This window comes from Emys orbicularis, chromosome 7 (genome assembly GCF_028017835.1).
Source record: "Emys orbicularis isolate rEmyOrb1 chromosome 7, rEmyOrb1.hap1, whole genome shotgun sequence".
Classification (NCBI taxonomy): Eukaryota; Metazoa; Chordata; order Testudines; family Emydidae; genus Emys; species Emys orbicularis.
This window is the reverse complement of record NC_088689.1, coordinates 99,299,151-99,368,637: the sequence shown is the minus strand read 5'-3', so window position 1 is coordinate 99,368,637 and position 69,487 is coordinate 99,299,151. Positions and strand designations below refer to the sequence as shown.

Here is a 69,487-nt window from a genome sequence, read left to right as displayed (position 1 = left end):
GCCCTCTATAACACTGATAGAGAGATATGCGCAGCTGTTTGCCCCTCAGGTATTAATACATACTCTGGGTTAATTAATAAGTAAAAAGTGATTTTATTAAATACAGAAAGTAGGATTTAAGTGGTTCCAAGTAGTAACAGACAGAACAAAGTGAATTACCAAGCAAAATAAAATAAAACATGCAAGTCTATGTCTAATACAGTAAGAAACTGAATACAGATAAGGTATCACCCTCAGAGATGTTTCAATACGTTTCTTTCACAGACTGGACGCCTCCTAATCTGGGCACAATCCTTTCCCTGGTACAGCCCTTGTTCCAGCTCAGGTGGTAGCTAGGGGATTCCTCATGATGGCAGCCCCCTTTGTTCTGTTCCACCCATTTATATATCTTTTGCATAAAGCGCTGAATCTTTTGTCCCTCTCTGGGTTCCCAACCCCTCCTTCTCAATGGAAAGGCACCAGGTTAAAGATGGATTCCAGTTCAGGTGACATGATCACATGTCACTGTAAGACTTCATTACCCACTTGCCAGCACACACGTATACAGGAAGACTTGCAAGTACTGTAAAACAGCCATCTGCAGTCAATTGTCCTGGTTAATGGGAGTCATCAAGATTCCAAACCAACATTAATGGCCCACACTTTGCATAATTACAATAGGCCCTCAGAGTTATATTTCATATTTCTAAGAGTGGTACATTTATACAAATAGGATGACCGCACTCAGTAGATTATAAGCTTTGTAATGATACCTTACAAGAGACCTTTTGCATGAAGCATATTTATATTCACACTCATTAGCATATTTTCATAAAATCATATAGAATGCGTCACAGACACCAAACTAGGAGGGATTGAACTTTGGAGGACAGGATTAGAATTCAAATGGCCCTGATAAATTGCAGTTGTCTTTACTGAATTTCATCTTGTTGATTTCAGAGCAAAGTACTGCACTTAGCAAGGAAAAAAATCAAATTCACAAATATAAAATGGGGAATAACTTGTTAGGTCGTAGTACAGTACTACAGAAAAGGATCTGGGGGTTCTAGTGGATCACAAATTCAATATAAGCCAATAGTGTAGTGCATTTGCAAAAGAGGCTAATATCACTCTGGGGTGTATTAACAGGCATGTCATATGAAAGACTTGGGAGGTAATTGGCTTACTCTGCTTGGCAGTGGTGAGGTCTCAGATGGAATATTGTGTCCAGTTCTGGCTGCCACACTTTAAAAGAGATGAGGACACATTGGAGAGAGTCCAGAGGAGAGGAACAAAAAATGATAAAATCCTACCTATGAAGAAAGATTGAAAAACTTGGGCATGTTTAGTCTTGAGAAAAGAAGACTGAGGGGGACCTGATAGCAATATTCAAATATATTAAGGGCTGTTATAAAGAGGCCAGTGATCAATTGTTTTCCACATTCACTGAAAGCAGGACAAGAAGTAATTGGCTTAATGTGCTGCAAAGGAGATTCAGGTTAGATACTAAGAAAAACTTGCTAACCCTAAGGATAGTTAATAAGTTACCCAGGGAGGCTGTGGAACCCCTGTTATTGGAGGTTTTTAAAAACAGGTTAGCCAAGCACCTGTCAGGAATGTTTACTTGGTCCGGCCTCAGTGCTGGTGGATGGACTAGATGACAGATCCCTTCCAACACTACATTTCTTTGTGTATATTGTACTGCTACTTGTCTGGAGAAGTTATTAATGGCGCAGCTACTGTGTGAGCACCAGTTTAGACTTAAAATATTCCTATTCTGACTGCCACATCTCATAAAGAGATTCTCAACTGTTACAATACAGGAAAAATCAGGAATTTGGGAAACTGGGATGATGTGGATGTGGATTTTGAAAGCTATTTTCTAATCTATGTAGCCCACCTTATAGATCTTAAAGCCAGAGGGACCATTAGATCACCTGGATTGTTATGCAGGCCAGAGAATTTCACCCAGTTACCACTGCATTGAGCCCAATAACTTGTTTGACTAAAGCATCTTCCAGAAAAGATATCAAGAGATGGAGAATCCACCACTTCCCTTCAGAGTTTGTTCCAGTTAATCACCTTCTATTTAAAAAAAAAAAAAAAAAAAAAGAAGAAGAAGGCTGGGGCGTGGCTCATTTCTAATTGGATTGTGTCTGGCTTTAACTTCCAGCCATTGGTTCTTATTCTGCCTTTCTCCTCTAGGCTGCTAAAGAACCCTTTAGTACCTGGGATTTTTTTCCTGGTGAAAGTATTTATATGCCGTAATTGAGTCACCTCTTGTTCTTCTTCAAGAAGCATCCCTATAGGTGCTCAATGTCCAGATACGTACACGCCCGTGCGCTCTTCACTGGATTTTTTTGTCAACAGTGTCCGTGGGTCTGCACCCCAGACACCCTCATGCCCATTACAAGAGTATATGGGGGAGATGGACCTGCTGCCACTCCAGTTCCTTCTCAACTGTCTGTGGCTTGAGATGGAGCATCACGGTGTCCGTTAGGAACCACATCTGCAGGCCCCAGTACCATCCAGGCTCCTATGTTATGAGGACCTCTGAATCCTCAAAGAGCCCAAATCACCGTTATTAAGAGGTACTGAGAGATACTCCCCACTGTTACTTACCCTCTGTCCATTTCTTCAACTGGTACTGACACATTCCCTGTGCAATCTTTGAGGGCTCTGAGAAATACTTTCAGCTCGTACCGTTATAACATTCTCCTGCACCACCTCACCAGCCTCCCTTTCTAACCTCAGTACTGACACAAGTTCAGGTCTCTTCCCAGGGCCTGGTACCACCCTGACCACCAGTACCTACACCCCTGACCACCCCCCAGTGGATACAGAGGATAACACCTCATCTGACTCAGAAGTGTCTGTATATGGTTCCTCCCCCTTCCAACCTCCCTCCTTAGAGATTCACACTGAAAAAGGAGCTCATAGCAGGAAGTACGCCCGGTTACCATGGCAAGGACAACCTTGGAGTCCCACCACAATGGGCTTACTCCTTAGGCGACCCTTTCTAAAGGGTCCCATCCCAAAAGAGGACATAAGGATCATCAACCAATGCCCCTAGGTCCTGCCACCCCTGGATACCTCCCCCAGAGCAGGAATCAGTGGAAGAGGAAGAAACATCACCTTCCCACAAATCTTCCTTATCACCAGATGAGGCTGTGACGCCCCCCTCGCCCCCCATTCTAGCCTAATGACTTCCAGGCCTTTGAAGAACTCATGAAAAGGGTAGCAGGCACCTTATATGTCTCATTAGAGGAGATTTAGGAGACCCAACACTCCATGTTGGAATAGCCTTCATTCACTTCCTCAGGGCAAGACTGCTTTGCTCATCAAGGAAGCTTTGCTTTGCTTACTTCAGCATGGATGGTGTGGCAAACTGAAGCCACTGTCCCACCTATGTGTAAACAAGCTGACAAAAAGTATTACATCCTCCTCCCCGCAGGACTGAGTATTTTTTTTTCTCCTACCTGATTCCCAATTCTCTGGTGGCGGAGGCTGCTAACAAACAGACCAGGCAACATCAGTTCTGTTCCACAACATCTGATAAGGATCTAAAACGACTGGACCTTCTGGACCCTAAGAAGCACTCCTCAGCCCCCTGGCAGTTCAGAGTGGCCAATTATCAAGTCCTGATGGCTAAATATGACTTGACTGTCTATTCAAAAATTTCATCTTTTAATGAACACTTGCCTCAGGAGCACAGAGAACAATTTCAGGTCCTTGTTGCAGAAGAAGCCTCGCTAGATGCTACCGACACAGCTGTACGTTCCCTGACTACAGCAGTAGTCATACACCCAACTTCCTAGCTACGGTCTTCCAGCCATCCCCAGGAGGTACAAAATACTGTAAAGGACCTTCCTTTTGAAGACTTCAATTTGTTTAGTGATGGCACAGATGGGTCCCTCCATTCTCTCAAGGGCTCCCGGGCGACACTAAAATCTCTGGGCATCTCTATGTACACCTGCAATGAAAAGAAAATACAGCAGGTCGCAGACGGCTCAATGATATTGCCCAGTCCACTACCAGCCCACGAGACCTCCCTGGAAGAAGCACAAATTCCCTAAGAAAGGGCCTTCTCCATCAGCAATGTCCCAGCCAGCAATGACTTCAAAATGTCCGTTGTGACCAATTGGGTGAGGGTCACAAACTACTTCCCACTCCAGATCCTATGTTGCATCTATTCCCCTCCATTTCCTACCTTCCTGAGAGCTCATCATCTTGGACACATGGATTCTAGAAGTAATTTCCATAGTCTGTTCCATCCAGTTGAGCTCCTTCCCACTCCCTGTCCCTCTTCAGGGACCCCTTTACCTCCCTCCACAAAGACAAGAGGTACAATCCCTCCTAGTTCTGGGGATGATCTAACCTGTCCCACTGGACTTCATTGGGAAAGGGTTCTAGTCTCTGTACTTCCTCGTCCTGAAGAAAATGGGAGTGGGTAGGTGGGTGGAGGAGACCAATTCTAGACCTCAGGACTTTAAACATCTTCATTAGCTCCCAACAGTTCAGTATGATGACCCTAGCAACAATAATTCCCTTTCTGAATCTGGGAGATTAGTTTGGTTTGTGTCCCTCAACCTTATTTTCATGGTGTCATTCATCCCTCACACAAACAATTCCTATGTTTTGTGGTAGGCAAGGACACTGCCAGCATTGCGTCCTAATCTTCGGCCTCTCCACCATTCCTCTCCCCGTCCAAGGGTCTTTATCAAAGTTTTGTCAGCCACAGCAGCCTATCTTTGCCAGATAGGCATCATCATCTTTTCCTGCCTAGATGACTAGCTCCTGAAAGGCCGCTCACTTCCCAAAGCACAGAGAGCAACCAGCAAGACCGTCTCTGTTTCACTTGCTGGGTCTCCACCTAACACCCACACAACATATAGACTTAATCTGGGCCACTCTGGACTCCTTCCACCAGAGCATACTTATCCAGGGACAGATTCACCCCCGTGTCCAACCTTGTTTCAATAATCCAACAGAGTCCACTAACCACTGTGAAGATTTGGACCATGTGGCAGTCTGTATGTTCACGACTCCCATTTTCGGTGTCTTTAAACATGGTTGAGAACCATCGACACCCCCTACAGACACAACCTATCTAAGCGGGCGTCAGTACCTCAGAAGGGCCTTGATTATCTGAACTCGTGGAAGGACCCACAAAAAGTGTGCTTGGGAGCTCTGTTTGTACAGCATCCTTCAATGAAGATCATCACCACAGATGACTGTCACATGTTGGGGTGCACACTCCCAAAACCTCACAGTTCAGGGCAAATGGACCACTCAGGAGGCGATCCTCCATATCAACATATTGGAGCTCAGAACAGCCAGTTACACTTGACATCACTTCCTACTATACATCAAGGACAACAGCGTAGCAGTGTTACATCAATCAGCATGGAGGAGCAAGATTCCAGTCCTTGTGCACCAAAGCCATAAAACTATGGTACTAGTGCCTATCACATTGCATACAAGGGTACGTCTACACTTACCGGAGGGTCCGGCGGCAGGCAATCGATGTTCTGGGATCGATCCCGGAAGTGCTCGCCGTCGACGCCGGTACTCCAGCTCGGCGAGAGGAGTACGCGGCATCGACGGGGGAGCCTCCCTGCCGCGTCTGGACCCACGGTAAGTTCGGACTAAGGTACTTCGAATTCAGCTACGTTATTAACGTAGCTGAATTTGCGTACCTTAGTCTGAAGTGGGGGGTTAGTGGGGACCAGGCCCAAGTGTGAGCGCTTTTCTGCAGCCCTCCTCTCAAAGCGTGACTACTTGATGGCTCTACTTCCTGTAAAATGCTCTTTACCTCACAATCTCGATTACCTGCTGAATTTAAAAACCACAGACTTATTGCTGAGCTCCATCAAAGTTTACCTAGCTGCCATCACAGCTTCTCACCTTCCCAGAGAAGGGTTCTCAGTCTTTGCCCCACCCCACCACTGCAAGATTTATCAAAGGCCTATTCAACATCTTCCCTCCTATCAAGGAACTAACTCTGCCATGAGACCTCACTTTACTTCTTGCCTTTTACCTCGACAGGACTAGGCCCTTTTCAGGTTTCCCCTTGACTCTTCACCTCTGTAGCAGAACAAATTAAGGGACATCCGATCTCCACCCAAAAACTGTCCATGCGGTTTGCAGGTTGTGTTCTATCATGCTCTGAGTTTTCAGGGGTTCATCCCATGCTCCAAAAGTTATTGCTTGTACCACCAGGGCTCAATCTACCTCTGTAGCCATTCTCAAAAATTTACCCATCTCAGACATCTGCAAGGCAGCCCCCTGGTCTTTGCCGCACACATTTTACCAGCATTACTCTCTTGTGCCCTATTCCAGGACCGATGCAGCCTTTGGTGGTGCTGTCCTTCGAGCAGTACTGATTCCACTTCCTTGCACTGGGGCCTCACTTCGAGATGTGTCTCCCTGTGGGTGATCCACTACCTGCTCTCCTTCCCCTTGGCCTCAAGAGTCTCTTTCTTGGGACTTTTGTGATTGAGAAGGAACTTGAGTGGGTTCAGGTCCGCCCCTCCTTATACACCCTCAGATCTGGGCACAAGGGTCTCTGGGGTGCAAGCGTGGAGCTGTGGACACAAATCTCTGGTCAAGAGTCCGCGTGTGTCCTGATGTGGAGCACCCCTACGGGGCGACATCTTGAAGAATTCAAGTTACTATACCAGGTAAGTAACTCCTCCATCTTTTTGATAAAGAGCTCAGTCAGTTTAGTTTGTATCCCACTGTCAGGCATTTTCTCCTCCTCTCTCTCTCTCTCCCCCCGTCCCCCCAAAAAATCATTTTTGTGGCTGATGTGACTTGTTTGGCTGGTGTAAATTGTATTAATTTCTCTTTTGCCTTCCAGCCTGCTGTTGCTTTGACTGAAGCAGAACAAACCCCATGCGTAAGTTATTGTAACCTTGAAACATTTGTTTCAATTATTAATCCTTGATTCCTTAAGCTGGCGTGGAGTAAAATGAAAAGCCCCACTGTGGTGATATGGCATAATTATATACCTGACAGCCTGTCGAGTTACATTCCCTATGTGTTGCTGAGCACATATCTCATCCCAGACACCCACTTCTGAGAGTTGTCAAGTTCAGAACTTGACATCTGATGTTTGGGAAATGATCTGATTTTTATGAGTGTCCTAACAAGTAGCATTGGGTCTGGTATTTCTAAACACACCATAAGAGTGTCCATGCTCTGTATGTGCACGTCTAGCCTCGGTGTTGTTCAAATGTTTTGTCTTGCTTTGCGCCCCTCCTCCCCTTGTCCTCCCACAGCCTTTTGGCTACACACTAATTGAATTCATTTGTTCCTCCAAGATGACTGGTACTGCTTGGACTCCACGGCGCAGCCCCAGGGTAAGTGTCTATGTTCTCCTTTGGGTTTTGCTAGTATATTGGATATTAAGGGAAGGATGGTCCTGGTGACTTAGGGCACTAGCCTCAGACTTGGCAGACCTTGAACTTTGACAGACCTGCTTTAACTTAAAGTAAATAAGTTCCTTTAGACAGCCCTGAGACTGAAGTGTTGATTGCCCCCCCCCTCCCCCCCAGTGGGGGTAGGGGGGCGGCTGGGGGTTCCATAGGTTAGCTGTATTGGTGAGGGAGAAAAAGGGATAAACTCCATCTCCTTTCCTTGCAGATCTCCCAGAAGGCAGGAAAGGAGAACTTCCCAGTGGAAAGCAGCGAGGCCAAAGGCTGTGGAAGCACTGATGCTAACCCAGTCTTAGCATCATCTCTCCCTGCCAATGCCTCAGGCCTGGTGGAGAAGGCTGCCCTGTCTACAGTTAGCATCAATGTATGTGACTCTCCTCCTCAGGATGAGAGGGATGTGCTGATGTCTAAGAAAGTGCGCCGATCCTACAGCCGCCTGGATGCCTCACCCAGCTTGGACATGTCCACACCCACATTCGCCCAGAAGAAGTGCTCACTCTTTGGCTTTGAGAAGCTCCTAGTGCCTGATGCACTGGCCGATGTGTCTCCAGTGGGTAAGGTTTCCCCTGCCCAGGAGACTCCAGTGGAGCCCAATGCCTTGGGCTCCACTAAGGAATGGGACACAAACATTCCTGGCATCTCCTTCCCCAAAGAGAAACGGAAGAAAAGGAGGATCCCCCAGATAGATGTGAGTACTGCCTGTTTGGGTAGGAGACCTCAAGGGAATTCTAGTATCACTCAAGTGCTCTAGTTGAGGGATGGGGAAATCTTTGGAGCAGGGACCCCTGCATTCTGTTAGCTGCTCTGTATCAATCAGCTTGTGCTTGTTTATAATTACAGTTTTTTGTTGTTTTTACTTCCTCTGCTCTAGAAATCTGAACTGGATGAGTGGGCTGCTCAAATGAATGCACAGTTTGAAGAAGCAGAGCAGTTTGATCTTCTTGTGGAATGAAGCCTCTCCCCAGTAACCTGCATTATTCTTTTGTACATAGAGCTGATGTGTTGTTTTTTCAGTCTAAAAATTAATAAAATAGTTGTGTCTGTCTCTCTCTCTTTAGAAGTCTGCTCTATAGAATCTGGTATATATTGCTTACTAGGGCTGTCAAGCAATTAAAAAAAAAATAATCGCTCTATTAAACAATAATAGAATACCCTGTATTTAAATACGTCTGGCTGTTTTCTACATTTTCAAATATATTGATTTCAATTACAACATCGAATACAAAGTGTATTGAAATTACAAAAGTAGAATTATGTACAAAAATAACTCATTCAGAAATAAAACAATGTAAAACTTTAGAGCCTACAAGTCCACTCAGTCCTTCAGCTAAGCAAAGGCGATAATGCTGCGGGTTACAAAAATGTAGAAAAGCATTTAAAAATCTTTAATAAATTTTAGGGCTGTCAAGCAATTAATCACTATTAATAGTGCAATTAATTGCACTGTTAACAAAATACAATTTATTTTAATTATTTTTGGATGTTTACTACATATTCAAATATATTAATTTCAATTACAACACAGAATACAAAGTATACAGTGTTCTCTTTATATTTATTTTTATTACAAATATTTGCACTGTAAAAAACAAAAAAATATATTTTTCAATTCACCCCATACACAATGTAAAACTTTAGAGCCCACAAGTCCACTCAGTCCTACTTCTTGGTCATCCAATCACTCAGACACAAGGTTGGTTACATTTTGCAGGAGATAATGCTGCCTGCTTCTTGTTTACAATGTCACCTGAAAGTGAGAACAGGTGATCGCAGGGCAGTATTGTAGCCAGCGTCGCAAGATAGTTATGTGCCAGATGTGCTAAAGATTCATATGTCCCTTCATGCTTCAATCACCATTCCAGAGAACATGCTTCTATGCTGATGATGGGTTCTGCTTGATAACACTCCAAAGCAGAGCAGACTGACGCATGTTCATTTTCATCATCTGAATCAGATGCCACCAGCAGAAGGTTGATTTTCTTTTTTGGTGGTTTGGGTTCTGTAGTTTCCACATCAGAGTGTTGCTCTTTTAAGACTTCTAAAAGCATGCTCCACACCTCATCCCTCTCAGATTTTGGAAGGCACTTCAGATTCTTAAACCTTTGGTCGAGTGCTGTAGCTATTTTTAGAAATCTCACATCGGTACCTTCTTTGCATTTTGTCAAATCTGCTGTGAAAGTGTTCTTAAAACAAACATGTGCTGGGTCATCATCCGAGACTGCTATAACATGAAATATATGCAGTATGTGGGTAATGGGTGTATCTAGCATGTAAACACCTTGCAACGCCGACTACAAAAGTGCCATGCCACGCCTGTTCTCACTTTCAGGTGATATTGTAAACAAGGAGCAGGCAGCATTATCTCCTGTCAATGTAAACAAACTTGTTTGTCTTAGCGACTGGCTGAACGAGAAGTAGGACTGAGTGGACTTGTAAGCTCTACAGTTTTACAGTGTTTTGTTTTTGAGTGCCGTTATGTCACTAAAAAAAATAAATCTCCATTTGTAAGTTACACTTTCACCATAAAGAGATTGCACTTCAGTACTTAGTATTTTTCAATTTATCTCATACATTTATTTTTACAGTGCAAATATTTGTAATAAAAATAATATAAAGTGAGCACTGTGCACTTTATGCTTGTGTTGTAATTGAAATCAATATTGAAAAATTAGGAAAACATCCAAAAATTAATACAGTTCAGTTGGTATTTTATTTGTTTTAGTTATTTACATATTAATACTTGAGTACAGTCATCGACTCAGTAAGGTAGCTATAGATTAATGTTGGAGTGGCCTCCTCCTTGCAGTTGGATAGAAGGGGATAAGAGGTACCTGCCCATTGGAAAACATAATTCGCAATGAGCGTCACTGTATGATGTGGAACTCTGTGCATCTTGCATAGCTCCAGTAATTAATGTAACCTGTGTATTGTAACCTGCGTATGTCAGGGGTGGGATGCAAGCCCTTCAGCCTCCTCCATGGCAGGGCCCTGGGGGGAGAATCAGCAACAGCGACCGCGGCCCTGGCCCCCGCCCCGCCCCCTAGCTGAGGCTGGGTAAGGAGAGAGGTGGAGGCAGCGGGGGCCCAGCCGCTGCTCACTCGCATGGAGGCTACTTCCTGGTTTGAACCCAGCGCCTGCCTCCCCATTGGCTACACCCGTGACCAATAGGAGACTAGTCACACTCTGTTTTAAGGCGCATTTGGTTCGGCTGCTCACGGGCAGCCATCAGGTGGCAGCAGAGAGACAGCGCGTCAGGGGCTGGAGCTGCTCTAGCGGGAGCAGTTCCCCGCCCTGCCTGGCACAGAGGCTGCTGTTACACGGGGTGACCTTGCACAGGGAGCGTCTGGGGTGCAGAGAAGGGCCCACGCCTGTGTGTGCCACCACCAGCCCGTCCCACCCCCTGAAATCTCAGTGTCCAGCTCCCCACCTGATCATGGGGGTGCCTGCAGGGACCCTGGCTGATTCCCTCCCAGCTTGGGCTTTTGCCAGCAGCGCAGGGAGACTCACATCCCCCGCAGTTATTCCTGCCCAGCCCCCTCCCCACGCTGCTTTTTAACCCCGGGCTCATTCCAGCCACAGTGTGCACAAAGCCTGTGCGAGTGGAACGCTTTGCACCCACCCCAGACACACACTGTGCTGCTCCTGGCCGCAGCCAAGCCACTGAACACTGCCCCCGGAAAACCCCAGGCAGCACGAGGCCCTGGCGCTATGGAAAGATGGGGGGGTGCTGGAGCCTGCTATTGGTAACAGCACGAGGTCTGTCGATCCCACTCGCCCCCGGCACAGGAGGGGAGGCCGGACTCCACATCAGAGTGACGTGGGTGAAGCAGGCATCACTGATGCTTCCGCATAAGGGTGAGGCCCTGGCACATGAGTTGCAACGCCGCCGGCATTCCCACGGAGCCAGCTGAGATTTCCCTGCCCCTAGAGCCCCACAGGGCCAGAAGCCACAGTCCACCTCCCCATGTGTGCAGAGCAGCTTGATTACATCACCCAACAAAAACTTCTGGGCGGGCAGAGGGAATGGATTGATGGCATGAAAGGCCTTGCATCACGGGGGGGGCTCTCAGTGGTGAGGGATTTGGGGAGAGGCTGCTGCTACCAACTCACTGTCACTGGCCACCCCCCCCAGCCATATTCCCCAACTGCTTGTTTAAGAACTGATTAAATCCCTGCCCCATCGATCCCTGCCCCAGGAAGCCAATGGGGACTGGCTCTAACCTTGCTGTATCTTTGCTGGGGGCAGCGAGATCACATGATATCGATCATGGGTGGGAGGGCTGAACGCTGCACTTTGGCTCTGGCAATGGAGGCGGAATCCATCTTTAGCTTGTGCCCAACGAGTTTGGAGGAGAAATCCAGGCTGGTCCCCTCCGGGTGGAAATGGCAGCCGAGTCTTTGGGCCTAGTTTATCTACAGGTGGGAGAAGGACCAAGTGGGTCACGGGGAGTGTGAGTGCAAAGGACTGGGGATCACAGGGGTGTGTGTGCAGAGTCCTTATTTATTCCAACACTCATCCCAGATCAGACTCATGAGATGCTTTGTTTGGGGCTGTAAACTCACCCCCCCAGCTTCAATAAACCCACCCCAGAGGTGGCTACCAGAGCGAGGGATCCCTGTTATAAACAGCCCCAGCTAGCTAGGAGCAGAGATCGCTGAGCTGGAGGTCTGTAACTGACACAGGAGGAGCAGCAGGCCTGGAGAGGGATCTGGCTAACAGGCGAAAGAAAGGGGGAGGGAGGTTGTCACTCACCTCAGTGGGTCTGACTCAGCCCCACGCCCACGCTGGGGCTGCTCTCCAAACCCTGACTCTGTCCCTCATGATACACACACGGTTATTTTCACTAGGGCCCTAGGGCAGGACAGAGTGGCCAGTGTATTAACCCCTGCACAGGTAGCGACAGCCCCTCGCTTCACACCACCACGCCAGCTGCCTTCCTGCTCTGCACTCTTGTTGTGCACCATTTGCTCTGTGATTGTTCAAACAGTCCCTATGCCCCAGCCCACATGTGACTACGCCAATGCAGGAGGTTCAACCACCTCATGGAATGGGCAGTGCCAGCCTCAGTGCCCGTCCGTCACACTAGTGACACATGCTAGTTCAGGGCTGTTGCGCCAAATAATTCCAGGAGCTGGGAAAACTTTTTTCTTTGAAATCACCAACCAGCCTAGGCAATACCAGACGGCCCCTTGCATGAAGGCTGTGGAGTTAAAAGCTAGGGAATGGCCTCAGTGAACAACTCTGCCCCAGAAGCACATTTATTATTTGTATTCTGATAGCGCCTGGGAGCTGAACTGCGCTTGGGGCCCCTGTCGTGCTGGGCACTGCAGACCCACAGTCCCTGACCTGAAGAACTCACAGCCTAAACAGACACAGGGTGGGAGGGGAAACTGAGGCAGCAAGAGAGGAAATGACTTGCTCTAGTCATCACACAGCAGGTCAGCGGTAGAGGTGGGAACAGAACCCAGGTGTCCTGAGGCCCAGTTACTGCCTCCCCACTCTTTAAAGCCCATTGCTCAGTTGCACTGTCCCTGCAGTTGGGACAGGGAGTAGGTGGCTTTAGGGGCTTGCCTACATTTGCCACGCTACAACGGCTGAGCCGTAGCGCTTTGGTGTAGACATTGCTGCAGCGACAGGAGGGTCTCTCCGTTAATCTGCCTCCCACAGAAGCAGTAGCTACGTCCATGTCTATGCAGGGGTGAGGTCGGCTTAACTACACCACTGGGGGTGTGTGTGTGTGTGGATTTGGGTTGACAACTTTAGAGTGTCGACAGGGCCTTAATCTTTGCCCTCCCTGGCATGAGTTGGAGCAGCCTTCCCATGGCCTGCAGGGGGACAAAGTAGCCAGGGGGCAGTGCACTCCCCTTACACCAGTTCTACACCCCTGGGAAGGCCCCTCCCCAGAGCAGTCGAATGGGGTGGGTGGCATAACTGAGGATGAGGCCCATCATCGTTAGTTACCCGATCACATGATCCACGGGACTTTCCACGAGCACCTGTGGCGTCCGGGAGAAGAGGACTCCGGGTTTGCCTAAGAGTTAAAGGTGTGTGGTTAGATAGTGTCACAGCGTCCCTGCTGCAGGAGGGGTCATGGGAGGGAAGGATGGCTCGGGGGCTAGGACCCCTGCTTGGGCCTGGGGTTAATTCCCTGCCCTGTCACAGACTCCCTGGGTGACATTGGGCAGGTCACTTGGCCTCTCTGGGCCCTCGTTTCCCCATCCCTAACATGGGGATAATGGCACTGGAGGGACTGGGCAGATAGACGTATGAGACACTACTGCGATGGGGGACCAGAAAGCCTGGGAGTTTGACATCCCCTCTCCCCCAAATCCCACAGCTCTGCTACCCCCCAGAATGCATCCAGCCCAGCAGCAGCGCTTTGCACCCTGGGATACAACCCTGTGCTTCTAGCAGCGCCGCCAGGGAAGCGGCAGGGCCTCACGCCTCGGGTTTGGTGACGTAATTATCAGTATCCATGGGTACCAAGGTTGGGGGCCCGCTTGCGCACTGCGCTGCCCAGACTCACAGAGGCTCGCACACGACGCTCCGTTCCAGATTCAATCTGACAACAGAGCAACAGCGGAAACGCCAGTGCCTGCAAAGGCCCCGTTCTGTGAATGATTTCGCTTTAAAATGAACTGCCCAGTTCCCTTGAGTTTGCCTCACCCGCCAGGGCCGGCTCCAGCATTTTTGCCGCCCCAAGCAGCGAAGCGGGGGCGGGGGGGGGGGGAGAAAAAAAAAAGATAAAGCTGTGATCGGCGGCACTTCGGCGGCAGCTCAACCGCGCCACTTCATTCTTCGGCGGCAATTCAACAGCGGGTTCTCCGCTCCGAGAGGGACTGAGGGACCCGCCGCCAAATTGCCACAGAAGACCCGGATGTGCCGCCCCTTTCCATTGGCTGCCCCAAGCACCTGCTTCCTTTGCTGGTGCCTGGAGCTGGCCCTGCCACCCGCACACCAACACCTCGCTCTTACAAAGCACTTGCAGTCAGTAGCTCTCAGAGTCCTTTACCCCAGGAAGTCAGCATCACTATCCTCATTTTACAGATGGGGAAACTGAGGCACCGAGCAGGGAAGTGACTTCCTCAAGCTCACCCAGCAAGACAGTGGCAGAACTAGGATCAGAACCAGGTGTCCTGAATCCTCACTCCAGTGCGCTATCCACTAGGCAGCACTGCTGCCTCCTCCTGTTACTTGCGGAATAGCGGGTGAGTGGCTAATTAAGATGCACAGGATTGTAACAGATGGCCAGCGTTAAGGGTGTGCATGTCAGAGCTTTGCAACCCGATGGGACTTGACTGCCAGTGTCAGCTTCAGGGCAAGTATAAAAACAACCCGACTCTCGCAGGCTTGGTAGTCTCAGATCCCCTCCTTCTGCCTATGGGGGTTGGTGTGGTGGTGGCTGCACGCCCCGCTCCTGCCAGCTGCTGCCACCTCTCTGCGCTTTGTGCGTTGCAAAGTGTGTGTGCCCAGCAGTCACAGCGCACAGCACAATGGGAGGCAAGCATGGGCACACAGCTGCCCCCAAGCCAACCCCAGGAGCAGGAGGTGGGCGGAGATGGATCGTGGGCATGGGGAGCCCCCCAGCAGGCCGAGCCCCAAGAGCGAGGGGCAGCGCTTGCACAGGATCGGGAGCAGCGACCTGGGAGGAGGAGGGAACCAACCGCGCCCGGATGGCTGGCACTGGGCCAGGATGGGGGGGATCAGGTCTGGGGGTTAATTAGCCCTGGCGGCTCCGCAGAGGAAACGACATAAAGCAAACGGAGTCCGGGCTGGCGGCTAGACTCTCGCACACGACCCGAACCCAACAGGACCAGCTAGTGTCGGTTTTGGGTCGGCCTGGGTACGAGAACTACCCAATGTGCTCAGGATCAGGCTCCGATTGTCTAGTTGGGCTCATGTCAGGCTTTAAAATTAGCCCTGAGCAAACCTCTAATATGAGTAGCAATGTGTGTCTGTGTCTCCCCCTAGTGGATAGTTATATATGAACCTACCACATGCACCAGCAACATTAACTCTGGCATCTCCTGCCTTCTGAGTGCTTATCACAATGCAGCCTTAAATACGGGGAGTTTAAAGAGATCACTAACAACAGCACAAATTATTATCATCATTTCTTATCCATGTTCCAGTGCTGACTAGAGTCCTCAGCTAAGATCGGGGCCCTTGTTACCTATCAGCTCTGTGTTCTTGGGGAACCAGGGCGCACTACGCAGCCTGTCTGCCTCATGAAAGACCTTTCCCCCCTCCCCCCACTTGAACCAAAGGCGATCAGAAGAAAGACTTACAAAAAGCAATGAAAAGTCTGTGGGAGACCCACCTAAACCCCTCCGGACAAGGGTGACAGGATTAAGGAAACTCCCCTAGCCTCATTTGCATCGGAGATGGGACAGGGAAGCATCCACATTAGCATACAGAATGGAGAACAGAGATTCCAAGGCAAGAACCGCACGGAACTCTGGGACCAGAAAAGCAGGGAAGCACGGCATGATGGGGGATCTCTGCTCCAGCTGTTAATGAACCCACGCCTGCACACACCGAGCTCGGCAGTTATCAGACCAATTCTAGTAATAAATCCTTTATTGGGATCCAAAATAGTGGAGCTGCCTAACTGCATCGTGAGCTCCCTCGAAGGAATACAGCCCCTAGCCAGGAATGATCAGTTCCTATTGTCTAGCCTGAACAAAACAACTTTGGTATACTCCCTTGAGCCATCAGTTTACCCACAAACAACTCTAGTGTTCTCCCTTGAACCATTGTTCTTTCCCTGCAAAAACCCCGACCCACCCTCAGGGCCGGCTTTAGGCCGATTCGGCTGAATTGGGCCCCGCGCCAAGAGGGCCCCGCGCTGCAGCTCTCCATCCCGCCCCCAGCTCACTTCCCCTCCTCCCCTCCCCTGAACGCTCCGCCCCCTCCCCTGCTTCCCGCGAATCGAAGTCTGAAAAGGAGCAGGGGCGGGCCGGCAGCACAAGGTAAGCTGGGGTGGTGGGGGCGCAAAAAGGGCTCTGGGGAGGCGCCGCCCGTTCCCGCCGAGCACGCAGGCCCGGCCCCCGCGGCGCGGCCCGGGTCGGGTCTGGCCCGGCCCCCGCGGCTCGGGTCGGCGCGGCTCGGCTCGGCTCCGGCCCGGCCCCCGCGGCGCAGCACCGGCCCGGTCCCCGCGGCGCGGCCCTGCTCCGGCTCGGCCCGGCCCCCGCGGCTCGGGTCCAGCCCGGCCCCGGCCTGGCCCCCGCGGCGCGGCTCGGGTCCGGCCCGCGGCCCCCGCGCCCCGGCTCGGGTCCGGCCCGCGGTCCCCGCGGCGCGGCTCGGGTCCGGCCCGGCCCCGGCCTGGCCCCCGCGGCGCGGCTCGGGTCCGGCCCGCGGCCCCCGTGCCCCGGCTCGGGTCCGGCCCGCGGTCCCCGCGGCGCGGCTCGGGTCCGGCCCGGCCCCGGCCCGGTCCCCGCGGCGCGGCCCTGCTCCGGCTCGGCCCGGCCCCCGCGGCGCTCCTCGGGTCCAGCCCGGCCCTGGCCCGGCCCCCGCGGCGCGGCTCGGGTCCGGCCTGCGCCCCGGCGCGGCCCCCGCGGCGCGGCTCGGGTCCGGCCCGCGGCCCCCGCGCCCCGGCCCGGCCCCAGCGCGGCCCCCGCGGCGCGGCTTGGGTCCGACCCGGCCCCGGCACGGCCCCCGCGGCGTGGCTCAGGTCCGGCACGGCCCCGGCGCGGCTCCCGCGGCGCGGCTCCGGCCCGGCCCCCGCGGCGCGGCTCCGGGTCAGACCCAAGCCCGGCAACCCCGGCCAGAGCGCGGCTTGCAGCAAGCCCCGCCCCCAGGAATCGGGCCCCGCTCTTGCTAAAGCTGGTCCTGCCCACCCTCAAGTAAATGCTCTGATGCCTGGATCCAAAATCTGCATCAGTTCCATTGGGACTTCATCTTCTCCTGACTGATCGTGCTGGGGGCTCTGCCTATCCCCAGCACTCCGGACCCTGAGCTACCACCATCACCTGGGAACCCCGATCGATTCAAGCTTCACGGAGTGGTGAGAACCCAGCTCTCTCTCTCTCAGTATAGCCTTCTGACCCTGACTTGTGTGATCAGTTATAGCTCTCTAAACCTGACTTTTATAATCAAATGTAAGTTAGATTTAATATTATAACTGTTTTGTTTGTTTGGCTCCCCTATGGTTATCATCTGGCAATAAATAACTTTCATGGTTAAGCTGGTTGCTTCTCTCTTTCTCTCTCTCCCCCTCCCCCTCATGGGTGTTTTTTGGCTTCCTCATTCACTCTGCAGCAATGCACCTCGTACCGAAGTTAAAGATCCCGGCAGCACCCAAAAATCCTGTGGGGTTTGCTCATCAAGTGGGTTACTACCAGAACAATTGTAACGTGAAAGTGGGGATAGGGACATGCTGAACCTGGGGCATATGAGGGTGACAGCTTGGAAGTGCTGCTCGACCCAGCCTGCTGAGTCCAGGGGCATATAAGGGGTCAGCTTGGGAGTGCTGATTAATCCGGTCCTCTCAGATGCACTCTGTTAATGTGTGTGTGTGTTTGTCTGATTCTGGGGCTGGAAGAACCCAGCCCTGGTGAACCTAGGTCCTGCAGGATAGCTCCATTGGGAGGGAACGTGCAGAAGTAGAGCTCCGTATGAGAACACAAGTGACACAAGCAGTACATTGTTAGAATTACAGAACCACCCCCCAAAAGAGTAACCCTGATAAATGCGTGTACCCCAAAGTAACGGGCAAATCTGGTAACACCCTATTGTGCTGGGCGCCACACAGATACCCCCTGTAACCAAGATATCCCGCCACCATGCCAGGCGCTGCACAGACACACAGTCAGACAGTCCCTGCCCCAAAGAGGTCACAGTTTAAATAGACACCAAAGCACTATATGAGAAAGAAATCACAGAGTCAATAAAGTGAAAAACCTAAATGAATCAAACCATACCATAGATTCTCTAGGGATAGAAATTCCACCCTTGAACAAGAAGAGTATAGCAGTAGGAAAATACCACCTGACCAGGATGGTGACAGTGACTGTGAAAGACTGTACCCCAGATCAAAACAAGAGTAAGAGAACCAAGAAAATGCCACTATGGCTAAATAGCAGAGTAAGAGGCAGTTAGAGACAAAAAGGCATCCTTTAAAAATTGGAAGTCGAATCCCGGTGAGGAAAATAGAAAGGAATAAAAAACTCTGGCAGGTCAAGTGTAAAAGTATAACAAGAGCAAGCCAAGAGAGAGTTTGAAACACTAGCTAAAGACACAAAAACTAACAGCAAAAAACTGTTTAAGTACAGCAGAAGAAGCAAGCCTGCTAAACAATGAGTGGGGCCACCGGAGGATCAAAAGTGCTGAAGGAGCACTCAAGGAAGACAAGGCTGTTGCAGAGAAGCTAAGGCCTTGGCTACACTCGGGACTTCACAGTGCTGCTGCGGCAGCGCTGTGAAGCGCGAGTGTAGTCGCACTGCCAGCTGTATGTACTCCTCCTCTCCGAGGGGAATAGCTTGCAGCGCTGCAGGCTCTGATTACACTGGCGCTTTACAGCGCTGCACTCGCTGTGCTCGGGGGGGGCATTTTCACACCCTTGAGCGCAGCAAGTTGCAGCACTGTACAGCGCCAGTGTAGCCAAGGCCTAAGTGAATTTGTTGCATCGGTCTTCACTGCAAAGCATGTGGGGGACATCCCCACACCCAAGCCCTTTCTTTTAGGTGACAAATCTGAGGAACTCTCCTAGATTGAGGTGTCAGTAGAGGAGGCTTTGGAACAAACTGATAAACAGCAGTTAAGTCACCAGGACCAGATGGTATCAGCCAAGAGTTCTGAAGGAACTCAAATGTGAAAATTGCAGCACTATTAACTGTGGTATGTAACCTAGCACTGAAATCAGCTTCTGGACCAGATGACTGGAGTGTAGCTCATGTAATGCCAATTTTTAAAGAAGGCTCCAGGGGTGATCCTGGTATTTACTGGCCAGTGAGCCTAAGTCCAGTACCAGGCAAATTGGTTGAAACTACAGTAAAGAACAGAATTTTCGGACACATTGATAAACACAGTATGTTGGGGAAGAGTCAACACAGCTTTTGTAAAGGGAAATCATGCCTCACCGATCTATTAGAATTCTTTGAGGATATCAACAAGCATGTGGACAAGGGTTATTCAGTCAGTATAGTGTACTTGGACTTTCAGAAAGCCTTTGATCAAGTCCCTCACCAAAGGCTCTTAAGCAAACTAAACTGTCATGGGATAAGAGGGAAGGTCCTCTCATGGATCAGTAACTGATTAAAAAGACCGGAAACAAAGGGTAGGAATAAATGGTCAGTTTATTGGAGAGAGGTAAATTGTGGTGTCCCCCTGGGATCTGTACTGGGACTTTTGCTGTTCAACATATTCATAAATGATCTAGAAAAGGGGGTGAAGAGTTAGGTGGCATCATTTGCAAATGATCCACAATTACTGATGATAGTTAAGTCCAAAGCTGACTGTGAAGAGCTACAAAGGGATTTCAGGAAACTGGTTGACTGGGTGACAAAATGGCAGATGAAATTCAATGTTGATAAGTGCAAAGTAATGCACATTGGAAAACATAATCCCAATTTACATAGAAAATGATGGGTCTAAATTAGCTGTTACCACTCAAGAAAGATCTTGGAGTCCTCGTGGATAGTTCTCTGAAAACATCTGTTCAATGTGCTGCAGAGGTCAAAAAAGCAAACAGAATGTTAGGAACCATCAGGAAAGGGATAGATAATAAGACAGTAAATACCATAATGCCACTACATAAATCCATGGTTCGGGCCCACCCCTTGAATACTGCATGCAGTTCTTGTTGCCCCATTTCAAAAAAGATATATTAGAATTGGAAAAGGTACAGAGAAGGGCAACAAAAATCATTAAGGACATGGAACAGCTTCCATACAAAGAGAGATTAAAAAGACTGGGACTGTTCAGCTTAGAAAGAGATGACTAAGGGGTCATGACAGAGATTTATAAAATCATGAAAGGTGTGGAGAAAGTGAATAGGGAAGTGTTACCAGAACTAGGAGTCACTTGATGAAATTAACAAGCAGCAGGTTTTAAACAAACACAAGGCAGTACTTCTTCACACAACGCGCAGTCAGCCTGTGGAACTCATTGCCAGGGTATGTTGTGAAGGCCAAAACTATAACAGGGTTTAAAAAAGAATGAGATAAGCTCATGGAGGATGGGTCACTCAATGGCTATTAGCCAAGATGCTCAGGGACACAACTCCATGCGTCCCCAAACCTGTGACTACCAGAAGCTGGGATTGGACGACAGAGACAGATCACTCAAAATGGCCCTGTTCTGCTCATTCCCTCTGAAGCACCTGGCCACTGTCAGAGACAGGACACTGGGCTGGATGGACCATTGGTCTGACCCAGTTTGGCCGTTCCTATGATGAAAGGAAGGAGACAAAGCTGAGGCACAGGGAGGGGAAGGGATATGCCCAAGGTCACGCAGCATGTCAGTGGCAAAGCTGGGAATAGAACCCAGCTTGGCCTGACTCCCAGGCCAGTGCCTTACCTGTCAGACCACACTGCCTCACGAAACACGAGCCCTTGTAAGCCAGCTTGGGTCAGTCCCAATTCTGTGGCGCTTGTGTTAACCCAGGGACCTATGGGGTCTATATGCGAGAGCAACATTCACTTACCTGAGGCTGGCACCGAGCTCTAGCCAAGTCCCCAGAGGGAGAGCTGTATGCAGCCGGGACAGAGGGCTCTTCCCAGCACCGACCAGACCCAGGACACCGGAGCAGAGAAGGGCCTCAGCAGGGGCCTGGGACCTAGCAAAGAACTGGTCACAAGAAGGGAGAGGTTAGTTTGAGAGACAACAGCCAAATGCGCTTTATATACTATGCCTGTGAGATAGTGAACCTCATCCCATGCAACCCTTGAATCCCAGTCCCCCTTCCCCCACTCCTCTCCCAGCGCTGCTGATAGAACCCAGGAGTCCGGGCTCCTAGCCCCGCGCTGCTCTAACCCACCAGACAACAGTTCCATTTTGGCAGAGTCAGAGGGTACATTTTGGGACACAACGGCACATTATGGCCAAGATCAGGGCCCTGTTGTGCCAGGCGCTGCACAGATCCCCCGACTGAGATGAGGGCCTCTATTTGTGCCAGGTGCTTCACAGACTCCCTGCCCAAAAGAGAAGGGGTGGGAGAGGAAACTGAGGCACAGAAAGGGTAAGGAACTCGCCTGAGGTCACACAGGGGCTCAGTGGCAGACCTGGGAATAGAACCCAGGTGTCCCGACTGGCAGCCCAGTGCCCTAACCACTGGGATTTGAATGCAGCAGGAATTCAGAGCAGCTTTCCCAGTTAAAGGGCCATGCACCTCGTATCTGAGATGCCAGCCCATGTCCCTGCCCACACCCAGAGTGGCTATGCTGATGTGAGGCCATCCGCGGGCACGGGGGGGAGGTGTGGGTTGGTGGACATGACCAGCAACCCACCCTTCCCCCTCCCTCGCCTCCATCACACGCCCCAGCACCCATCGTATTGACACTTGCTGCTTCTGCTCTACTAAGCAGGCTGGTCTAGTTAAATAACCATGGGGAGGGGTCGGCGTCAGAGCCAGGCAGGAATTGCCGGTGCCGTGAGCAGCTCTTGGATGGTGCGTCCTGCTCTGAGGATGAGTGCCTCAGCCATCCGCAGGAAATCCTACAAGAAAGTCCAGGGGCAGGCAGGGCCCTTCTCCCCGGCGCACTGGGATGAGGCCGATGGTGGCCAGGTGCATGCTGGGAAGCTGCAGGTGATGGAGAAGTTCTTCACCCCGCTGCAGCGCCCCAAGGAGGGGAAGGGCTCAGAGCGGGAGCTGAGCCGGTGCCGCCAGCAGTGGATGGAGGGGCGGATCGACCGCTTCTCCTCCTCCTCCTCCTCGGCTGCATCTTCTACCACCGCAGTCTCCTGGTCCTCTGAAGCCAGCCTGGAGAAGGAGGCCTTCTTGGTGGGCGGCCCCATGTCCCAGCCCCAACATTCCCAGTCATGTGTGGACATCTCCAGAGAAGCCAGGGCCTTGCGCCGGGGAGGGAAGGGGACTGCCAGCTACAAGGCTGAGGAGCCCGTCTCCTTCCCCAGGCTGAAGAAGGGGCACAGCCAGAGCGTGGACCGGCTGTCCCAGCAGCGGGGTCCCCGGGAGGCCCAGTCCCCACCTCCTGCCCAGGCCAGCGGGGAGAGCCGGCTTTACAAAGCCAGCAGCCTGGAGAGGAGCTTGGTCTTTAATGAGCAGACTGAGATCTTGGCCCCACGGCTGCACAAACGGGCAGGGGCCCCGGCACCCAGCAAAGGCATCCTCAAGAATGGGGCTGTTGCCAAAGGCGACGGGCTGCGCAAGGCCAAGTCCATTGAGACCTTCCCTGTGCGGGCAGGCGAGAGGGAGCCCCGGGGCCTGCCGCCCCCCAGGGCCGAGGAGGAGCTGGAGCTGCTGCCGGAGCTGGGGGTCACCAAGAAGCACCACAGCATGGACCAGATGAAACTAGTAGAGGAGAAGCTGAAGTTCTCTGAGTTCCTCAACGAGATCACCAGGCAGGTCATGAGCCCCTCCATCCTCAGCTCCCTGGGCTGGAAGCCACCAGAGGCTGCCAGTGCCGGCAAGGGCTCTGGCACCGACAGCTCTGAGTCCAAGAGCTCCGGCAGCAAAGGCAGCTCCCAGGGGTCCCTGGCTGAGAGCCGGGAGGGCCAGCGCCAGCAGGAGAGGGGCCCCCACGGCAGGAGGAGGGGCCCCCAGGGGGATCACACCAACCCAGCTCCCTCCAGGCACATGGACAATGTCAGCAGCCTGGAGCTGGGCGTGGCCCCCCAGACCAGGCTAGGCGGTGAGGAGCAGAGGAGGCCCGGGGAAGGCAGGCCGGGCCACGGGGAGGAGACCGAGGGCCATGAGCAACCTTCTGCCCCCAGGAAGGTAGAGAAGGAGCGGGGCAGCCCCCCCAAGGAGCCCTGGGGCAAGGAGCAGCCAGAAGGGACAACACAACAAGGCGGGGCCCACTGCAAGGTAGGTGGCAGTAGTGTAGTCCCTTCAGCACTATGGCCCCACCCAAATCCCTTCCTGACCTGTCCCCATCCCCCGAGCCTTACAGCCCCAACAGATCCCCCCCAACTCTTCCCAGGCCCTGCAGCCCCCAACAGATCCCCCACCCCACCCCCTCCTGGGTCACTCGAGCTCTGCAGCCCCAAAAGATCCCCCCGACTCCTCCTGGGCTCTGCAGCCCCAACAGATCCTCCCCCCCCCGACCTCTCTTGGGTCACTCGAGCCCTGCAGCCCCAACAGATTTCTACCCCCCCCCCCACCAACCTCCTTCAGGTCATCTGGACCCTGTAGCACCAACAGGTTATCCCCCCCAACCAGAATTACCCACACCCTGCAGCCCCAACCAGATTCCCCCAACCTCCCCAGGGTTATACTGCAGCCCCAACCAGGTCCTCCCAAAACCCCATCCCATCCCCCCATTCCCTGCACCCACCCATGCCTGCAGCCCCAACCCCACCTCCTACCCCAGAAACACTTAGATCCTGTGCCCCCCATCTCCTCCCGACCCTCCCCTTCAATCAGCCAGCCAACTGCAGCCCCAACCCGCCCCCCCCCCCGAACCATCAGCACCGTCCAGACAAAGGGCCAGATACAATTCACTCGGCAGCCTGTCACCTCCTCCCAGGGAGCAGGGGGTCTATCTCCAGCTCTGGCAGGGGAGTGGGGTCTAGTGGGTTAGAGCAGGGGGCTGGGAGTCAGGACGCCTGGGTTCTATTCCCAACTCTCTGTACGACCGTGGGGATAAGTCCCTTCCCCGCTGTGTGCCTCAGTTTCCCTCTGTGTTCAAGGGAGCTACGTAGACTCACCCACTCTGAGATCTTGTGCTGGGCATTGGTGGCATTTTACAAAGACTTGGGTTGTTGCTGAAGTCTGTCTCCGTCTGTCTATCTAGGAGGTGCAGCCGCAGGCAGACGATACGGAGCCAGCTAAGTGAGTATTGACCACATGCCACATACCTTGGAGCCTCCAGTCAAGATGCATGTTCCATTTAAGCTGTGTGTAAGGGACAGGAGGTCACTGTCCCGCTCTGCTCAGCACGGGCGAGGCCTCAGCTGGGTGTTGTGTCCAGGCTGGGCCCTGCACTGTATGAAAGAGGTGAACAAACTGGAGAGAGTCCGGAGGAGAGCAACAAAAACGATCCGAGGTTTAGAAAGCCTGACCCGTTGGGCACGTTCAGTCTAGGGAAGAGATGGCTGAGGGGGGACCTGAGAAGAGCCTTCAGTATGTGAATGGCTTGTATAGTGAAGCCAGAGATCAGTTGTTCTGCAGCACACAAAGGAACCAGCTTCACTTGCAGCAAGGGAGATTTATATTAGACGTTAGGACAAACATTCTAACCCTGAGAACAGTTAACACGGGAACAGGTTACCTAGGGAGATGGAGGAATCGCCATGATTGGAGGGTTTTGAGAATGGGTTGGACAAACATCTGTCAGGTATGCTCTGGGTTTACTTGGCCCTGCCTCGGTGCAGGGCACTGGACTAGATCTCTCTCGAGGTCCCTTCCAGCCCTACACTTCTGATTCTATGCCCAGTTCCTACATACCCCCATCCTTGTCCTTGTCCCTGTCCCTGTCTTGGAAAGACCAAAGGCAGCTTGAAGCCTCCTTTATACCCATACCTTAGGGTCAGGACAGTTTCAGGGTTGCTCAACCTCTGATTTACAGGTAGAGCACAGTGCGCTCTGGCTATTGGCCGAAGCTGCCTCCTGCGACAGCAGAGAACAGCCAGAGCGCAGCACGCTCCAACCGCATCCCTGATCCGTCTCCCACGGCCCCGGGGGGCAGAGAACAGCCAGAGCACAGTGCGCTCCAACCGCATCCCTGATCCGCCTCCCACGGCCCCGGGGGGAGGGGCAGAGAACAGCCAGAGCACAGTGCGCTCCAACCGCATCCCTGATCCGTCTCCCACGGCCCCAGGGGGAGGGGCACAGAACAGCCAGAGCACAGTGCGCTCCAACCGCATCCCTGATCCGCCTCCCACGGCCCCGGGGGGAGGGGCAGAGAACAGCCAGAGCACAGTGCGCTCCAACCGCATCCCTGATCCGTCTCCCACGGCCCCAGGGGGAGGGGCAGAGAACAGCCAGAGCACAGTGCGCTCCAACCGCATCCCTGATCCGTCTCCCACGGCCCCAGGGGGAGGGGCACAGAACAGCCAGAGCACAGCGCGTTCCAACTGCATCCCTGATCCACCTCCCACGGCCTCCGGGGGGAGAGGCACAGAACAGCCAGAGCGCAGCACGCTCCTATCACATCCCTGATCCACCTCCCATGGCCCCGGGGGCAGAGAACAGCCAGAGCCCAGCGTGTTCCAACCGCATCCCTGATCCACCTCTCACGACCCTGGGGGGCAGAGAACAGCCAGAGCGCAGAGCCACAACCTCTCTGCTGAAAACAGGACCAGTGCAGGGCCCTTATGCCAGCTCCTCCCCAGCTAGGGTTACCATCCGTGTGGGTTTCCCCGGACATGTCCGGCTTTTTCAGCTTTAAATGGCCCTCCGGGGGGGATTTCTAATAAAGTAGAAATGTCCGGGATTTCCCCCTTCCCCTCATGCAGAGTGTGGTGCGGCTGATTGGACGGCTGGGCCTGATTGAAAGCCGCTCGTAGCCACTGGAGCCTCTAGCAGCCAGAGTCCCTCCCCCTCCCCCACTCCCTCCTCCCCCGCAGAACAGCGCGGAACAGTGTTTGGGTCCACGTGGAGCCCGCAGCTCTCCCTCTGCCGGGTGAGCGGGGGAGTAGGGCAGGCGGCGGGGTGCAGAGGCTGCAGGGCGAGGAGGAGCAGGGCAGGCAGGGGCATAGAGGCTGCAGGGGCAGGGGCATAGAGGCTGCAGGGGCAGGGGCATAGAGGCTGCAGGGGCAGGGCAGGCGGGAGGCGCAGAGGCTGCAGGGGCAGGGGGGTGCAGGGGCTGCAGGGCAAGGAGGAGCAGGGCAGGCAGGGTCATAGAGGCTGCAGGGGCAGGGCAGGCGGGGGGGCGCAGAGGCTGCAGGGCAAGGAGGAGAAGGGCAGGCAGGGGCACAGAAGCTGCGGGGGGGGGTGCAGGGGCTGCAGGGCGAGTGGGGAGCAGGGGGCACAGAGGCTGCAGGGCGAGTGGGGAGCAGGGGGCACAGAGGCTGCAGGGGCGGGGGGGTGCAGGGGCTGCAGGGCGAGGAGGAGCAGGGCAGGCAGGGGCATAAAGGCTGCAGGGGCAGGGCAGGCGGGAGGCGCAGAGGCTGCAGGGGCAGGGGGGTGCAGGGGCTGCAGGGCGAGGAGGAGCAGGGCAGGCAGGGTCATAGAGGCTGCAGGGGCAGGGCAGGCGGGGGGGCGCAGAGGCTGCAGGGCAAGGAGGAGCAGGGCAGGCAGGGGCACAGAGGCTGCAGGGGCGGGGGGGTGCAGGGGCTGCAGGGCGAGTGGGGAGCAGGGAAGCACTTAGCAACCCCCAACCAAGATCAGAGCGGGAGGGAGGAGGGGGAATGCGGGGTGCTCAGAGGAGGGGGCAGAGTTGGGGCAGGGACTTTGGGGAAGGGGTTGGAATGGGGGCGGAGAAGGGGCGGGGTTGGGGCGGGGGCGGGACTGGGGCCCCGTGGAGTGTCCTCTTTTTTAAATGTTTGAATATGGTAACCCTATCCCCAGCTACAGGGGGGAATCCCAGGGGGCAGTCTCCACCCCACAGTGTACGAAGGGGCCTTAGTGCCCCAGAGGTGTGAGGGGGACTGCGCTTGAGTACATGGGGATGGGGTGTGCTCTAAGAGCCCCCTGCATCCTTGGAGTGGCTCTGCAGGGGGAGCGCCGATGGAGGGCTGTAGGCAGAGGGGGGCATGCAGCTCAAAGATCCAACAGGGGAGCAAGCCAGCAGTTCTGGCCCAGATGGATCCTGGTCCTAACTCCAGTCACTCCAGCCAGGTCCAGGGCTCTGGCATGACAAGACCTCTGGGGCTCAGATTCCCCACTGCCAGTGCTCTCTGTGACCCCAGGTTGCCCAGAGACTATGGCATGGAGCAGGCGGAAGGAGCAGGTGCAGGGGCCAAGTCTGGCCCTGCTGGGCAGCAGGATCTGCAGCAGACCTGGGAAGAGCTGGAGTTGCTGAAGGAGAAGTTCAGCAGGTGAGGGATGCAGAAGCCTGGCCTTTGGGTGGGTGGGGCCTCCTCACAGCCACTCCCCCAGGAGGTGGAGTCTATTACAGCCCTACCCCCTTGTGGGTTGAGTCTGCTCTCATAGCCACACCCACCAGGAGGCAGAGTCTAGTATAGCCCTTCGCCCCTTGGGGGCAGAGCCTGCTCTCCAGTTCACTCGCTTGGCAGTTGAGTCTGTTATAGCCCCACCCCTCTTGGAGGCATCAAGTCTATTCTCACAACACTACCTCCTTGGAGACAGGACCCTTCCCCACATGCACAACTAACCTGTGGGACTCCCCGCTGCAGGTACAAAGAGCTCTGATTGGTGGAGCTGGGTTACCAGTAGCACCTCCTGCCATTGCACAGCTCTGAGTCCCTCCCTCGCTTCTCCCTGAGGTTCAAGTTTCTTGTCACCCTAGGCCCTTCTGGGCACTGTCCAACCCACGTGGCATGGCTCCCCTTGGCCTCCGCTGCACTGCCAGCAACACAGGAGCCTGTAAGAGACCAGCCCCCATTAACGATAATGATGTCTATACTGAGAGAAGGTAGAGATTGGGAATGTATCCCACTGCCTCCACCAATCACACACTGAGTCACATGGGTTCTTAGTTTGTATGCTTCTCTGTCGGGCACTCGGCAAAACAGGGTCCTGAGATCGATCTTGCAAGCTAAGCAGAATTATGTCTCACTAATACTTGGATGGGAAACCTCCAAAGAAAATTCACAGTCCTGCAGAGGATGTGGTGGGGACTCAGTATAGGGTGCTTTCCCCTCACAATCAGCACTGACCCCATACCCCAGCACAGTGCCACCCAAAGCAGGCTGCATCTCAATGCTGGGCAAGAGATCATTATATAAACAGCTCCCATGCCCTCCCCCCCAGAGGCGGCTGCATCTTAGCACCGGACGAGGGATCCCTGTATGAACGCACACGCCACACGCCATCTCAGCACCAGGTGAAAGATCCCTGCATCTGTAGGGAGGTTTTCAAGACAGTCTCAATCTCTTGTCTGTTTCCCCCCAGGCTGCAGGAGGACTATTCCAACACCCAACGCACCAACCAGCTGCTGGAGGAGAAACTTCACCTCATTGTAAGGGCAGCTTCATTGCTGGCAGGGAGCAGTCCCAGATTTGGGCTTACAGACCCCCACATTGAAAGGGAGCAACCCCATGGTCAGATCCATGCACCCTGGAGACTCAGCTGCCCAGACAGGGAACAACCCACTACCTCATTCAATGTAGGCTCTTACACTGGGCCCATCACCGTGTATCTGAGCCTCTAACAGCTGCTCTGTCCATATATTAAGTGCACCATGTAGCTACACTCCCGAGGGACGTGGGGGTCCGGTTTTTCCACCCCACAATCTCTCCCATAGTTCTGATGAGACATGAAGCCAAGTCTCTCTCCCCCGCCCCCCGCCAGGGTATTCAGCTGCCCTGACAATTTGCACAGAGGTTTGGATATTAACCCGGGTATCCCAGCCAAATCCCAAACCACTTCATGGCCCTAAATTGCTCCCTGCCTGGCAGTTTCAATCAGACACGGGATCATCCCACATGTCGTATCTTCAAATGCTGTCCAACATTGTTGTGCAGATGTTAAACAGCCCCCATATCCCACCCCAGAGGTGGCTGCATCTCAGCGCTGGGGGACCAGGAGTCCCGACTCCCAGCCTCCCTCAAGCACTAGGCCATTCTTCCCCTGACCGTCTAGTCTTGCTGTCCTGAGCCCTTTGCTGTCTCCCTCCCCCCGCAGGCTCAGAGCATGGCAGCTGAGAAACAAACCCTGAACCAGCACATTACTGAGCTGCTCGAGAGGCTTATTAGTGCCCAGAACACCATCTGCACGCTGGAGAGACTCAACGTGAGCTCCTGGGTGGGGGAGGCGGGCGGCCTGGGGAGCACAGACTGGGGGAGCACGGGGAGGGTTCCTGGCAGTGGGGGTGGCGTGTGGGCTATGGGGGGGGGGCAGGCAGAAGTGGTGGTGGGAAGGAGTGGGAAATGCTTCCATCTGTGGAGTCAAAAATCCAGTACCACGGAAATGTTGCTAGATTCCGGAGCCAGTGGCAGCCTCGCATTTTTAGAGCCAAACAGGTGAGGAATTAGTGCTGTGTATCCCTGGGAAGCTGGGCCTCAGCTTTCTAACAGCGCAGAGAGACCAGGTCTAACCCCCACGATGTCAGAGATACGGAGCCTCAATCTGCCCCAGCCCTAGCACTTTGCGACCCTTTCAAACGGCTGTGGCCTCAGGGAAATAAGGTCAAAGGTAATCAGAATCATATGACTGGGGGATCCAATAGCTTGACAACCCTCAGGGCTACATATAAAGGCCCTATGGTGCTGGAAAGGTGAAAATCCCAGCTTTCCAACAGGGCAAGTCTTGCATTATTAGCTTGAAGACTTGAGGAGATACTGCACCTTAAACAGCAATGGCTGCAAGCTTTAGTAGTTTTTGAGTCTGCTAAACTAACACCAGAGTTCCAGAGGGTAATCAGACTGACGGGATTGATATATCCAAGAGCTCAGCAACCGTAGAGCTCGAAACAAATGCCTGACACCACTGAAAAGCTGAGGGTACAAAGCGTTCAGATATAGCACTCGCGGTTAAGGAGATATCGGGCTTTAAACCACCGCTGGTCCCAGCCACACTGGGCTGGTGTGAGTGACATCCCCTCCCCCGTCCCCGCAGATCTCGACGCTGCTGTCAGAATCAGCGGGGAAGCACCGTCACATGGAGAAGGCCAGTTCCGCCGACAGCCTCTACTCCCTGCACATCTCTGACGTGGCGCCCCCTCCCGCCTTCATGGACAGTGCCTCCGATGCCCACACCACCACCCCCAGCCAGTCTGACTCGGCCACAGAGGCCAACAAGCCGGACTGCAGCTCTGAGTCAGACACAGCCATGCCCAACGGAGACAGGACTCCGGTGCCCAACTACCACAGCCTCCCACCCCCGGGGCAGCTGGAAAGCCATGGGAGAACCACGGCCTTCACGCCGTGGAAGCAGCAGCGCCCTGGAGAGCTGCTGGAGCACATCAACTCGACAGAAAGTGAGTGCAGTGCGGAGGAAGGGGCCCAGGTCCATGCCCTCCCCATGCCACACTTCCTCTACCTGAGGCAGGAGGCGCTGGTGGCTCCCTCAGTGCCCACCGTGCCGCCCACTGATGCCCTGCGCCCTCCGTCCCCACAGGGCCTGCTGCTCGGTGGGCGGCTGGAGCTAGTGCCGGTGCCGGAGCTCAGCAGCACCGACAGCTCCGATGGGGATGAGGCCTGGAGCCAGGGCCTAGGGGAGAAGGAGCCAGGGGTGTCTCTGGATTACCAGTCAGCTCAGAAGATCCTGGACAGCCTGCTGAGGCAGCACCAACACCTGGAGAAGGAGCCGGCGAAGGCGAGTGGAGGGGGCTATCAGGACAGGAGCGAGATGGGCCAGGCCAAGGGGCACCAGCGCCGGATTCGCTACTACTGGGACTTCCAGAGTCCGGGCAAGGAGCAGCCCCTGCTGCACCAGCCCCAGCATGGAGGGGGGTCCCTTCCCCGGGCCAAGGGCGAGAAGGTGTTGCAAAGGGAGCAGGAGTGTGGGGATGGGGTGATGGACTCCACGCTGCTGTAAGGGGGCCCATAGGCAGATGAGACCCCTGCCCCACAGCCACTTCACTGTCTACCTCCTGCTGCCCCCTACCACTTCACTGTCTACCCCTCACCACGGCAAGGAGCCCAGGGGATCAGGGGTGCCCCACTGAGCATAGGGAACTGTAGTCTGGGTTTGCTACAGACTACCTGGGGGACAGACAGAACCAGAGAGAGGGGTGGGGGGGACACGTTGACCCAGAGAGATCTGTGGGGAGAGGACAGACAGGCCAGAGAAATGAGAGGAAACAGCTAGAGATAGAGACCCAGAGGGATGGGTTGGGGGATGGACAGACAGAACCAGAAATGGTGGGGGAAGGGGATGGGGACAGACAGGCAGACCCAAATAGAAAGGAGGGGGAATCCCACGGTAGGGGGCCAGAATCGTCAATCCTGGGCTGACCCCTATGGCTCCACCCCACCCTGCTGCTCTCCCCACCAGCCCCACCTGTATACATTTGCATTTACCTTGCTAACTGTGATCTGATTCGCCCCCACCTCCCCAACCCCCTGTACACAGGCGCCTGGACTGAGCCGCCAGCATGACCCGACCCCTTTTAATTAAAATTTCAGACATCGACGTTAAAGGAATAAACTCCTCAGGCCAACGGGTGTTTGATTTCAGCCTGCGGAGCTGGGCCAGCACATGCGGAAGAGTCACCCGGCGCTGAGATGAAGCCGTCTCCGGGGTGGGACACGGGGCTCTTTATAGAAAGATTCCCTCAACTAGTGCTGAGATGCAGGTTCTATCCCCAGCTCTGGGAGGGTTGTGGAGTCTAGTGGGTTAGGGTGGGAGGCTGGGAGCCAGGATGCCTGGGTTCCATTTGTCCATCTGAAAGAGGAGATCTATCTATCTGCCAGTCTCCCTGCTCTAACCATCAAATGTCTCCCTTCCCAGAGCCAGGGACAGAACTCAGGAGTCCAGCCCCAACTCCCTGCTCTAGCCAATATAATCCACTTCTTCCCCAGGGCCACATGTAGGACCCAGAGTCCTGACTCCCAGCACACACCCCCAACCTGAACCCACAAGACCCCACACCCTTCTCAGAGCTGAGTCTAGAACCCAGGAGTCCTGTCTTCTCTTGGGAAGCTCTCACCCCACCAATGCCCTTCCTAATGGGGGTGGGGAATGGAACCACCAACCGCCCTTCCATCTGTTTCCTGATTCCCCTTTAGGGGACATCGGCTTTATGGGCCTGTTCCTGGTGTCCAAAGGGCATCCCTTAGTGCCATGAATTGGAGGTATTGCATGGGGAGGGAGATAAGGCGGCTAGGTGGATCTGGGAGCTAATGAGTAACCCCATGAGCCCTGGTGACAGGATCAGAGGCATTAGCTGATCCAGAGGGCGTGGGGCCCCATCTGCTCCTATAAAGGGCCCACTACACCCACCTCACCCCCAGGAAGAGGCCGGAGCCCATGGCAGGCTGTGGGATGAGCTGGCTGAAGATCCTAGGGGCCGTGATCGTGGGGGCCCTGCTGCTGACGGTTGGAATTCTGTTGGGCCACTTTGCCATCCCCAAAGGGGGGAATGGCCCGGGAGCGCCCAGCTGGGTGCAGACCGTGGGCCGGGATCTGAATGAATCCCTGCTGCAGAGCTTCATGGATCAGGTGGAGAGCGAGAAGATCCGGGAGAATCTGAAGTAAGGAGGGGAGGAGAGATGGAAAAGCCCCATTGAATTCACCCACATTCAGGAGATCCAGGACTCCTGGGCTCTGCAAGGCAGGATCATCCCTTACAGCCTATTCCCCCCCAGGGATACGGGATCATCCCCTACAATCCATCCCCCCCGCCCCCAGGGACAGGATAGCCTCCTCTCAACCTGTGGCCAGATTGGAACCAGTGCCCCATCAAGGGAGAGGCCCTGTATCCCTAGCTTGTAGCCCCAGTTCTGGGAGAGGAGTGGTGTTTAGTGGTTACAACGGGAGTGGGAGGAGGAGTTGGAAGCCAGGACTCCTGGGTTCTATCCCCCACCAGAACCTGCAGTCCTGTGGGAGCTGTGATCTCAGGCACTCCCCTGTACCTCTCACCAGGGCCCTGGCCTCCCAGCCCCACATGGCTACAACTAAGGGGGATGAGGAGCTCGTAAAGCTGCTACTGAGGCGCTGGCAGGACCCACAGATCGGTCTGGACAGCGCCAGCGAGGACGTGTACAGCGCGTTCCTGTCCTTCCCTGACCCACAGAGACCCAACAGCGTGGCCGTGGGTGTGTGTGGGCAAGTGAGGGCTGGGTGTGTGTGTGCAGGGCACAGGGCTGTAGTGGTGGGATCAGGGTACTGGAGGGAGGGCTGGGCAGGGGGCTGGAAGGGGTGGTGGAAGGAGGGCAGGGGAAACTGGGAGATAGGGCAAATGGGTGCAGGGGCGAGGGGGACACTGGGGCAGCTGGGCACAGAGGCTTGTGGGGTGCTAGATAGGCCCTGAGACAGCTGGGGCTAGAGAACGGACAGGCAGCAGGGACTGGGGCAGGTCTAAGGGGGAGAATGGGGCAGGGGACAGGCCAGGGGGTGGAATTAAGGCAGCTGAGGACAGGGAGCTGGAGGGATGGGATTGGGAACAGACAAGGGCAGAGGGGAGCAGGGAGAGATGAGGCAGATGGGGGCAAAGGTCAGAACCGGATGTCCCACAGCAGGCACCCCACACTGCTGACGAGATCTGCCTCCACCCCCAGTGGAGAACAGCAGCCAGATCTTCACAACCCGGCGCAGCGAGAAGAACGTGACAGCAGACCAGGCCCATGCAGATGTGGTTCAGCCATACGCTGCCTACGCACCCCCTGGGAACCCCAGGGTATGGACCAGGGCTGAGTATAACCCCTCGTGACCGCCTCGTGGCCTCAGCTCAGACCCTCCCCCTGCACCCAGGGGCTGTCAGCGAGTTATCTTATCTCCTCTCCCAATCAGGACCATGTCCCTTCTTTTATGAGCCCATCAAGGCTGCTCGGGGATCTCTGTCCCTAGGGTGACATGCCAACCACTGTGTATCTATGGAGACAGACAATCCCCCGCCCTGCCCAGGTCCTCATGTATCCACAAACAGCTGTCACCGAGCCAACAGCCACTTATCCCCAGCCAGCCACACAGGTTGTCACTCCACATCTCTCCAGACAAACAGCCACCCAGACATGTCGCCCTGTCAACAACCATGTGTCCAAAGAGACAGTCACCCCAAATGTCACCACAAGACAGCCACATATCCCCAGAGACAAACAGCGAGCACCACACGTCATCCTGCCAACAGCCTCTATCCCCAGATACAAACAGCCACCCAGACAGGTCGCCTTGCCAATAGCCACATGTCCATGGAGATAGTTACCCCAAATGTCACCACAAGACAGCCACGTATTCTGAGACAAACAGCAAGCACCACACGGGTTGTCACTCCAACAGGTGGGGTATCCTGAATGGCTGCCCTCAGGCTGTGGTGGCAACAGCCGTGTATCCCAAGACAGACAGCTGCCCCCCACATCCCCATGCTGATGACCACATGGCCATGGAGCCAGGCAGACATATTGCCATGCCAACAGCCACGCAATCCCAGAGATAAACAGCAAGCAATAGACACATATCTCCAGACAAACAGCCACCCAGACAGGTCGCCTTGCCAACAGCCATGTGTCCAAAGAGACAGTCATCCCAAATGTCACCACAAGACAGCCACGTATTCCGAGACAAACAGCGAGCACCACACATCATCCTGCCAACAGCCACGTACCCCCAGAGATAAACAGCCACCCCCACATTTCGTCATGCCAACAACCACATATCCTGAGGGATAAACACCCCTAACACATTGCTGTGCCAACAGACACGTATTCCTGGAGACAAACAGCCTCCCCTCGGCCCCCATCACCAAGCTGACAGCCATGTACCCATGGAGACAAATGGCTGCTCTCACATCAAGGACCCAAGTGGGCCCTGTCCCCATGGCACCTTTATCTCCCCATCCCGCCCCAGCAGCCCCTCTGATCCTCTCTCCCCCAGCGCCCTGGGGCTGACCCCTCTCTTCTCCCCTCAGGGGAGGCTGGTTTATGCCAACCAGGGCAAGCGCAGTGATTACCAGGAGCTGTTCAACATGGGCATCAACCTGAATGGCACCATCGCCATCACCCGCTACGGGGGGGCCGGCCGTGCCGACAAGGTGAGGGGTACTCAGGGCCTACTGGCCCCAGACACCAGGCTTCCCCCTCATGTGGCACTGGAGAGGGGGCCTCTGGGCTCCTTTCCCCATCCCTTCCCCCTCATCCAGTTGCTCCCTCTCTGCCCCCGCATCCTAATCACCCCCCCATCCTTTGTCCCTCGTTTCTCATCCATCACCTCTCTCCCTGCCCCCCATCCCATCATCCCCTCCCCATTCCTCCAATCCTTTTCCCCCCAACATCTGACCGAAGGCCCCTTCCCCCCAAGTCCAATCACCCCTGTTCCCACTCCCCCAGTTCCATCAGCCCATGCATTTCCTGCCCAAGGCCTGTCCCCCCAAAGCCTGGTCAGCCCCAGACGGAGCACTGCACAGATCCAGGGGTGGGGGATGCCAGAAGAATGGCCCACCTCAAGGTGGGGGGCTGGATGGAACAGTCATGGAATGCCATTGCTGCACCCCAGGGGGTGGGGGCAGGGGAAGGCCAGCTAGAAGAGGGGGAACTGAGGCAGGAATAAGAGAACAGCTCACCACACATATTCCAGTCTGGGACACAGTGTATGTGGGGGACATTCCGGCTGCCCTTCCCGCTCTCCCTTGCAATGGTGGTGATGGTGGAGTGGATAATCTGACTGACCCTAACTCTCTAGGCAGTGAACGGGGCAGAGTTTGGTGTGGCTGGTGTGGTGGTGTATACAGACCCTGCGGATATCAATGATGGGCGGGCATCCGAGGAGGAGACCTACCCCAACTCCTGGTACATGCCCCCCTCCAGTGTGGAGCGGGGCTCTTACAACGGGTACTTCGGGGACCTGCTCACGCCCTACTATCCTGCCAAAGGTAACATGCCTGGGCAGGGCAGGGCAGGGCGGTACTGGCTTTGACCCACAATGCCTCTTGCTGTTCCCTCCCATGAAGAAGAGGGGCATCTGTCCCAACCCCCTGCTGATGAGGCCAAGAGCCTCCTTGAATTCATCCCCCCACCCCTGCTCTCATTCATCCAGATGACACCCCATCCTCTGCCCCCCGCTATATCCTGTAGCGGGAAGTTCTGCAGATTAACCAAATCCATGTGGGGAATTGCTGCCCTGGAGTGCCCCCTATTCCCTGGACTATAGGAGCCCACCTGGCCTCTAGGAGCCCACCTGGCCTCCTCCACCCCATTCACCCGAAATCCTCTCCTTTCCCCACCATCTGCACAGAACCTGAAAGTCTTGTCTCCTAGTTCTGCGGCTCTAACCACGAGACACCACTCCCCTTCCAGAGCCAGGAATAGAACCCTGGAGTACTGACTCCCAGCCCCCTCTGCTCTAACCACTAGACTCCATTCCTCTCTCAGAGCTGGGATAGAACCCAGGAGTCCTGACTCCCCAGGCCCTCTGGTTCTCCTTGTGTGGAATCACCATCTGGGGTATGTCCCCCCACCCCATCAGATCCAAGTCTGGATTGCCCACCATCTTTCCAGCAAATGACCCCCCCCATCCCAAACAGGGCACTGGGGGAAGGGGGAAAATGAGCCCCCTTCTGATTCACCTGCCTCTCCCTCATAGAATTCACCTTCAGAATCAAGGAGTCAGAGATCCAGGGGATCCCGCCGATCCCAACCCAGCCAATTGGTTTTGAAGACGCCCAGACGCTAATCTGGTGAGTGACTAATTCAGTGGAGCTAGGGCAAAGGAGCTGTGAAATCTGGGGGCTGAACCCACTCCACAATGCATTTCAGTGCCCTACTACCCATTAGACTCACAATCATATCCCTTGGCCCTGGCATTGTCCTGGCAGGACATAGCTGGTGAGAATGGCTGCTGGCTGGTGCACTGGACTGGGACTCAAGACACTTGGGTTCTATTCCCGGCTCAGCCACCAGCTTTCTGGGTGACCTTGGACAAGACACTTCCCCCTCTTTGTGCCTCAGTTTCCTCATCTCTAGAATGGAGATAATGGCATTGACTGAAAAGCAGTAGATAAGAGCTAGGGAATATTACTAATCATGGAATAGTTTGAAAGGGGGATACACATGTGCACCATCAGCTTTAGCCACTAGGTGGCGACAACAGCTCAGGCCCCAAGTCGAATTGTTAAAAACACAATCATTAAATGGAGGGAAAGAGTGCAAAAAAATTAAATGCAGCCAAACCACCGCCCCTCCCCGTCCGATTCTGGCATTGATACACCACTGAGGTCAGGAAATTCACCGGAACTGAATTACTTCGATCATCAGCAATTTGGGGCAAGGACCCCAACCCAGAGGCGGCTGCATCTCAGCCCCAGGCAAGAGATCCCTGTATAAATGGCCCCCACGCCATACCCCAGAAGCGGCTGCATCTCAGTAGTGGGAAAGAATCCCTGTATACCTGGGGCGTCTGGGCACTACCACAATAAGATCATACATAACCCCCAAGGCAACGGGAAATGCCTCATTCTCTCACAGTCCGACTACACCATTGTACACCCACAGTATTGTACATGCCATGGCCGCTCCATAGAGGGCCATGTAGATTTTATGAGAAGTGGATTGAACAGCCTAATAGCACATATTTCATACCACAACACAGTTAGGTTTACAATGTAATGTATATATGAAGAGTGTGAGGTTCAATGGGGAGAGCAGGAGGAGCTGGAAGTCAGCACTCTGGGTTCTCTTTCCAGCTCTGGGGGAGAGTGGGGGTCTAGTGGTCAGAACAGCAGACCTGAGAGCCTGGGTTAGACTGTGGTGGAGGATAGGCTGGGAGTAAGGATTCCTGGGTCTGTCCCCAGATCTGGGAGGGGCATAGGGCCCAGTGCGTTGGGGGAGAGGGGGCTGGGGGTCAGGATTCCTGGGTTCTTTTCCCAGGTCTGACTCCCTGCATGCCCCTTGGACCACTCATTTCTCCACCTTGTGCCTCGATTTCTCCATCTATAAAATAAAGACAGCCACCATGCACCTCCTGGGGAGTGTGGGGGTCCCCAGTGTTTGAGCTGTTCATGGGTGTAAAGCACTTGGAGTGTCCCAGGGGAAAGATGCTGCAGAGTAAACACAGGAATGTTATTAACAGGAGTGGGAATGCAGCCTTCGTGGCCAGGACAGAGCTGCTGAGGAGACTGACAGAGGAGGCTTGGTGGTTTTGCGGGGACAGCAAAAGAGGTTTGGGGAGGGGCAGAGACTCTAATAACCCCATATATCTCTGGCTCTATGTTTTCAGTAACCTGTCTGGCCCTGTGGCACCCGCGTCCTGGCAGGGCTCTCTGGGCTGCTCCTACCATGTGGGGCCAGGATTCCGCACGGGGGGGCTGTTTCCCAACACCAGGTATGGATGGATACATCTGGTCCAGGATTGCATCCCACCCCCACAGCTCCCACCAAAAGTCACCTGGGAATTTTGACTTCCCCCTCCTTCCCCAACACTCCCTGTGCTGATCCAGCCCCCCGATCCCTGCACTCCCTAGTGGTGTGTTCCCAGCAGACACAGAGAAGTTAGATCAAACCATACAGTCCTCTAGCTGGGAGGCAACACTATTTTAGGTCTCAGGAGTCAGAACAAGAACCCAAACTCAGAGAGAGAGACAAAGCAGGCTGCTCCTAAAGCCCAGAGGCACAGTTCACCCATCTTACTTCAGGCTGGCTTTCTGCAGACTGACTGCTGCTAGGCCCAGATCCACGCTTCACTACTGAGCCCCCTGCCTGCAAGCAGGACGAGAAAAATCCCTGTGAATTTAAAGTGATCACAATCTGAACAGGTTTCAAGACACCACATCAAGACCCTAGCTGACCTCAAATCCCCTCTTCTCCACTCCCCTTGCACTGACCCCAACTTCCTCCTGCACCAGCTCCCTTTTCCAGACCCCCCCAACTGCACCAACTCGCCCCAGACCCCACTGCATTGATACCAGTTTCCCCTCCCTGACCCCCACTGCAATGACCCTGACCCCCCAACCTTCCCTAGGCTCCTCCCATGCTGGCCCCAATTCCCCCATCCCCTGTTCCCCTCTCCAGCCCCCAACATGTCAACCCCCAACTGCAATGACCCTGACACACACATCCCAACCCCCACTAGGCTGACCCCAGATCCTCCCGCTCTCCCCACAGCGACGTCCAGGTAAACGTCCACAACCAGCGAGTCATCAAGAACTCCTCCAATGTGATGGGGTTCATCCGGGGCAGCGAGGAACCTGGTGAGTGTCCACCCCAGAACAACCACCAAGCACCCCCACACCTACCACTACTTCCATTCCCCCAGCCCCCTCTCCCCCACCCCACAAGCCAGGAGTGTCCCCCACCCTGCCCCATTCACCATACTGGGATCCACCTCTCTCCACGCCCATTCCCCCAACCTCTCATTCTCTCCCCCTCTCCATGCCCTGGAGCACCCCTCAGTGGGCTCCTCTTCCCCCCATGCCCAAGAGTGCTCCCCAGTGACCCTCAGCCCCACCTTATTGAGCTCCCCACCCCATTCCAACACTGCTCCTTTACCATCTGGGCTCACGGCCAGCAAGCTCCCCCCACCACACTCCATCCCAAGCAGTCCTCCCCACCCCCGTGCACTCCCTCCCACACCCCGATCAGCAGCAGAGCTCCGTCTCTCTCCTCGCCCCCCCAGACAGGTACGTCCTGTACGGCAATCACCGGGACAGCTGGGTGCATGGAGCCATCGACCCGAGCAGTGGGACGGCTGTCATGCTGGAGATCACCCGCGTGCTGGGCAAGATGCTGAAAGAAGGTATGAGGGTTTGGGGGGTGCACAGGGGTGCAACTATCCCCAGTGCACAGCTAGGGAAACCGAGGCACAGAGTGGACTTGCCCTCGAGGTCAGCCAGCACATCAGTGGCAGAACTCAGGAGTCCTGACTCTCAGAACCGCCCTGCTCTAACCACTACGTCTGAATCTCCAGGGTGTGTGTTTCTCCACAGGGAAGTGGCGCCCCAGAAGGTCCATTATCTTTGGCAGCTGGGGGGCTGAGGAGTTCGGTCTGATCGGCTCCACCGAGTACACGGAGGTAAAAATCCAAGAGAGAGGGGGATTGACGGCGGCTCCCCTTTGGAGGGAATAAGATGGGAGGGTGGGTGGACGTGGCTGCTGCCCCCTGCTCCATCCAAGCACCCAGGTATGTGCTGAATGTACTGTAGCTGATCAGGATAGTTACAATGGGACTGTCACTCTAGGGAACCCTCCTCTCTGCACCAGACCCATGGGCCCAGCCAGCCCGGATCAGACCCATGCAGCTCACCCGATCTCATTGCACTAACCACTGGGTCTCTCCCTTGCCCAGGAATTCTACAGCAAACTGCGGGAGCGGAGTGTGGCCTATATCAACGTGGACATCTCCGTCTTCGGTGAGCGTCCGTTTGTCCTGCCTGCCCTCCTCCGCTTTTGCTGCACCATCCCCTTCTCTGCTTTGTGTAGAAGGGCCAAGACACTAGGCTCAGGCGGGCTTGGGTGTTTGTGGGGAGGAAGGAATGAAAGGGAGCATGCGTGCGAGAGTGCACGTGCAATCAGACGGGCACAAGTGCAAGAGCCTGCATGCAACTGAATACGTGTCCGAGAGGGTGTGCAAGAGTACACTTCCTAGAGGGTGCAACTGAACAGCCATGAAAGGGAGAGCATGTGCGCAACTGACACATGTGCAAATGAGAGCACACGTGCAAGAGCGTGCAGTTGGACATGTGGCCACAAGCATGCGACAATGCAAGTGGAAGAGCATGCAATCAGTCGGTGCCAGCGTAAACAAACGAGAGCTAGGAGCATGCACTAGTGCAAGTGTGCAAAGGGGCTCACAAGAGGGCACTCTCCCCCCAAACGTCAGCGGGTGGCCGAGAGTGCAGGGGATGCCCGTCTGGCTGTGCTGCGGGTCAGCTGGTGCCCCAGAGCCCCGGGGAGCAGCGGGTCGCCCTGTATGATCTGGCACAGCCCCTAACATTGCCTCCCCCGTGCTTTCCACAGCCAACGCCACCCTGAGAGCCCAGGGGACGCCGCCTGCCCAGAGCGTCATCTTTGCAGCTGCCAAGCAGGTACCGGGGTGGACCTGTGGTGGGGGAGGTGCGTGTGTCCATCCCCTCTCCTACTGCAGGGAGTCTGACTCATGTGCGCCTCTTCTAGGTCCAAACCCCGGCCAGCTCCTCCGTGTCCGTCTATGACAACTGGAGAAACCACTTCAACCGCATCAGCCCCAGCTACGGCGTCATCCCCAAGTGAGTCCCCAAGTCAGTGGGAGCCACCACCCAGGCCCCCCCACTCCAAGGGTGGATTATAGGGAGTGGGAGGGACAGGAAAGGGGCCAAGATCTTCTCCTCCCCACCTCCTTCTATGGCTCAGATTGAAGAGAAAGCTTCATTGTTGGGGGAGTAGCAGATGTGGAGGGGATACTGGGCTGGATGGGCCCCCTGTTCTGATCCACGGCGGCAGATACTGGGCTAAACAGGCCCATTGGTCTGATCTGGGGTGGCAGAGAGGGAGAATACCAGGAGCTTGGGCAACTCTGAACCATGACCCCAGCCACAGAACAAACCAAAGAACAGGGGCTTGGGGATCTGCCCCCGTAGGCAGGGGCCACATCAGCGCAGCAGGAGATGGCAAACTCTGCTCTACACCCAAGGATGTTTCCCCTTCCCGCCCCTCCCCCCTGCCTGGCCCTGAGTCACTCACCCCTCTCTATCCCCCCCACAGCTTAGGGTCCCTGGGTGCCGGGAGTGACTATGCCTCCTTCATCCATTACCTGGGTATCACCTCCATGGACATCGCCTACACCTATGACAGGGTAAGGACACGTGCCGCTCTGGGATGAGCCTGCCTGAGCCACCCCCTCCCGACAGACACGGCCTCAATCCCAGATCCCTGCCCACACGGGGCATTTATTGGGCGCTGGAAAAGAGGCAGGGGGAACGCAGCACTGGGCTATCTTGCTGCTACCCTCTGCTCAGTAGGGGATGCTCTCCCCTCAGTCAGTGCTGACCCCTGTGCTGTGTCTGGGGGGCACTGTATTGCAGGGAGTAGAGTGGGTGGCTCAGTAGGGGGCGCTGTCCCTCACAGTGCTGACCCCAGTGTGAGGCTAGGGAGCAGGGCAGGTGAGTCAAGGGGAGGGTTTGCTGGGGGATCTCAGCTCACTAGGGAAAAGAGGGGGCCTTGGGATCTGTGCCCCTTTTGTTTTCAGCTGCTTTGCCCCTTCCCTGCCTTAGAACAAGACATCTGCTCGGATCTACCCTGCCTACCACACGGCCTTCGATACCTTTGACTATGCTGACAGGTTCATCGACCCAGGTAAAGGGGCGTGGCATTCACCCTGGGCAGGCATGGGGGCCGAGGTATTGCGGGGGGAGGTTTAGGATGCATCTAATCCCTTTATTCCCATTTGGCCACAGGGTTCACCAGCCATCAGGCTGTGGCCCGGACGGCCGGCAATGTGCTGCTGCGGCTGGCCGACAGCCTCGTCCTCCCCCTCAACGTGAGCGACTACGGAGAGAAGCTGGATGAGCTGTACACCGCAGCCGCCCAGGGGGACTTCCTGGCCAACCTCAATGCCAACAATCTCTCTCTCGGTGCGGGCGGGACTCCTAGGTGCTATCCCCAACAATCTCTCTTGGTGCGGGCGGGCAGGACTCCTGGGTGCTATTCCCAACAATCTCTCTCTCGGTGCGGGCGGGCGGGACTCCTGGGTGCTATCCCCAACAATCTCTCTCTCGGTGCGGGCGGGCGGGACTCCTGGGTGCTATCCCCAACAATCTCTCTTGGTGCGGGCGGGCAGGACTCCTGGGTGCTATTCCCAACAATCTCTCTCTCGGTGCGGGCGGGCGGGACTCCTGGGTGCTATCCCCAACAATCTCTCTCTCGGTGCGGGCGGGCAGGACTCCTGGGTGCTATCCCCAACAATCTCTCTCTCGGTGCGGGCGGTCGGGACTCCTGGGTGCTATCCCCAACAATCTCTCTCTCGGTGCAGGCGGGCGGGCGGGACTCCTGGGTGCTATCCCCAACAATCTCTCTCTCGGTGCGGGCGGGTGGGACTCCTGGGTGCTATCCCCAACAATCTCTCTCTCGGTGCGGGCGGGACTCCTGGGTGCTATCCCCAACAATCTCTCTCTCGGTGCGGGCGGGCAGGACTCCTGGGTGCTATCCCCAACAATCTCTCTCTCGGTGCGGGCGGGCGGGACTCCTGGGTGCTATCCCCAACAATCTCTCTCTCGGTGCGGGCGGGCGGGACTCCTGGGTGCTATCCCCAACAATCTCTCTCTCGGTGCGGGCGGGCGGGACTCCTGGGTGCTATCCCCAACAATCTCTCTCTCGGTGCGGGCGGGCGGGACTCCTGGGTGCTATCCCCAACAATCTCTCTCTCGGTGCGGGCGGGCGGGACTCCTGGGTGCTATCCCCAACAATCTCTGTCTTGGTGCGGGCGGGACTCCTGGGTGCTATCCCCAACAATCTCTCTCTCGGTGCGGGCACGCGGGACTCCTGGGTGCTATAAACAACAATCTCTCTCTCAGTGCGGGCGGGACTCCTGGGTGCTATCCCCAACAAACTCTCTCTCTCAATGCGGGCGGGCGGGCCTCCTGGGTGCTAGCCCCAACAATCTCTCTCTCAATGCGGGCGGGCGGGACTCCTGGGAGCTATCCCCAACAATCTCTCTCTTGGTGCGGGCGGGTGGGACTCCTGGGTGCTATCCCCAACAATCTCTCTCTCAATGCGGGCGGGCAGGACTCCTAGGTACTATCCCCAACAATCTCTCTCTCGGTGCAGGCGGGCAGGACTCCTGGGTGCTATCCCCAACAATCTCTCTCTCGGTGTGGGCGGGACTCTTGGGTGCTATCCCCAACAATCTCTCTCTCGGTGCGGGCACGCGGGACTCCTGGGTGCTATCCCCAACAATCTCTCTCTCGGTGTGGGCGGGACTCCTGGGTGCTATCCCCAACAATCTCTCTCTCGGTGCGGGCACGCGGGACTCCTGGGTGCTATAAACAACAATCTCTCTCTCAGTGCGGGCGAGACTCCTGGGTGCTATCCCCAACAATCTCTCTCTCGGTGCGGGCAGGCGGGATTCCTGGGTGCTATCCCCAACAATCTCTCTTGGTGCGTGCGGGCATGACTCCTGAGTGCTATCCCCAACAATCTCTCTCTCAATGCGGGCGGGTGGGACTCCTGGGTGCTATCCCCAACAATCTCTCTTGGTGCGTGCGGGCATGACTCCTGAGTGCTATCCCCAACAATCTCTCTCTCAATGCGGGCGGGTGGGACTCCTGGGTGCTATCCCCAACAATCTCTCTCTCGGTGCGGGTAGCCGGGACTCCTGGGTGCTATCCCCAACAATCTCTCTCTCGGTGCGGGCGGGCGGGACTCCTGGGTGCTATCCCCAACAATCTCTCTCTCAATGCGGGCGGGCGGGACTCCTGGGTGCTATCCCCAACAATCTCTCTCTCGGTGCGGGCACGCGGGACTCCTGGGTGCTATAAACAACAATCTCTCTCTCAGTGCGGGCGGGACTCCTGGGTGCTATCCCCAACAAACTCTCTCTCTCAATGCGGGCGGGCGGGACTCCTGGGTGCTAGCCCCAACAATCTCTCTCTCAATGCGGGCGGGCGGGACTCCTGGGTGCTAGCCCCAACAATCTCTCTCTCAATGCGGGCGGGCGGGACTCCTGGGTGCTAGCCCCAACAATCTCTCTCTCAATGCGGGCGGGTGGGACTCCTGGGTGCTATCCCCAACAATCTCTCTCTCAATGCGGGCGGGCAGGACTCCTAGGTACTATCCCCAACAATCTCTCTCTCGGTGCAGGCGGGCAGGACTCCTGGGTGCTATCCCCAACAATCTCTCTCTCGGTGCGGGCGGGACTCCTGGGTGCTATCCCCAACAATCTCTCTCTCGGTGCGGGCACGCGGGACTCCTGGGTGCTATAAACAACAATCTCTCTCTCAGTGCGGGCGAGACTCCTGGGTGCTATCCCCAACAATCTCTCTCTCGGTGCGGGCAGGCGGGATTCCTGGGTGCTATCCCCAACAATCTCTCTTGGTGCGTGCGGGCATGACTCCTGAGTGCTATCCCCAACAATCTCTCTCTCAATGCGGGCGGGTGGGACTCCTGGGTGCTATCCCCAACAATCTCTCTTGGTGCGTGCGGGCATGACTCCTGAGTGCTATCCCCAACAATCTCTCTCTCAATGCGGGCGGGTGGGACTCCTGGGTGCTATCCCGAACAATCTCTCTCTCGGTGCGGGTAGGCGGGACTCCTGGGTGCTATCCCCAACAATCTCTCTCTCGGTGCGGGCGGGCGGGACTCCTGGGTGCTATCCCCAACAATCTCTCTCTCAATGCGGGCGGGCGGGACTCCTGGGTGCTATCCCCAACAATCTCTCTCTCGGTGCGGGCAGGCGGGATTCCTGGGTGCTATCCCCAACAATCTCTCTTGGTGCGTGCGGGCATGACTCCTGAGTGCTATCCCCAACAATCTCTCTCTCAATGCGGGCGGACGGGACTCCTGGGTGCTATCCCCAACAATCTCTCTCTCAATGCGGGCGGACGGGACTCCTGGGTGCTATTCCCAACAATCTCTCTCTCAATGCGGGTGGGCAGGACTCCTGGGTGCTATCCCCAACAATCTCTCTCTCGGTGCGGGCAGGCGGGATTCCTGGGTGCTATCCCCAACAATCTCTCTTGGTGCGTGCGGGCATGACTCCTGAGTGCTATCCCCAACAATCTCTCTCTCAATGCGGGCGGACGGGACTCCTGGGTGCTATCCCCAACAATCTCTCTCTCAATGCGGGCGGACGGGACTCCTGGGTGCTATTCCCAACAATCTCTCTCTCAATGCGGGTGGGCAGGACTCCTGGGTGCTATCCCCAACAATCTCTCTCTCGGGGCGGGCAGGCGGGACTCCTGGGTGCTATCCCCAACAATCTCTCTCTCGGTGCGGGCGGGCGGGACTCCTGGGTGCTATCCCCAACAATCTCTCTCTCGGTGCGGGCAGGCGGGACTCCTGGGTGCTATCCCCAACAATCTCTCTCTCGGTGCGGGCGGGCGGGACTCCTGGGTGCTATCCCCAACAATCTCTCTCTCGGTGCGGGCGGGCGGGACTCCTGGGTGCTATCCCCAACAATCTCTCTCTCAGTACGGGCAGGCGGGATTCCTGGGTGCTATCCCCAACAATCTCTCTTGGTGCGTGCGGGCATGACTCCTGAGTGCTATCCCCAACAATCTCTCTCTCAATGCGGGCGGACGGGACTCCTGGGTGCTATCCCCAACAATCTCTCTCTCGGGGCGGGCGGGCGGGACTCCTGGGTGCTATCCCCAACAATCTCTCTCTCGGTGCGGGCGGGCGGGCGGGACTCCTGGGTGCTATCCCCAACAATCTCTCTCTCGGTGCGGGTGGGCGGGACTCCTGGGTGCTATCCCCAACAATCTCTCTCTCGGTGCGGGCGGGCGGGCGGGACTCCTGGGTTCTATCCCCAACAATCTCTCTCTTGGGGCGGGCGGGCGGGACTCCTGGGTGCTATCCCCAACAATCTCTCTCTCGGTGCGGGTGGGCGGGACTCCTGGGTGCTATCCCCAACAATCTCTCTCTCGGGGCGGGCGGGCGGGACTCCTGGGTGCTATCCCCAACAATCTCTCTCTGACTGTGCTGCGTGGTGGAGGTTCAGTAGGGGGCACTCTCCCCTCTCGGTCAGTGCCAGCTCCAGTGGCCAAGTGCAGTGCTGCTCAGTAGCAGGTGCACCCCTCGCCGGCACTGCTTACCCCACCATGGTGCTGTCGGGCGCTGTGCTGCAAGGAGGGGGGCTCAGCAAGAGGCACGCTCCCCTCTCAGTCAATGCTAACCCCTGCCGTAGGGGGCCCATAACCTGGCTTCTCTGGAGAGCCCAGATTAGTGTGGGGAAGGTGCTGATGGGGACCATAGGAAGGAGGGGCTGCAGACCTGCTCCCTTACACTTGGTCGTGCCTGCCTTTCAGACCCTTTGAAGGCTGCGATTGGTCGGTTCAAATCGGTGGCTGCTGACTTCAACCAGCGGATAACGAAGCTGAAGAAGGAGGAGTCTCCCAGGTGAGACCTGTCCCTGACTGCATGTGCAATTGCACTGGTGGGTGTCCATGCTGCCTGCCTGCCTCCATACAACTGCACGGGTGCACAGCCTGGAGGCACGGTCCTGCAGGGAGTGGTCACACGTATTAGCATGTTCACATACACATGCATGGCCAAACTTGTGCAAACATGCCACCTGTGGGGGTTGGGGAGTCTCCCCTATCTACAAAGGGCACGTGATCCTTGGACCCAGGGAAGAAGGGGTCTGTTGTCCTTAGTGGAGACCCCTCTGGGAATGGAACTTGGATGGGGGTCTCTTCCAGTCCTCTAGAGAGGGAAAGGTAGGGACAAGGTCACAGGCCTGGAGAGCAGTAGGCAAGGCTTGATGAGATGATGGCGCCCCCCACAGGGCATCTGATGTAAGGGGGGCCCTAATCCTACTCTGGTCTCTCCTTCCCACCCACCCCAGTCCTCTGCAGATCCGGATGGTGAATGACCAAATAATGCTGCTGGAAAGGGCCTTCCTCAACCCCCAGGCCTTCCCCAACAAGTACTATTACAGGTAATGCCATCTGGGGGGCTGGGGAGGACACCTGGGTTCCATTCCCAAGCGCCCATCCTCACCAAATCCCTGGTGGATCCTGATTGAAATGTGCTGGGTGAAAGGGCATCAGCAAGAAAATGAAGTGTAGGAGGGGCACGGGGTCTAGTAGTTAGAGAAGAGGGGTCTGGAGTGGGGATTAGGGCTTACAGCCAAGGGGCTAGGAGTTGGGACTCCTGGGTTTTATCCCCAACTCTGGAAGGGGAGTGGTGTCGAGTGGTTCAAGCATGGGGGAGGCTGATATTCAGGACACCTGAGATCTATTCCCAGCTCTGCCGTTGATTCCCTGCATAACCCTGGGGGAGCCCCTCCACCTCTCCATGCCTCAGTTTCCCCATGTGTATCACAGTGCTAACATGATACTGACCTCTCCCATTCTCTTTCCAACCCCTTAGCCATGTGATCTGGGCATCCAAATCCTCTGACCAGGCCACCTTCCCAGGACTGGCTGATGCCTACACCAGTGCCCTGGAGACAGGGGACTGGGACCAAGTCCGGAAGCATCTCACCATCGTTGTGCAGGCTGTGGAGAGCGCTGCCTCCACTCTGGAAGCCGTGGCCTAAAATCTTGGGGTCCACCCCAGTCCCACCCTGTCACTCAAAACCCAGCAGCCTACACAGCTCAACTATCCTACCCAGGGGGCAGTCCTGGCACCCCATCAATGCCAAACGCCCCCTCCGTGCCCTGTGCTGAGCTGATGGCATCCCCTAGTGTGGGCATTGGGGGGAAGAGCATGACATCCCCAAATCCCAGTGAACTGGGTAACCTGCTCTCCCTGGGACCCCTGACTCATTAGCCTGCACCCCATTCCCTAAGCCAGCCTGGACTATTAAAGCAACAGATGACAGCAGTGGGTGCTTCTGTTTGTTCATGTGGTTGGTGGGAAGAGTGGAAGGTGAAGCTCATAATGGTGCAGGGAGGCCATCTTGGCCCGCAGGAGCTCTGCTTCCACAGTGCAGTGGCCATCTTGGACCCACAGGCATTGCTGCCACCATGGGTAGGGCAGCCATGGTGGAGCCCCTGGGCCTCGCACCCACAGTATTGCCCACCCCACGAGATCAAAACTCACGACTCTGACCCCAACCATCATGGGACTGGCCCACACACCAAGGGGGTTTTGTTGTTTTAAAAGACTAGATTGTAGTTTTCAGTCTGTCTCGATATTGAAACTCCTCCGGCCCATCCCCAGTGGGGGTGGGGGGACAAGTGATGTTACCCACTCTACCAAATTTAATGGGTATGGTGATTTTGGCCCCTGCTGCCTGAGCTCTCACCCCAACATCTACCTATCCCTTGCCCCCCAGCCCCTCCCTCAGTTCAGCCTGAACTCTGCTCCTCCTGGGGTTCTTCAGCCCCGTCTCCCAGGCGTAGGGGCTGTAGCATGGTCCCCCTCCCCCTTCCAGGCTGGGAGGGGCAACTCCAGGGGCTCTTCACCCCTCCCTTCCCAAGCCGGGTGGGGATCAATCCCAGGGTGAGGAGGGAGTGGAGCCATGCTGAGCTGCTGGGGTCTTTGCTCCCTCCCTCCTGGAGGAGGACTTTGCTGGCTTCAGCCATGCGGAGGCTGGAACTTCTCATATCATTACCAGATGGGCTCCAGAAATTCATCCTGTCACTCACAACAATATTGTGAGTTGGGAACACTGTTCATGGCACAGGGTGATCATTCCGGGCCCAGTGGGCCCTGCTACCACAGCATTGGGGCCATTAAAGGCCCCACAACCACAACATGGAGGGGGAGGGGAGTAGGTCAGGATTTCTGGGTTCTATCTCCATCTCTGGGAGGGGAATGGAGTCTTGTAATTAGCCCAGTGTGGGGTGCTGGGAGTCAGGGCTCCTGGGCTCTGTCTCCATCTCAGCCACTGCCTCAAATCCAAGTCCCATTCCATCTCCGCATCTCATTTTCCTTGTCTCCAAAACAGCAATAACAATGTACCCCCACCTCTCAGCACACACAGGCCCTGCTACTGTGGCATGGCAGCCATGCTGGACCATGTGGGCCCCACTACTAGGGCTGCTACCTCTGAGATACAAAAATCAGGACGTCCAGATGTCACAGTCCAGGGCAACTGCGCCTATATTTCCCCTCAATGGCCCAGCAAGTGTCCCTACCCACAAGCTTTCCACTCCCCAGCTCTTTACTCCCCTGTTGGAGACCCACGGCTCTCTCCCTTCTGACCGGGAGATTTGTAAGCTGCACAGGTCCCTGCCTGCATCATGTTCTCTGCAGCAGAGGCACCTTGCCCAAGCCAAACCTGCTTGCTTTCCTTTAGAGATGGTTAACACCTATCATTGCTGCAGTTATAAGGTACCCCCCAGCACTTCCTAGGTAGGCCTGCATTATTCTTAAGGTAAAAAGCACTACAGATAAAACATATTCAAAACAATACAAGAATCCACTCACATGCTAATATGCTTACCAGGAACCCCAAACCTAACATGGATTCTGGCAGGAACCATCCTTCCACCTCTGCCCCACCCAAGGAGTCTCCTTGTGGTTACAAGTTCATCACAGCTTTAGCTCAGAACAAGCCCTCAGTAGGCCCCGTCCTTCCAACCCTACTCTAAGGATTGGGGCCCTCCGTGCACTGGGGTCCGGTCTGTTTGCTGGATCAGGAAGAAGGCCTTGAGTCAGGTTAAAACCAGGCTATTTATCCAAGAACCCTTTCTTTGTCTGTTGGGCCCTAGAGCATCCAGTTTGATCTTGTATACGCGCAGCTCTCCAAAGGGTGTCTCCTCTACAGATGTTACAGACTGCCTGGGTGAATTTCCTTAACCACCTCCTGCTGTTCTCCTATTGACCCATCCCATGGAAATACATGCAATTCTGCAGTAACACAGATACCATCGCATTTTCAATACATGGAGTGCAAAGATGTTAAAACAAATTCAATATGTTTGAGCTTAATTCAATAACATTCAGTCAGGACACTGCAGGAAATTGTCAGCCTGTCACCCCAGGATGATCCTGAGCCCATAAAATCAGACAGCTTGCAGTGTGTACTGAGCACCTGGATAGACATCCCAGGGCAGGGACAATCCGGGGTAAACCTGGACAGGTGGCCATCACTGGCTACTATGGCATGGTGGCCATCTTGGACCACATGGACTGGGTCCTGCTACCATGGCACGGCGGCCATCTTGGGCCACACGGGTCAGGCCCTGTACCATGGCGCAGCGGCCATCTTAGGCCATACTTGTCGGGCCCAGCTACCATGGCACAGTGGCCATCTTGGCCTGCATGGCTTTCACAAGGCTCAATTTGCAAGGAAGCCTCTGGCCTTGGCTTTAAGGTGCCAGACACAGCTACAGGCAGGAGCACCAATGGGGAGGGGGAGACCCTCCAGCCCAGCAAGCCCCACATGCTGGCACAGACTGAAAGAGCAGTCGCACATAACAAGGGCTCTGTACCAAACCGACAGCTCTCACTTACCCTGTGGTCTCTGTCCCGAGACTATGGGGGCAGCTCCCAGCCCCGATGGAGTAGCAGCAGCCTCGCAGCGATGGCAGCTCCCAGCTTGTGGGTCCTAGGTGTCTCCCACTCTTTCCTGCAGGGATCGGGGCTGGGATAGCCAAAGGAAGACAAGTTAGTTCCAGCCACTTTGAAATGGGACCCATCTACAGCCACCCCTGGATTTGGGCAGGCAGCCTCTTCTCTGCTCCACCCCAGATTGCTGGCCCCAGCTCCTCCTACTCACTGCAGCACAGCAGCTATGGGTTGCCATCCCCCCTCTCACCCCTGTGGCCAGTGGCTAAGGGTGGGGGTAGAATTAATTCTCTAGCTAAGCGCTGCTAAGCAGGGGCAGGCTGAGTCAATGCTGTGCAGGGAGCGGGACAGGGGCTCAGTAGGGGGGCACTCTCCCATCACAATCAGTGCTGACCCCAGTGCCCCAGCTAAGGGGTGCTGTGCTGCTGACCTTAACATGAGATTTCAAAATGAGTCTCACTGACACCTCCTGGTCACTAAACCTGCCTCGCACTTTTCCCAAGAGCCCCCACTATCTGGCCAAATTCCAACATGGCCAATTCAATGTTACCTCCTACCGTACTAGCTGGTTACAGGAGTGTACTTCTTCTGCTGTCCCATCTGTTGGGTAGCATTTCTGTGCTTTCCCTGCCCCAGAAACAGCTGAATCTCAGCACCGGGCAAGAAATCCCTGTGTAAATGGCTCCCACACCCCTCCCCAGAGGTGGCTGCCTCTCAGCATTGAGCAAGAGAGCTCTGTATAAACAGTTCCCATGCCCCGCCCCAGAGGCGGCTGCATCTCAGCACTGATGAGGGAGGGAGCCATGTATAAATGCTGCTGTGCCCATCCCAGCAGCAGCTACATCCCAGTGCCAGGCGAAGGATCCCTGTATAAATAGTGGCCGCATCTTGGTGCTACCCGAGGGATCCCTGTATAAGGAGCAACAGAGGGTCCTGTGGCACCTTTAAGACTAACAGTTAGTTAGTCTTAAAGGTGCCACAGGACCCTCTGTTGCTTTTTACAGATTCAGACTAACACGGCTACCCCTCTGATACTTGTATAAGGAGCAGCCATCGCCCATCCCCCCAACTCCCTCTGACCTGAGGCTGGATAGAGATTGGTACCCAGAGCTGATAGACCCAATATCTCATTCCACCCTCCCTCCCTGCGCGGTGGCCACCAGTTACTGCATTTTAAGAGTCCTTGTCAAATTCCCCCCTCAGAATCAAAGCAGGAGACTCCTGGACCCTGAGCCCCTCTGGGGCACAGACCCCATCCCTCAGGTCACTCCTCCACCCCATCTAATTCAAACTAGCCCCTCCCCGAAAGCTCTTTACGTCCCCTAGTTCCACCCAGTATCTTTAAGCAGAAAGCTTTGGAAAAATCCTGCAATGATTGTGCAGGTCGAGGTCACCTTTAGCTTCTGCTGAGAAATCCTCCCCCACAGGGGCTAGGGGACAGGATTCCACAGCATGGGGGCGGCTCCGGGCTCGTGGGGCTGCCAGCAGAGAGAGAGGTTTGCAGCACCTTGGGCTTTGAGGCCATCATGCTAACAACATCCCTCCCTCCCCCTACGGTTAATCGGGGGTATTAATCTGGCCATTTGCAGCTGGGCCAGGCGGGGAGATTTGTGATTTTAAAATGCACCACCAGCTGTTCAGGCACCTGAGCAGGGCAGCCATTGAATTAATGGGGATCCAGACGGAGGGGGGGAGGGGGAGGGGGGGAATTGTCCTCCGCACGCACTCTGGCTCTCTCTCTTTCTCCACACTTCCTAACCCCCACAAGTTGGCAGTGTCTCATCCTCAGGGGCATCAGCAAATCATCGGCCCACTGGCCCCCCTCAAAGGCAGTACCAGATCACCTAAGGCCTGACTCCAGTCTCAGGCCTGGTACTGTTTGTGTACAATAGTGTTTAGAGACCCCCCAGAGATCAGGGCTCCAGCGTGCCAGGCACTGCACAGACCCATAGCTAAGACTGGGGCCCCTGTCATGCCAGGTGCTGCACAGACCCCAACTGAGATCAGGGGGCGATTTTACCCAGCATTGCACAAACACACAGCAAGAGACAGTCCCTGCCCCAAAGAACCTAAGCAGACAAGGGGTAGGATAATTTCCCCCATTTGATGGGGAAGCCAAGGCATGGAAAGGTTCCGTGATATGCCCGAGATCACACGAAGTCTGGCAGAGCCAGGTGTCCTGACTCCCAAGGTAGTGCCCTAACCACTGGACAACACTGCCTCCAAATTCCTCCAGAGCCAGAACCCCACACCAGGGGAGTATGAATCGCTGATGTTCTGGGCTCACACACAGGCCTCCGTGGAGGTTGATCCGGCACATGCACTCACTGGAATTTAACCCCAGTCCCAGCCCAGCCCCAGGAGACAGACACAGCAGCTTTTGAATGTGTCTTTATTGGCAGGGTCCAGAGGGAGCGTGAAGTCTCAGCAATACATAAACTGGGAAGCACAAGCCCCTCTCCCCACCCATCCCACCCCTCTCCCTCCTCCCACAGGCCTCAGACCCATGGACATGGGCAAGGGCAGCCACTAACACAAACTGCTTAGGCTGTGGATGGGCCCCATGTGGGTACTGTTCCTAGCTGTAGATCCCACCCCAAGAAGAAACTTTCACCCGCACCTGGTCTGTGCTCCCGATGCCACCTGCCTCCCTCACTGCTGGGATCGCTCCACTCCCCACCTCACACTGCTGAGATCTCTCTGCCGGCCCCACCTGCAGCCTGCGCTCCCCACACCCCCCCCCCAAATTGCTGGGATCCCTCCTCCATCCCCATCCCCCGCCTGTGCTCCCACAAGCCTGCCTCCACCATCCTGTGCTCCACACGCTGCCTGCCTCCCCCACTGCTGGGATCCCTACCGCATCCCCAACCCTGGCCTGCACTCTCCGTGTCACCTGCCTCCCCCACTGCTGGGATCCCTCCCTGGCATGCACTCCCCACACTCTCCCAATGAAACCTCCTCTGATATGTGTGGGGAGGATAATTTTGAAACGTGGGTGGTGTCAAGGCCACCCCTACCTCAGCCAGCAACTTAGCGACATAGTGGATCACATCAGCAATAAATTACCAGAGCCCTCCTCCCCTGCCCCCCGCCAAAGACCCCAACTCTGCAGCACCCCTCCCCCAGTCACTCATGCACAGTGTCCGGCAGACTGTGGGGGGATTTGAAGGCATCGGGGATGTCGCACTCCAGTTTGCAGATAACCTTGTAGATGGATTTCTTCCAGGAGGGGTCAGCATCACAGCCCCGGGAGATGGCACTAAAGAACTCACGCAGGGTGATCTGGGAGACCTCCAGGAACTTGCTGGGGATCTGGGTGGGGGGGGAAAAACACAAGGGCATCACCCCATCAGGACTGGTGAAGCCTGGCGCAGGAGGGGTTTTAGCGGGGCTCTTTTATTCCTCCCCCAAGGTCAGTTTCCTCTTGTCAATTGCTCCCATGCTGCCAAGATCACCCCAGGCCTGCACTCCTCACCTCAGCCGGGATCCCTCCCCAATCCCCACCTTGACCTGTGCTCCCCTTCCCATCCACTTGCCCCACTGACGGGGCCCCTCCCAAATCTCCACCCGGTCTGTGCGCCCCACGTTGCCTGCCTCCCTGCTGCCGGGTCCCGTGCCCACCTCGTAGTCATTGGCTTTGTTGTAGTGCTGGTTGAGGACACGTGCCAGCTCTGAGTCACGGGTGACAGTCAGCGTCTCGGCGCTGAGCACCCCATCGCTCAATGCCTGGCGTGAGAACTTCTCCATCTGGATGTAGAAGAACTCCCGGAAGTTGCTGAACCACTTGATGAGCTGGGACGTGATGCAGCGATTGAACTAGGGGGACGGCAAGAGGAGAGAGACATTGCCATCAACACAGCCCTGGGCCTCAGTCCCCCAGTACACTGAAAACAGAGGAGTGACCCACCTTCTCTGCCCCAACTCCCTGGGAAAAGGGGGGTCCGATCTCCCCTCCCTGCCCCCCAATTCCCTGAAAACAGGGGTCCAATCCCCCTTCCTGCCCTCCAACTCTCTGGGAAAAGGGAAGTCTAATCCCCCCGTGCTGTCCCCTATGACTCTGGGAAAAGAGGAGGCTGATTCCTGTTCTGCCCATTCCCTGGCAAGGACGGGTTGTGATCCCCCCGCCCCCCCTGCATCTCTCGTCACATGATCTACCTAAGTGTCTGTTTCTGGCAACAGGGTCAGTGGCGGGGAAGGAGCAAGGGACCCTCCCTCCACGGATGGATGCTGCTAGAGGACCTGCATGGGCCATATAGAAGGGGGCCTGGATCCATGGGGAGGGTCCATGGTCAAACTGTCCCAGAGTTGGGGAGGTTCTGAGGGACCCACCTTGACGTCGGAGAAATAGGTCTTGAGCGTCCCGGAGCTGGGATAGCGAGTGTAGAAGAACATCAGCTTGGCCTTCTTCAAGTGCCCAGGGGTGAGGCCCTCCTGGGAATGACGGGGTTAAGGAGCAACCAGGGGAAGGGCTATAATGGGGGCACCTTAGTTGAAGGCCCTCCAGAGAGCAGACCCCCCCCCTCCCCAAGAAAGCAGTGACCGCTGCCCACGAGCTGAGAATAGAACCCAGGAGAGTCCTGACTCCCAACCCCTCCTCCCCATTGTACCCCACGAATCTCACCTCTCATCCCTGCCCCCGCAGCTCGGCTCAGGCAGTCAAGGGAGAGGGGACGTCAGTGGAGGACAGATTGTGTGTGTGGGGTGAATATGTGTGGAGCAGTGTGTATGGGGGCTTTCAGGGGAGGGGGCAGCATGGGGGAGGCAGTCAGGGAGGGGCAGTGTGTAGGGCAGGGGCAGTGTGTAGGGTGGGGGCTAGTTGAGGGAGGGGGCAGCATGTAGGGCGGGAGGCAGTCAGGAGAGGGGGCTGCGTGTAGGGCGGGGGGCAGTGTGTATGCTGGAGGGCAGTCAGGGGAGGGGGCAGCGTGTAGGGAGGGAGGAAGTTGAGGGAGGGGGCAGTGTGTAGGGAGGGAAGAAGTTGAGGGAGGGGGCAGTGTGTAGGGCAGGAGGCAGTTGGGGGAGGGGGCAGTGTGTAGGATGGGGTACAGCGGAGGGAGGGGACAGCGTGTAGAATGGGAGGCAGTCGGGGGAGGGGGTAGTCGGGGGAGGGGCACTGTGTAGACCACGGATCAGCGGGGGGAGGGGGCAGCGTGTAGAGCAGGGGACAGCAGGGGGAAGGGGCAGAGTGTAGGGTGGGAGGCAGTCGGGGGAGGGGGCAGCGGGAGTGTCTTTGACAGTCCACCCCCACTAATCCGGAGGATTATTCCCAGCAGGTGCCTAGCGGGTTTCAGGAGGAAGCTGTTTCCGAGCTGGTGCAATCAGCTTAGGGTCCGGCTCAGCCTGGTTAACCATTAAACCTACCCCAGGCCTCAGGGGACTAGCGGTGGGTGGGTGGTGTGGGGGGAGCAGGTGATGCTAACACCTGCCCTGCCAACGCCTCACAGGTGGCAGCAAGATGTGAGCAGGTGTGGTGTGGAGTGGAGCGGAGCGGGGCAGGGCCGGGCAGGGCAGGGCAGGGGGGGTGGGGGGCTGGCTGAGCTGATGGCAGGGCTCAGTCAGTGTATGAGGTGTGCGGGAGGTGGGGGGACAGGAGTGTGTGTGTATGCAGCATATGGGCCAGGGGAGGGAGAAGGAAGAGGCTGTGCGGGGATGTCCAGGTCAGTACGTGTATATGAGGCAGGGGCCAGTGTGTGGGTCTATGGGAAACAGTGTGTGCATGGACGGTGAATGTGTGTAGGTTGGTTTGGGGAAGGGTGTGTGTGTGTGTGTGGGGTGGGTCAGTGGAGGATAGGTTGTGTGTGTGGGGTGAATATGTGTGGGTTAGTTGGGAGCAGGGTTTGGGGGGGCAGGGTGTATGTGTGGGTTGGGGGGCATTGTGTGGGTGTGTGCATGGGGAGTGAATGTGTGTGGGTTAGTTCAGGGCAGAGTGTGGGGGGGTCAGAGGGGGTCAGACTGTGTGAGTGGGTCAGGATGTGCATGGGGGTGAATGTGTGTGGGTTAGTTTGGGGCAGAGTGTGGGGGGCAGGGCACATATGGGGGGGGTGAACGTGTGTGGGTTAGTTGTGGGCAGGGTGTGTGCATGGGTCAGTGGGGGACAGGATGTGTGTGTGAGAGAGGTGTGTGGGTTAGTTGGGGGCAGGATGTGTGTGGGGGAAGTGGGGGGCAGGGATCAGACCCTCTACCCCGAGTCCTGGCTGGCTACTAAAGGATATTGAGGGCTTGTAGAGGGCTGGCTCCAGGCCATGGCGCGTCTCTGTGGCCTGGCTCTTGGGGAGCTGGCGGTCAGTTGGCCCTGCCAGCTGGAAGAGGGCACAGTGCGGCCGCAGCAGGTGGCGTGAGGACAGCTTGGTGCGCAGGCTCACACCCTCCCAGTAGGCCTCTCCCGCTGCTCTGTCCTTGAAGGCCGCCAGGTATGGTGGCACAGCCATGGGCTGGGGGAAGGTGCCGGCCACCAGCTCAGGGGGGGCACGGGGCAGGCTCTTCCTCACCACTAGAGGAAGTGCCTCTGTCTGGTCACTTGGGTAACTGCAGGGGGGCTCCTCCGGTGGGGGTTGCTCGCGGGCAAACACCTGCACGACCGTGTCCACCACCTGGGTCATGGCTGCTCCAAGCTCCTCCTTCAAGGCCTCGGCCAGGGTGCCAGGGTGCCTACTCCCTCCCCCAGGACGCCGAGTGCTGGCTCCAACTCTGCCTGGCTCCTGGGACCAGGCTGCCCCCACGTTGCTTCCTTCCTCTTGGGCCACCCCGCTGTAGATCTGGCACAGTTTCTCCTGCAGCTGGAACACTTGCTCACGCATCTTCTCCAGCTGCTGCTTGAGCTGGCTCCGCTCCTGGGCCCGGCGGGAGCGGCCATACCCGGTGCCCCCTTCTTCCAGGCCCCCATCACGGTACGAGCTGCTGATGCTGCACACAATGTTCTCTACCCGGGCCCGCTTGGCCCAGGCAAAGTCCTTGGCACCTTCTGGATCCAGAGCCCTCTTCGCCGGGACCTCCCTGTCCCCCTGGGAAGACTCGCCCGAGTCACAGGCCTCTGCCAGCTTGGCCTTCACACTCCTGCGCAGCCATTGGGAAATGAGATCACTGTCAGGGTAAGGGCCTGCCATGTCACCACAGCCCCTAGGTTGGTTCTGGAGGCTTAGCTGATAGGCGGGGCCCTCCAGCTGCTGCTCCTCTAGCCGCTCCAGCTTGAGATTGGTGCCGGAGAAGGACATCGTTGTTGGGAGTCTGCAAAAAAGATTGGATGCATGGGAGTTGGGGAGCCTGCCGTGCACCGTGCTCCCTCCTGCCGCACAGCGCCCCCAGTACTGCTCTGGGGCATTAGGGTCAACACTGAATACAAGGGGAGAGCCCCCCTACTGAGAACCTGCCCCACTCCCTGCAGCACAGTGCCCCCTAGCACCACACTAGGGCATTGGGATCACCACTGATGGCGAGGGGAGAGCGCCCCCTACTGACTCCCCCAACCTGCTCCTTCTTTGGCTTTTCTCAGTGGATCCCACTCTGCATGGGGGGAGGAGGGGAAGGTCTGTCTCAACCCCAACCTAAGCATGGGGCAGAAGCAGGGAAGGGGTTAATACAACTGGCTTGTGCAGAGATTCCAGCTGGTGGACCTTGGGCTGGCAGGTTGGGGGAGGGTACAGGGCCATTTAAGGGCTGTAGGCAGAGGTGCCAGTGGGGCAAAGGTTCCCTTCCCCCCCCACAGCAAACTCTACCCCCCTCCCCCCATGGTCCCTGGCCAAAACAAACAGATCCCTGAGAAGGCAGCTGGGAGACGCGTGTAGGCCTGATGCAAACCTAACAGCTCCCTGTTCTGCACTACACACAGTGCCCCCAACCCTCCACAACTCCCACATCCCCTGCTGAGATCCCTGTCCCCACATCCACCCAGGCCTGAGCCATGGCAGACCTCCCAGTTCCCACTCTGAGAGGGCCCTGTCCCCCTTCCAGCAGCCCCCCTCCAGCCTTGCCTCTGCTGAGATCCCCTTGCTGCCCTAGGCTGTGGCAGGCCACCCTGCTGAGATCCCTGCCCCCCATGCCCGGGCTATGACAGCCCCATCTTGACCCGCTCCAACCCCTCCGGTTGAGATCCCTGTTCCCCAGTGATCCCCCAGGCCTGGGCTAGGCAGCTCTCGCCTCAGGCCCCCCTCCCCGACTCCTACATGGCCAGGATGCTGCTCCCCATTTTGTTACCCTGACACAAGAGTGCAACCGCCCCTCCTCGCTGCCCCCTCCCAAAACCCTTGGAACAACTACTAGGAATAGGCTGTGTCATGGGTAGAAAGCAGGAGGCTGGGGCAACGGGCACCTAACAACCCCCCACAGTGTTGGCTGGAGGGGGGCAGCACCAGGATTCTGGGATCTGTGGCTCTCACTCTGGCTAAACTTTATGGTAAACAGACAAACCCTCTGCCTCCCTTCTGCCCCCCGTGCCTCCCCCAAACCAGGCCCTGCCTCCCCCAGCATCCTCCACCTGTCTCCCCCAAGCCAGCCCCTGCATCCTCCCACCCAGACCCTGCTTCCTTTCAGCCCTCCTACATCCTCCACCCAGACCTTCCCTGCTCCCTTGCATTTCCCACCCCAGCTTTCCCCTAACCCCCTGCCTCCAAGCCTCTTCCTGCACCCCGCATCCAGCCCCCTACAGACCTCCACCCAGACCTTCCTACCCCCCAGCCCTGCATCCCCTCTGACTCCCCTAATCACCCCAATCCCCCAGCCCCTCTGCAACCCTGCTTCATTCCCTGCACCCCACCCCCAGACCTTCCCTGGCCCCAAACCCTGAGCATCACCTGACCCAGACTCTGCACCCAACTCCCAGCCTTCCCCTGCTCCCTGCATGCCAACCTTTATATTCCAATTCCAGCTTCTCCTCACCCATACCCTGCCTCCCCTCAACTCCCCCACCCTGCTCCTGAACCCCCATGCCCTCTGTTCCTCCCCTCCCCAGCATCTCTGGGGTGCCCTGGAAGTCCCCAGTTGACTCTGCCCCTTTTGCCCATGCTGGCACCTGAAGGCAGTTGCCGGGGGCAGATGGTATTCTGACTCACCGCTTGGCAGGTGCCCACACTGGGGAGAGCCCCTGAGCCCCGATCCCTGATGCCAGCTAGTCTCTGCCACACTGATTGACAAAGCCTGGAAGGACCTGGGTCATTCCTCTGGTGACATCACACCACGGGGACACAGCCCCACGTGGGGGGAGGGGAATGCCAGTAGCAGGGGAGGAGCTGAACCATGATTGGGCAGAGGGTTATCCCCTTGTCAATCCTGGGCCAGAGTGGGAGGAGGGACAAGCTGGACCCAGATGCCAAAAGGAAGAGCCAAGTCCTGGAGACCAGAAAGGGAGAAGGAAATGCTAGGAAATAAGTGAACACAGGAACCCACTCCCCTCCCAGAACTGAGGAGAGAACTCAGGAGTCCTGACTCAGCCCTCCACTCTAACCCATTGCACCTTGCTCCCCTCCCAGAGCCGAGGATAGAACCCAGATGTCCTGACTCCCAGCCCCCCTGCTCTAACCCATTACACCCCACTCCCTTCCCAGAGCTGGAGGGAGAACCCAGAGTCCTAACTCCAAGCTCCCACCCCTGACCCTGTCCCACCAGAACCCACTGCACTTCCAGAGCTCGGCTAGAACCCAAGAATCCTGACTCCCAGCTGCCCCCATCCCCAAACCCTTGGCTAAGTCAGGTGGCTACAACCCTCGCCTCCCAGCTGCCACTCTGGGGTGCTGTAAATCACACCATAAATACAACGATACTTCCCCTGGGGCAGCTGGCAGCTGGGGCAGCCTTGGAGCAGGAAGGGACCTGCCAGAATCCAAGGGGCCACAGAGTGAGTGTGTGTGTGTGTGTAGGGTAAGGGGTCAGGATCAATGAGACCCAGGTGGGGTGCGGGAATCAACAGGGTCTGGGGGGTCCTAGATGGTTGGGATCTGTGGAGTCCCAGAAGGAGGGAAGGGGACAGGGAGAATTGCAAACCTAAAACTGACATTTATGGGGCAGCTGTTCAAACAGACAACCCCCTCCCCTAAACACATGTACCCACTCACATTCAGACACCCTCCTCGTGCACAACCACACCCAGTGCTCACAGCCAGGCGTACCCACACCACCTCACATAGGGCCCACTATCCAGCTGCCCCCACTCCCCTCCCTGAATGGGGACAGAACCCAGGCTTCCTGCCACCCAAGCCCTGCTGTTCCAACTATAAGACATCACTCCCATCCCTGTGGTGGGGACAGAACCCAGGAGTCATGACTCCCATATCCCCAACCCTCAATGCTCCACCCTGCTCTCCTGCCCCCAGGGTCTTTAAGGGTCTCTTCCCCCCTCACCCCAGGGCTGGTGTAATGAGCTAACCCTGGGAGAAGCCTTTAGCCAACCCATCAGGAATGCGGGTGGGATTAGTCTGGGCCTGTGGCCGCCACAATAGCCACCCAGCCCCATACGGTGGGTGGCAGGCCAGGGCTTAGGCACAAGTGCTGTGTCTGCTCCTATATTCACGTCTCGATGCGTCCAAAGGATTTGTGCCCCCCCGCGCCGCCTGGCCCATTCACTGCCTCCATTCAGCTCTTAATCTCCAGCCCCCACCCCGCGCCTCTTGTTTTCTGCTTGCTGGCATTATCAGGGCCTGTTTTCATGCCCCTTTGACACAGACAGAGTTCCAGGGACCCACAGGGTCTTTGCACAGAGTTGCATGCCCCAGTGCAGGGAGTTGGTCCCCTGGGAGCAAGAGAGGGAAGTCTTGGCTCTTCCCAGTCCCTCTCCTCCCGTGGATCTGGGAATAGAAGTCCTGACTCCCAGCAGCCCCGCCGTAATCACTAAACTCCACTCTCCTGCCCATAAGGTCTTTAAGCACCTATTCCCCCCACCCACACACCCGCCCTATATCTGCTCCCTGCCTGGGGCAATTCTGGAACGGGCACAGGGTGGCAAACTCCCTTGCACACTGGCATACAGATCCTCCTGGTTCTCTGTGACCAGTGCCATAGATGGCCCATGGGACCAGAGACCTGCCAGCTCCTTTCATGTGTGAACACACAGTACCCATTGAGCCAGGCACTGTACAGACCCACAATGGGGATCAGAACCCTTGTCATGCTGAGTGCTGCAGACCCATGACTGAGACTGGGGCCCCTGTCGTTCTGAGTGCTGCACAATCCCCAGCTGGGACAGGGGTCTCCTTTGGGCCAGGCACTGCACAGACACAGAGTGAGAGAAGAACAGGAGTACTTGTGGCACCTTAGAACAAATTTATTTGAGCATAAGCTTTCGTGGGCTACAGCCCACTTCATCGGATGCATAGAATGGAACATATATTGAGGAGCCATATATACACATACAGAGAGCATGAAAAGGTGGGAGTTGTGACAGTCTCCTGCCCTGAAGAGTTTGCAGTCATGGACAAAGGCAGGATTATTCTTCCCATTTGTCAGACAGGCAACCTGAGTCACCGAGTGGATGACCACCCATGGAATTTGCAGCAGAGCCAGGAATTGAACCCCGCTGTCCTGAGTCCCAGGCCAGCAGCCTAGCCCCTGGAGCACCACCTTAAAGGGCAGACGTGACCCATCTGGATCATTGCGGAACAGAGTCACCTGCTCTGATGATGGCAAAATTCCCCAGACTAATAAAAGCTCCAGATAAGCAGATGCATAAATCTCCTGGGAGAGACAAGCCCCTCATCCATTACCTGAGGATCTGTCACTTACCCCATCACACACATCACGGGCAGGAGTTTCCCAGGGGCTGGAAGGTCCCAGCTTATCAGTCCCAGCTGGGCCCCGTGAGAACGTGGGCCTCCAGTTCCTCTTGAGAGGCTGCTGCGTGTTTGCCTGAGTTGTTTTAAGATTTAATTGGACACCATAAAGGGGAGGGAGGGAGAGGCGCCTTGGAGGGAAATAAACACAGCCCAGATTCTCAGGCTGTCGGATTCTGAGTTATAGACACCCCCCACCCATCCTGGGGATACACAAGGGTGCTTGGGAATGGGACATGAGGTTTTTCCTATCTAGATGGCGCTAGCTAGCTCCAGTCTGGCCCCAGAGTGGGAGACTGGCTGGCTCAGGAGGCCTGGGAATAGGATAAAGCACCTTTCACCTCTAGGGGGCGCTGGCTTCCATCCAGCCCCAGGTGAGGGGGACTGGCTAGCTCAGAGGGGTAGGGAATGGGATATGGGTCCTTTCCTCTTTAGGGGACGTCAGCTCGGATCCAGCCACAGGGCAGGAAATGGACCATGGGGCCTTTCCCCTCTAAGGGGCACCAGCTCCAATCTAGTCCCAGGACAGGAGGCCTGGCTAGCTCAGGGGGGCTTGGGGATAGGATATGGGGCCTTTCCCCTATAGGGGGCCCTAGCTCAGATCTGGCCTTACGGCAGATAGACTGGCTGGTTCAGGGGGGTGAGGAATGGGACACAAGCCTTTCCCCATCCCCATTATGGGGCGGTGGCTCTGATCCAGCCCCAGGGCAGGGGGACTCGCTGGCTCATGGGGGTGGGGAATGGAACAAAGGGCCTTTCCTCTCCAAAGGGAACCGGCTCTGATCTGGCCCCAGGCCAGGGAGCCCAGCGGGCTCCAGGGGGCGGGGAGTGGGAAACAGTGGGAAACCCCTTTTCTGTCTAAGCACACCATCCTCAGGTCTCTGGCCTTCAGCCTTTGCCTCTCTTGGGGAGGAATCTTGTGATTCTCCTACTCTTGGCCTGGGTGCTGGGCTACAGCTGGGCCCATCCCGGGCCTGCTGGGTTCAGGCACCTTCAGATCTCCCCTCTGGGAGCCTGTGACTAGTGGGTTACAGCCACCCCTGAGAGCCTTCGTCAAACCCAGGTATCGATTACTGAACCACAGGAACAAAGGAAAACATTCTATCCCAACCAACAGCCTAGGCGCGTGGCTCTCTTTCCTGGCATCTAACCATGCTTCTGGTGGGCATCCTGGCAGGGCGCACTGCCCCCCACACCTCCACACAAGCAGGCTTCGGGCTTCAGTCTCAAAAATCTGGGTCTCTTTAAACCCTCCCAAGACTTGGGATTCCCACCCCCTCCCACAGCTGGGGATAGAACCCAGGAGTCCTGGCTCCCACCCCAGCCCTCCCCCCCTCTAAATCATTAGTCCCTACTCTACTCTCTGAGATCCTCTGGCAAGGACGCGTGTGTGTCCCAACCCTCAGACACCACACACACAACCTCCATTCCACATTCAAATACACACACACTCTGCCTCACAAAGCCCCCACTTGTGAAAACTCACACACAACCCATCCCCCAGCAACACCATATGACTCCCCACATACACACAATGCAACCACACACAATCCCCCTAGACAAACGCAACCCCCCATTTATCCCTAATGATTCACTCACTTCCCCTCATGCACTGCCTCACAACACTACACACTCAGTTCCCCTAGACATTAACACAATGCTCCAGCATGGCAGACCCACACCACACAGACAGAGGTGGATTAAGGTTTCGTGGGGCCCTGGGCCACAGCAAGTAGGGGGTCCCCTCCCCACACCTTCCGCCTGTGGTCCCCCCCCTGTTCTGCCTGTGGCCCCGCCCACAGCCTCACACCTTGTGCCCCTTCCCCGTGGCCCAGCCCCTGTAAACTCTGTCTATCCCCCCGTCCCCGCCAGGGCCCTGGGACCACAGCAGGAAGTGAGGGCTCCCCCAGCCCTGAGGCCCCAGCAGGGAGCAAGAGCTCCTCCAGTCCTGGGGCTGCAGCCGGGGTCAGGAAGCTGGGTCTTCCCCTGCCCTGCCCGGCGCTGCTGCCGGAAAGCGGGATTGGGACACAGAGACTCCCTCACCCCACCCTGGTGTTTGTCTGCTGGGGGTGGGACTCCCCAATTGGCCGGGGCACATGGGCCCATTGGCTAATCCACCACTGCACAGACCCACAACCTCTTACAAGTCAACATTTATTGTAAAACTGACTTCTACTCCCTCCAGACACCCCAAAATTCCAGGGGTGCTTTGGCTTGTATCCTACATCTCCCCCTACCTCCCGCCTGGGGCAGGGGACACTGGCTGCCATTCCATACAGCTCCCTGCCATGTGGATCGGGGACCCCAAACCATCACACCAAAGCTCAGACCCAAACCAACTCCCACAAACCCCAAGATCTGAGCCAGCTTCCTGAATCACAAACCCACAGGACGGGGGCGGGGGGGCAAGGCAAATTATCCAGCACAAGGGGTCAAATGCAGGAAGCCGAGCCCATCAACACAGAAAGATCGCCCAGAGCCATCCAGTTGCACTAAGCACAAGTAAGTTACTCCCTTTAGCCCCCTTTTATGCAGGGGGAAAATGAGGCAAAGGGAGTGGCTTGGCGGAGGTGACACACAGAGAATCAGTGACCGAGCCACTAAGAGAACCCAGGAGTCCTGGCTCCCAGTCTCTTACTCTAAACCTGATTCTTCTTTCATTGCAAGGAGCAGAAGCCAGGAGCTCTCCCTCTCAGCCCTTCCTAGAGCCAGCAATAAAACCCATAAATCCTGACTCCCAATCCAGCCAACTAGACCTCACTCCCCTCCCAGAGGCAGGGACGGGAACTCAGGAGTCCTGGCTCCCATCTTCACCCCCCAAGTCTCTCTAGACCATTAGTTACAGGCATCTTCGATGACCTCCAGCAGGGGGGCCTCCCCTCGTTTACTGTCCACTAGCAGCTGCGAGGGGCCGTGGACCAGCATGCCTGGGTCCCTGAAAGCTGCTTTCTGGAAGACCACGGCTCCATCCAGCACCGTGAGCCCATGATGGCGGCACAGCTCTGCCATCTCCTCAGGGCTGTCCACTGCCAGCAGCCGGGTGAGCCAGGTCAGAGGGCAGCGACAGTTCCTGGCACTAAAGCCGTGGCTAAAGGTGAGCAGTGCCAGGCGCCGGGCGGGGCCCAGGTGCCGATGGAGGGCGCAAATCGGCAGGTAGGGCAAGGCCTGCACCAGGCGGAAAAACCGTGCCCAGTTGCGCTCCAGGTAAGCCCAGTTGACAGCCAGCGCTGTGCGGAGTTCAGGGGAGGCCCGGACAGGGTCTGGGAGCTGCAGGACCTGGCGCAGGGCTTCCGGGAAGCCTAGGATGGAAAAGGGGCAAATCAGAGCAGCGCCCCCTGCTGAGCCCGCCACCGCTGCTCCTTGCAGCACAGCACCCCCTGCTGAGCTCCCCCCCCACTCCGTGCAGCACAGGGCCCCTACTGAGATCCCCCATCCTGCTCCCTGCAGCACAGTGCCCCTCCCTGACTACATGCCCCTCTCCCTGTCATCTGGCTCCCTCTGAGCCCCTTGCACCATTCTCTGCAGTCCAGCACCCCCTACTGAGCCCTCTGTGCCACCCCATGCAGCACAATGCCCTCTTCTGAGCCCGCACTTCTCCCTGAAGCACAGCACCCCCTACTGAGCCCCTGCTCCCTCTCTGCAGCCCAGCGTCACCCACTGATCTATCCACATTGCTCCCTCTTAGCACCGCACTGGGGTCAGCACTGACTGCCAGGGGAGAGTGCCCCCTATTGAGCCCTGACCCTGGTCTCTGTGGCACAGTGCCCTCTACTGAGCCACCACGCTATTCCCTGCAGCACAGTACCCCCAGCTGAGCAACACGGCCCACTCTCTGCAGCACAGCCCCTCCTACTGAGCAATGCATGCAGCACAGCGTGCCCTACTGAGCAACTCACCCTGCCCTATGCAGCACAACGCCCCCTACTGACCCCCTCCTACTCCCTGCAGCACACCACACACCTCCCCCCAATTCTGCCTGCAGCACAGCGACCCCTACTGACTCCCTCCTGCTTCCTGCAGCACAGCACCCCCTAGTGCTGCTCACCCAGGTTGTAGAGGAGGAAAAGGGCCTGGAAGGCCGGCTCCCTGTGATGACAGCTGTCCCGGTAGCAGCGCCGCAGCCAGCTGAAGCACTCCTGGAGCTGGGTGCGATGGAGGTGGGGGTCGAAGCGGGCAGGAGTTTCCTGGCACAGCTGGTAGCCGGCATGGAGCAGGTAGCCCAGTGATCGCTCCAGCAGGGCCACGCATGGAGCCCCTTGCAGCCGCTGCAGCGTGGCATCCTGGCGCACAGCACGCAATCGGTCGGAGATGAAAGCATGGACCTCAGCTGGGGGCAGGTCGGCTTGCGGCGCTACCTGGCCCAGCAGGTAGCGCACAGTGGCCAGCAGCACTGGGGCAGGGCGCAGCTCCTGGGGCTGGGGCAGCTCCTTGCCAGCAGCTGGACGGGAATACTCCTTCACCACGCGGTCAGGGTCACCCTGCCGCGTCCCCTCCCGCAGCTCCAGCCGGTGCAGGCGACCCTGGCGCTCCCGCTGCGCCAGCTCACCCAGCGGGCACATCCCAGGGCATGTGCCCACTGGGAACTCATCTGCACCCCCCATTGGCCAGGCACCTGCAGCAGAGACAGAGAGTGTGAGGATTTGGCGTGGGGGGGGGGGGGGGTCCCACAGCGTGTGGGGCGAGATGAGGAGAATCAGGTCCTCCCTGTGGGGACTCTGAGGAGGGGCAGGTCTGAGGTAAGGGCCCCTCCTTGTGGGGCCTGGTAGGTGGGTGATCTGAACTACGCCTCTGGTGGGTCCTAGGAGGAGACATGGGGGTCAGGGCTGTCCCTGTGGGAGAACTGGACCAATCCCAGCAGCCCCCCCAAATTATATCCTCCTTCCCCCACAGACCTGCCCAATGCTAGGGATAAACTCCAGGAGTCCTGACCCCCCAGCCCCCCTGCTCTCACCACTAGACCCCACTCTCCTCCCCGCGCTGAGGATAGAGCCCAGTCGCCCCTCCCCCGGGTCCCACAATGCCCTACGGCCTCAACCCCCCCCCTCCGCTTGCAATTCCCCCACAATGCACTGCGCCAGAGGCTGCTTCCTCCTTGCACAGGCAAACAGCCCGTCATCATCATGTGATCTCATCATCCAATCCCAGCTGCGTAGGGCTCGGGGCGGGGAATGCTGCTGTCTAGTCCGTTAGAAGGGGAGGTGGGCGCGCAGTCAGGACACCTGGGTTCTATCCCTGGCTCTGGGAGGGGTCTAGTGGCTTAGACCAGGGTGGCTGTGAGCCAGGACTCCTGCGTTCTATTCCCAGCTCTCCCCTTGGCACTGGGAGGGAGTTCTTTTGCCCTCTTTGTGCCTCAGTTGTTCCCACCCAAGTTGGCAGCTGTGTGCTTTGTTTCCTTGCTGCTTGCAAAGTGCTTTGCAATTGTGAGCAGGGAAGGGAACTCCTGGATCTCCTGCTCCAGCCATCAGGGCAAGGGGACTACATCCCCTCTAGAAGAGGAACCTAGAAAGTACCATGCCAGGGGGCCCATTTAGCCTGGTATCCTATCTCCCTGAGCAGCCCAGCCCAGCTGCTTGAAAGGCAGGTGAAGGAGCCCTTCAGTAATTACATAAGTGGATCACAAGGGCAGATTCCTCCTGACCCCCATTAGTCAGGAATGAGCTCTTGCCCTGAAGCATGAGGGTTTCTGCTCTTTCCCAAAGCTTAGATGACATTTTAATCTTTGCTCTGGATGTTCTCGTTATTCAGATCAACATCCAATTCTGGTCTGAATCCCTCTAACTTGGCTTCAATGAGACCTTGTGGCAATGAGTCCCACAGGCTAACAGTGTGGAGATGTTACACGATCAGACTCACACTCCCTCACTCTCTGACCAGAATTCACCCACAATTTCAGCCCCCAAGAAAGCCATAAATCCAGGTTGCAGCCACACACCAGGACACTGAAGAACCAGGGAGATTTCTTTCTATTGACCCACACCCTCCACAGCCCAATTTTCTCAGACACATGAGGGATGGGAAATTTACAGGTAAAATACATTTAACACCAAGAATCAAGACTCCTGGATTCTACTCCTGGCTTTGGGAGGGGACTGAGGACTAGTGGTTAGAGTAACAGTGTCAGGACTCCTGGGTTCTATTCCTGGCTGTGGGAGGGGACTGGGGACTAGTGGTTAGAGTAACAGGGTCAGGATTCCTGGGTTCTAATCCCAGCTTTGGGAGCAGAGTATGGTCTAAAGGGGGCTGGGAGTCAGGATTCCTGGGTTATTTTTCCAGGTTTGGGAATAGAGTGGGATCTAATGGGTTGGGAGGAGGCCAGAGAATCAGGTCTCCTGGGTTTTAGTCCAAGCTCTGGGAGCAGGGGTGGGGGTGGGGGAGGAGACAGGACTCCTGAG

General features: G+C 56.4%; 4 protein-coding genes across 4 annotated transcripts in view; 2 read left to right on the top strand and 2 right to left on the bottom strand.

Moving 5' to 3' along the window:
* The window catches only part of CDCA5 (cell division cycle associated 5), an 18,211-nt gene extending 9,786 nt beyond the window's left edge, over positions 1 to 8,425 (top strand). Inside the window, exons 4-7 of the mRNA XM_065408592.1 lie at positions 6,842 to 6,880; positions 7,305 to 7,343; positions 7,627 to 8,106; positions 8,290 to 8,425. Coding sequence (XP_065264664.1) covers positions 6,842 to 6,880; positions 7,305 to 7,343; positions 7,627 to 8,106; positions 8,290 to 8,370 — 639 coding nt within the window. The 3' untranslated portion in view covers positions 8,371 to 8,425. The remainder of the gene's footprint in view (positions 1 to 6,841; positions 6,881 to 7,304; positions 7,344 to 7,626; positions 8,107 to 8,289) is intronic.
* A 24,165-nt stretch (positions 8,426 to 32,590) lies between these two features.
* On the top strand, positions 32,591 to 48,424 carry NAALADL1 (N-acetylated alpha-linked acidic dipeptidase like 1). The gene is made up of 19 exons (XM_065408317.1): positions 32,591 to 32,799; positions 33,191 to 33,377; positions 33,831 to 33,944; positions 35,172 to 35,294; positions 35,942 to 36,131; positions 36,842 to 36,935; positions 38,474 to 38,578; positions 39,358 to 39,443; positions 39,869 to 39,988; positions 40,179 to 40,264; positions 40,538 to 40,601; positions 41,209 to 41,276; positions 41,365 to 41,456; positions 41,932 to 42,022; positions 42,441 to 42,522; positions 42,624 to 42,800; positions 47,190 to 47,280; positions 47,729 to 47,821; positions 48,256 to 48,424. The coding sequence occupies exons 1-19, from the start codon at positions 32,591 to 32,593 to the stop codon at positions 48,422 to 48,424; spliced, it is 2,241 nt and encodes a 746-aa protein (XP_065264389.1).
* Positions 48,425 to 54,471: 6,047 nt separating this feature from the next.
* On the bottom strand, positions 54,472 to 58,553 carry LOC135881577 (prospero homeobox protein 1-like). The gene is made up of 4 exons (XM_065408238.1): positions 57,525 to 58,553; positions 55,675 to 55,776; positions 54,967 to 55,161; positions 54,472 to 54,657 (listed from the first exon to the last, which is right to left on the bottom strand). Exons 1-4 carry the CDS (start codon positions 58,551 to 58,553, stop codon positions 54,472 to 54,474), a joined length of 1,512 nt encoding a protein of 503 aa, XP_065264310.1.
* A 7,377-nt stretch (positions 58,554 to 65,930) lies between these two features.
* On the bottom strand, positions 65,931 to 67,907 carry SAC3D1 (SAC3 domain containing 1). The gene is given in 3 exon segments (XM_065408725.1): positions 65,931 to 66,394; positions 67,141 to 67,751; positions 67,753 to 67,907. Coding segments are annotated over 3 exon segments (1,230 nt in total).
* Positions 67,908 to 69,487: the final 1,580 nt, after the last annotated feature.

What these genes read in the sequence shown, in the direction of transcription:
- NAALADL1 (XM_065408317.1), top strand. Translation starts at nt 32,591, where the DNA reads ATGAGCTGGCTGAAGATCCTAGGGGCCGTGATCGTGGGGGCCCTGCTG. An exon ending in CCGGGGCAGCGAGGAACCTG is followed by an intron (nt 39,444 to 39,868) that starts GTGAGTGTCCAC and finishes TCGCCCCCCCAG; the next exon opens with ACAGGTACGTCCTGTACGGC. An exon ending in TGACAGGTTCATCGACCCAG is followed by an intron (nt 42,523 to 42,623) that starts GTAAAGGGGCGT and finishes ATTTGGCCACAG; the next exon opens with GGTTCACCAGCCATCAGGCT.
- LOC135881577 (XM_065408238.1), bottom strand. Translation starts at nt 58,553, where the DNA reads ATGTCCTTCTCCGGCACCAATCTCAAGCTGGAGCGGCTAGAGGAGCAG. An exon ending in CCTATTTCTCCGACGTCAAG is followed by an intron (nt 55,162 to 55,674) that starts GTGGGTCCCTCA and finishes CCGTCCCCCTAG; the next exon opens with TTCAATCGCTGCATCACGTC. An exon ending in ACAAAGCCAATGACTACGAG is followed by an intron (nt 54,658 to 54,966) that starts GTGGGCACGGGA and finishes CCCCCCACCCAG; the next exon opens with ATCCCCAGCAAGTTCCTGGA.